We start from the raw sequence: 72,089 nt of genomic DNA, 5'->3' as shown, positions 1-72,089 counted from the left end.
GACCTGGCTATTCGAGCAGTAGCGGCACACCGCCCCCCCTCAGCGCCTTGAGAGCCTCAGGGGTAAGTAGCACACTTTACAAATTCTTTGATTGATTGATTGATTGACTCTGGCGCACTTCGGCATTGGGGAACGCTTTAGAGCATGGGTCGCTAGCTGCTATCATCGGCCTCAGGCACGGATCCGCATTAACGGGTCAGGCTCCAAACCATTAGAGATCCAGCGTGGTACTAGGCAAGGGTGCCCGCTCTCACCCCTCCTCTTTGTGCTCTATGTAGGACCACTCGCGCAGAGGGTGAGGGACAATCGAATATCCGACGCACCACTTTTGGAGGAGAGCCACACCCCATCAGCCTTCATGCCGATGACATCCTGGCAGCGCTGGACGACCCTGTGCGATCTGTACCAGCCTTCTTAGACGAAGTGGAGGCTTTCGGTCAGGTGTCGGGACTTAAGATGAACAAAGGGAAGTCGATGATCCTCCCATACGGCAACAACTCTCATACCGCAAGTGAGCCCCACTTGAACTGCGGGTGATTGCTGGTTCAAACGCAGCTCCTTACTTGGGAATCATCCTCACCGGTCCACCGAGCAAACGGTCACTCTGAACTACTCTAGGGCCACCTTGCAACTCTTAGAAGACCTTAGAGGATGGCGGAAACAACCACTCTCCCTATTGGGGCGCATTGCCGCTGTAAAGATGTCTGCACTTCCTAGGCTGCTGTATATTTTTCAGACTATCCCAGCGAGGCCCCCCACAGGCACCATTAAGACCCTTCAGGAGACGATGCAACAATTTATTTGGGCGAGGAAGAGGCCGCGGATGCACAGGAGCTGGTCCTTTCAGGGGACAGACGAGGGGGGCATGGAGATCCCTACTCTGCAGCAGTTCTTCCAGGTGGCACAACTGAGATACCTTGTGGAATGGTATAGGCCCGAGTCTGAAAAGCGTTGGCTCTTTCAGGACAGGGCAATGGCACAGACCTCGCTCTGGAAAATACCCTTTCTCCCTTGCACACATAGGCCCAGCTACATCCAGAACTCGCCCATAACCCCCACAGTCCCCCGCTTACGGGATTCCATGGCGACTAAAAGAGAGCTCACAACCTTCCCGTCACCGCTCACACCTCTGTTCAGCAACTCTGACTTTGCCCCAGGGGTGGACGCACACACGTTTACACAGTGGCACGGGTCCACTTGCAGGTCGACGGGCCATCTCTTTGACTTAGAGGGATTTATACCATTCACTGCACTGACGCAATTCTACAAAATCGCCGCCCTACAACGTTTCCAATACTTTCAAATCCGTCACTGGTTATCGCACCCTGAAGTCACCCCTCTGGTAGCCAGGAAGCTGACGACTTTTGAAAAATGGCTCATTACCAAAGACTCAGATCGCAAATTAATCACTGACCTCTATAAAATGATTTCCCCGCCTCTCGAGATCCATCGCTCCACAGGCCAGCGATGCTGGGAGATGGAACTGGGGCGACAGCTCACGACCCGGGAATGGTACTCTATATACTACAGGGCCCACCACACAGGCAGGAACACAGAAGGCAAAGAAAAGGTGGTGAAACTAGCGACTTACTGGTATCTGACCCCGGTCAGGTTGCACAAAGGCAACCCGTCCCGAAGCCCGACTTGTTGGAGAGGGTGTGGCGAGGAAGGCACTTTGACACATCTTGTCTGGGACTGCAGGGAAGTCACAGCCTAATGGATGTCAGTCCTCAACAACATAGACGCTTACTTTGACACCGAAATTCCATGATTCCCCAAATATACACTATTGGGGCTTCTGACCATGCTTACATTCCCACTGAAATCCCCTAGAGGACGGCAAATTGGCCTTGCAATGCAGGTGGCTTCTCAGCATATCCTATCTCTCTGGGGCACAACAACACGGCCTACAAACACTGGTTGGCTACACAAACTTTGGTACACGCTGGGCATGGAGCACATCCAAGCAACCCCCACAAAGTCCACTGCCTCCTTCCATACAATCCGGCAGCCGATCCTATCCATCCTATCGCAGGAATTTAATGAGATAACATGCCCGAGATACCTCCGCCTGTTACGCGTCACCGATGCCCATCAGTCTGCAGCTGAGTCTGGACTGCAGCCCTCATGAGCCCCCTACAAACCTTGTCTTACTCGGGCACAGATCAAGGCACACTGGTTGGGGTGGGGGGGGGGAGTTTTTGTTGTAACTGTTTATGCTCACGAATGACATACGTAAAGATATGCAAGCCGAACTCCTGAGGGCACTCATGGACACTTATTTGTACAATGTTATCGCATCTCTAACTGCTGCCCACAAATGTCTGCCCTTAATGTGCCCCTGCTGGCGCTAACAGGATTTGTAATGTACTTGTCTTTTTCTAAAATCAATGAAACACATTTAAACAAAAAGAAAACTCCATGGTGATATATGAGTGTGTGTATAAGTAATGTGAGTTCTTACCCATGGTGACAAACGGCACCTTTGACATTATAGTGCCTCCAATTTTCCTAATTAGATTCAGTACTATCCTAAACCTCTTTATCAATTCTATAGTGTGCAAGGTGTGCTATGTGTAGAATAAGCAGCTGTTCACTCCATCTCCTTGGGTATAAAACATTCTTTTTTTAATTGCTAACAGGCAAAGTTACGTATAGGTCACAGACTCTGTTAGACCTCCTCATTAATTACATCTCTAAATCTGATCCTCTTATATGCAACCTTGATAGGACTAGTACTATTCACTTTTTTTCACTATCCAAATATCTGTCAATGAACTTGTTTTGAGTTTAACGGGAATGCATGGCCATTCAAAGCAGTATACTTAAGTTACCAGGTTTTGGTAATTAATACTGCTTCAGGTTTTCTGCATTTTACTTACAAAAGACTGCAGTGAAATTGTGAGTCAGTGCAGACAGGGCTCGCCTTCAAAATCCCTTCTTTTGGCTCTTTACACTCATCCTACCCCAGTAGGCTGAATGTACTTCAGGCACAACAAAGAAATTACTCAATGATGCTTATCGGGTGGAACCCTGGCAGTTCACCAGAAATACTATTAGGGATATTTACAATAAAATTTTGGAGCGTGGTGTTACTGCAAAATTGGTAACACCGCTCTCTGACATTTTTTAAATGCAGGAATGTGCAGTATTTACAAAAATATGGCGCACCCCTGCATTTCCCCAAGCGCTGGCATTAAAAAAGCTGCCTAGCACCAGTGCAGGCACCCTTGCGCCATGTTGCAAGGGGGCCTCTGCTGCAGGGGCAATTGTTTATGTACAAGAAGGGACACCTTACTTCACATACGCATCTTTAAAGGCAATTTGCTATTTCGATGTGTACTGCAGAATATCTGCAGCACACATAGAAAAAGCTATTCACAAAGAGGAATTATTCATTTCTCCTCGTATCGCCATCCTAAGACCAGGATTATACCTGGTGATCCAGCAGGCTACCAACCTGCAGACATCAATCACTATATATCCATCTGGGCCCATAAACACACTCACTCATATAGGCCTGTGAACACAGCTGGGGGTCAAGTTTATAGGGCAAAAATTATACGTTCATTTGCTTATCAATTCTCTAATCTATTACTGATCTGAAGCCCTTTCTAGCACTAATGGATCTTTTTTGTTGAATAGGATTTGATGATTATAACATAGGTTCATTTACCTGATTATCTCATTGAATAACCATAGACTCTGGTATGTTTAAAATATTTATCAAATTAATCAGAAGAGCAGCAAATATTACAGTGTTAACTCCATCTTTCAGAGGAAGTAAGATAGGTCTATCCAATTTAAATAAGATTTCACGACAACTAGTACCTCAGGAAAGAGAGTATAGAGAGAGAAAGCACATTGACACAATACAAAGAATGATATTTACCTAGGATGGTGCAAAAATCAGACCCCTTTGGCCAAGAGATAATGGGCCCCTTAGAAAGTTCAGGGAACAGGTACTTCAGGACAGGATAGGACAGGATAGATGACCTCTGCTGGATTCAACACCTGCGTCTCACTCCTCTCTGTTATTAGCTTCCTCCTCGATTTTTCCGCGATCTTCTTCTAATTATATTACCTCCTCGATTCTTCTGCGATCTTCTTCTATTTCTATTTTGCTTTGAAATTCTAAGTCTGCTTCTTCAGGTATTCGATCAGCATTCGGACAGCATCTCGGTCTCTCAGTGTTCTGGCTGCGACTGCTCTAACTAACTACCCCAATTATACTTTCTTAATGGCATGTACCACCCCCAAATGTTTCAAACTTATGAAACTCCTATTTCTGATTGGACAAGCTGAGGGGATGATCATCACACCATGCTAAGTTTAATAATTTTCTTTAGTTCACTTAAAAATTAGCATTTAAAATAACCTTTGAAATTCACTGAAAAAACCATAGGTTTCAGGGATGTTATAGTTAGAAATTAGCATTTAAATAAGCTTTGAAATTCACTGAAAAAACCATAGGTTTCAATGACGTTATAGTTAGAAATTAGCATTTAAAAAACCTTAGAAATTCCCAGAAAAAAATGTAAGTTTCAGGGGTGTTATAGCTAGGTGGACATTTCACTTGTATAAAACCATAGAAATTAATTTGTTATAGTTAGTTCTGCTAACTATAACTGGCGCACCCGCAATGCACTGCTGATGATGTTACATATTACATCATTCATGACATGGTCAGTAACATCACTGATGACATCACTGATGACATCATCCACGTGACAATCTTATACACCTCATCATACACTAGTATAACCTTTCATCACTCACTGTAAAATACAGAGTACCATATTTGAAACCATTGACACACCAATATCAGTTACTACATACCCACTCACTGATTCCTAAGTCTACCCACACAGCTACCATTCAACAACAGAATCACTTATACATGCAGTCACTAATTAATAGAACACTATCAAATGCACTTATACACATATATAGCCATTGACTCATCAGCAGTCATCTTAGTCGGTTATGCAGTCATCCTACTCACTCATGAAAAAAATAATCACACTTACATTTACTCACTTACACAATTATACACACAACACCTCATTTATTCAAACACATGGTAACTCATAGTTAATATGTTAAAACATCAGCATTACAATTGTACACCCATTCATATAGTTATTTTCACAAACACTGACTCTTATATATACTTATGTATATACACCAACACTCACATACAATGCCTTTTATTTTTTACTTTGTTGAAGATGTACAACTAAAACATATATTCACTCACCAACACACACATAAATACACTCAGTCACCCAAACAACTGTTTCCACATGCACTCTTAAACCCATACAGCAGTCAATCAACCATTCACACATCTATGGATAGAGTTACACTCACCCCATCCAACCACACAAAAACTCAGTGTTCCATACAAATACTCACCCAACTAATCAATAACTAATATACACACTCATGTAGTTAGTGACCAACAGATGCAGAATGCTATACAACAACTGAGACAGTGATGCACACATTCACATAGTTCAGTTACTAATCCATGTATTAAGTGAGACACTTTTAATTACTCACTTAGACAGTCAGACAGCTACTAAATCCTCCATCCACACAGTTATATATCCACTCAATATTCAATACAGATTGGTATATATTTAAATTTCAAACTAAACCACATTCACTGGATGATGTCATCAGTGATGTCATCAGTGATGTCATTTGAGATGTCATCATTGATGTCATCAGTGATGTCACTGACCATGACATGAATGATGTAATATGTGACATCATCAGCAGTGCATCGCAGGTGTGCGAGTTATAGTTAGCAGAACTTACTATAACGGAGGAATTTCTATGGTTTTGTACGAGTGAAATGTCCAGCTAACTATAACACCCCTGAAACCTATGGATTTTTCTGTGAATTCAGGGGTGTTATAGTTAGCTGGACATTTCACTCGTACAAAACCATAGAAATTCCTCCGGTATAGTTAGTTCTGCTAACTATAACTCGCACCCGTGCGATGCACTGCTGATGACGTCACATATTACATCACTCATGACATGGTCAGTGACATCACTCATGACATCTCAAGTGACATCACTGATGACATCTCAAATGACATCACTGATGACATCACTGATGACATCTCAAATGACATCACTGATGACATCATCCATGTGATCATCTGATGCACCTCCTCACACCCTAAAATACAGACTACCATTCTCGAAACCATAGACACACCAATACTAGTACAGCTACAATATTCTGTGTAATATGCATGCAAACCTCTAACCAGTTACAAACTATTGAGATGCTGTTCTAAATACCCAGTTAGTACCTATGAAGTGTAGGAATCCTCCTGTCTGTCCCATGCACTTCTCCAATCACTCATCCAGCACTATCTACTTATCCTATTACTCCACCAATACCTAAGCACTTATAGATTCACTATACACTCTGTTTGTAATACTGTAATTATTCTAGTTACTAGTCATGAACTTATGGAATGGCCTAGTTACTAACACAAGCACAACTATAATATTTTGTGCACTATCCAAGCAGACCTCTAACTAGCTACATACTATTGATAGACTCTTCTAAATACCCAATTAATACTCATGCAGTGTAGAAATCGTCCAGTCTGTCCCATGCACTTCTTTAATCACTTATCTACCACTATCTACTTATCCTATCACTCCACCAATACGTAAGCACTTATAAATTAAGTGTTCACTCTGTTTGCAGCACTGTCATCATTCCAGTTACTAGTGGTATTCTTATAAAATGACCTAGGCACCAACACAAGTACATATAAAATATTCTGTGCATAATCCCTACAAATCTCTAAGTAGATACATACTATTGGTCCACTCCATTAAATACTGAAGTAGTACCCATGCAGCGTAGGGTACCTCCTGTCAGTATCATGCAATTCTTCAATCACCCATCCAGCACTATGTTCTTATTGTATGAGTCTGCCAATACCTAAGCACTTATGGGGCAGATTTACAAGCACCCTGCGCCACCAGTACGTCACTTTTTGTAATGTAGTGATGGCGTCAGGCACTCCTTCATATTTACAAGGAGAGGAAAAGCCATCCTGCATGTTTTTTCTCTCCTTGTAAATATGACCCCTTCATACACAGAACTTTGCGTTGAAGGGGCGTTCCATAGGTGTTGCTGTGGGTGTTCCCACGCAACACCCATAGAACAAGACACATCTCCAGATTTATGAGAAATCGTAAATCTGGAGATGTGTATGAAAGCTGCGCCATCCTAGAGTTGGTGTAGCAAGGCGCAATGAGGAGAATTGTTTATCTCCTCATATTTTCCTCTTTCAATGTATGCTGCATTCCACAGCGGATGTACGTCAGTACAACGTGATCATTTTGATCGCTGTACTTTACAGCGCGGTTTTCACAATGCAAGTCGTTACAACGACTTGCGTTGGAGGGCGCTAAATTGAGGATTAATTCAATTTTCTATTCCAACTCCAGCCCACGTAACAGTAGGGAAGGTGTTGGAATAGAAAATAAAACTATTCCTTAAGCAAGAGCGCCATCCAGCGCAAGTCGTAGTAATGACTTGCGTCTTAATGGCTGCGTCGTAAAGGTCGCGCGGTGTAAACACTGCGTTGTAAAGGATGTTTCCCTTCCACAGCATACATTGAAAGAGGAAAATGCCTTTAATGATTGTTTTTGTGCAGGAAGGTGTCCCTTTCCACACAAAAACAATCCCCGCACGACACAGACATCCTTGCACCATGGTGCAAGGATGCCTGTGTCACTGCATGGCTGCAGTTTGTGCAGTAGGGCAGGGGGAAGCACAGAGTTGCAACATATTCATGTACATATGTCACATCCCGGAGCTTCCGAAGTGCCATAGTGCAGTGCAGCTAAAGAGCTTGCAGTGTCGCGCTGCAGTACTTCCTCATAAATCTTCTCCTACAAATTCACCATACACTACTAATGCATTCTTTTAGTCAATCATGCTGTGTACATATATTCAACCAAACTTTCACACATTACCTTGCAATTATAGTTCTTTTTTTAACCAGATAAGGTAGTTCTTATAAGAACTTTTTTCTTTTTCATCATCAATGTCTTTATTCGATGTTATACAAAACACCATAAACGTACAGTTTAAAATACAAAAAATACATGCATTATTTACTTTACGGCGGGATAGAAGAAATGCAAATAAATAAATAAATAAATAAAAGCAAAACAGACTATAAAGAGGAGCTACCGGGACATTCTTTGCAATTCATCACAATTCATTTCAGTCTGCCCCCTCAATCCCGTTCCCCCCAGCCAAACCTCTTTTCCCTCTCAGTTTAAATGCTAATCTGAGGAAGCTTGTAATAGAGAGCAAGGTCAGGGGATCTTGGGCCATTAGCAGATATAAAAGGGCGACATTAGCATGCCTGAATTTTTTTTTTCCAGGAGGCTAATTAGGTACAGGTGCCTGGGCAGTAAATATAAAGGGCACAGTAATACATTTTTTTTTTTTTTTTACAATTTTGTATTTTTTTGGGTGTTTTTTTCAAAAAGTGAACAAAAGAATAATGAATAAAACAGGAAACTTTTGGAATTACTTATCATTCCAAAAACAATAACAAAAAAATTAGCAATGATGGTTGCGTTGCGCAGCACAAACTGCATCCACCGACTGCTCACCGAAGCATATAAGTTTCTTACACTTCACGCAGTGTTGCTCGAGAAGGGCGAATTCTGGCCTAATATCCATTGCAGGTGTTCCTGAGGATGCTCCAGGCATACTTGCCACAGCAGTTGAGGGGTTCAAAGAAGCTTGCCTCATTTCCACCCGAGCAAGATTGAGAGGAAGTGTGGTCCGGAGATGCTTGTACAAAGAAGCAGTGCCACAAAATTATTTTTTTTCACTGCCTCTTGACAGGACTCGGTCACAAATTTTGCACGTCACCTTTCTCGCATTTACTTTTTTTATCTCCAGGTGGAAAAGTGAAGAATTTCCACACAACAGATTACGCCTCTGTGGATGTGGTACCTCCTGCAAGAATTTTTCTTCAGAAGATACTTCCTCCTGCTGCTGCTGCTGCTGTCCAGATTCCATTTTGTTTGATATTTTTTTTTTTAAACACCAAAAAAAACAAGCAAAAAGGGTTCTTGTAGGAAAGGAGATGTCTCTCTAAAGATGCTCCAACAAGAATGATTAAAATGGGTGGGGTCCTTCAATAATTACAGGGGGAAATGCTATGGACCAATGAAATCTTTTTTTTTGAGGTCACATGGGATCCGCGCACTCTGCACTCTGAATATCTTAGATAATCTCTTGCCCTAATATGTATATTAAAGACACATACTTAACATTTGAGAACATAATTTTTTTTTGCTGGAGTCGCCTACCCAGCGTGCCCCAGCACGTATATGACGTCACGCTGGACCCGCCACTGTGCAAATGTCGTGTACTGTAATGCGCATGTGTCATAAATGCGCGTGAGCAGGAGTCACGGACTGGTTGCATACCAATTGCGCGCATCGCGTAATATTAAATGTATACGATGTAACTGAAAAACACGCAGTCGTCGCACACCGTACGCGGATCCTTCACGACTTTTCTAAAATGGCGGCTAGAATCCACGCACCCACCGCTATGTGTACGCTTTGGGTGCCCGACTCTGAAAAAAAATTGGAAAAAGAAGAAAATAATATAAATATATTAAAATAAAAATAAAACAAAAAGAGCAAACAATATTTCAGTTTGAATTTTAAAAAGAAAACCAGTACAAAAAAAGCTATAGCTACTATTACACTTAAAAAACAGCATTTAAAAAACCTTTAGAAATTCACTGAAAAAAACATAGGTTTCAGAGATGTTATAGTTAGAAATAAGCATTTCAAAAAGCTTTGAAATTCACTGAAAAAACCATAGGTTTCAGAGACATTATAGTTAGAAATTAGCATTTCAAAAACCTTAGAAATTCACAGAAAACAACGTAGGTTTCAGGGGTGTTATAGTTAGCTGGACATTTCACTCGTATAAAACCATAGAAATTCATTTGTTATAGTAAGTTCTGCTAACTATAACTCGCGCACCCGCAATGCACTGCTGATGATGTCACATATTACATCATTTATGACATGGTCAGTGACATCACTGATGACATCTCAAATGACATGGATATTTCTGTGAATTTATATATATATATATTATACAATCACTGATACAAACACACACTCATCCATACAGCCACTCTAAGAATCACACCCTCTCACTTATAGCCATTTATATACTCCAACACACATATATACTGCCTTTCACATATGTAGTTACTCACACATGTACCACTGAGATATACATTCACTCACTAACACACCCACACACATACTCACCCACCCCACCCATACAGTCCATCACAGATACATTCTTGAAACCATGCATTAGTGAATCACCCACTCACACATCTATACACAGAGTCACACACACCCCACCCACATAAACACTCAGGCACCCATACAGATATTCATACAACCTATCAATAACACATATTGACACTCATGTAGCTATTCAAAAAACCCATGTAGCCGGTTACAAACCAACAGACAGACAGATACAGACATTCACACAGTTTAGTCACTAAACCATGCATTCAGTAAGATATGTTTAATCACTCACTTGTAGAGTCAGTCACGCACCTACAAAATCGTCCATTCAGACACTTGTACACGCACTCATTCTTCAATATGCCTTTTCCTATATATATTAAACATATTTAAACTTTACAGAATCACACAGTCACTGGATGATGTTATCAGTGATGTCATCAGTGATGTCACTTGAGATGTCATCAGTGATGTCACTGACCATGTCATGAGTGATGTAATAGGTGACGTCATCCGCAGTGCATTGCACGGGCGCGAGTTATAGTTAGCAGAACTAACTATAACAGAGGAATTTCTATGGTTCTGTACGAGTGAAATGTCCAGCTAACTATAACACCCCTGAAACCTATGTTTTTTTCAGTGAATTTAGAAGGTTTTTTAAATGCTAATTTCTAACTATAAAGTGCCTGAAACCTATGATTTTTTCTGTGAATATGTATGTATGTATATATATATATATTCACAGAAAAAACCATAGGTTTTACACACGTTATAGTTAGGAAGTAGCATTTAAAAAACCTATGAAATTCACTGAAAAAACCATAGGTTTGACACATGTTATAGTTAGCTGGAAATTTTTACTGATATAAAACCAATGAAATTCCACGTTATAGTTAGTTGGACTCACTATAACTTGCGCGTGCAATGCACTGCTGATGACGTCACATATTACATCGCTCATTACATGGTCAGTGACATCACTCATGACATCACTGATGACACCATCCAGTGAATATGTGTCTTTCTGAAAAATAAATATTAGTGAGTAATGTTTAAATATTTAAATATATATATTAGTGTTTCACTTTGTGTATAAGTGGCTACATGTGTTGGTAAGTAGCTACATGCGTATGTATATGGGTTATTAGATGTTTCTCTTAGTATCAGTATGAGTGTCTATATGGTTTGGTGGGGGTATTACTTAGCACATAGATGCATGAGTGACTGACTCTCTGTTTCTATGTGTTTTGTAGACAGCATATGTGCAGGACTGTATGGGTGGATGAGTATGTATATGTGTTTGTTAGTGACTGAATGACTGTCTCACTAGTGTCTTTCAGTAACTACATATGTTTTAATCTAGTATATGTGAATATTGATGTATATAAGTGAGTATATGTGAGAGTAAGAGATTGTAAGAGTTCCTGTTTAAATAAGTATGTGTTTCTATAAGTGATTGTTTAAGAGAATAAATATGTGTAATTTTCAATAGAAGTAAGGTGGAAGTGTGTGTATAACTCTATATTCAAATAAATGGATGTTCAATAGTTTATTTGCACGTGTGAGTATGTGTGTGAGTAACTTTTGGATGACTGTCGGTGTGTAACAGGATGTATAGATGTATCACTTCATATGATGAGTGAGTATATGTATGAGTGACTATATAGAACTGTTGGTGAATGAGTGGATGTGTATATAGATGGTGGAATTACTGAATTGCTTGTTGTAACTGATATGGGTATCTCCATTTTTTTTAAATTTCAGTTTCTATTTTTGAATATGTGTTTCAAGGGTTACATTACAGTGAAAGGAGGTCTGTCACTATGTCACAAGGATGGTGTCATCAGTGATGTCATGAGTGATGTCACTGACCATGTCATGAGTGATGTAATATGTGACGTCATCAGCAGTGCATTGCACGCGCAAGTTATAGTGAGTCCAACTAACTATAACGTGGAATTTCATTGGTTTTATATCAGTAAAATTTCCAGCTAACTATAACATGTGTCAAACCTATGGTTTTTTCAGTGAATTTCATAGGTTTTTTAAATGCTACTTCCTAACTATAACGTGTGTAAAACCTATGGTTTTTTCTGTGAATTTCATTGGTTTTTAAAATGCTAATTCAGAAATATGTCATGTATGCAACCTATACTTTTGTCAATAAAGTTCTGGCAATATTTTTTTCGAAAACAAGCCGTTTTCTTCACTGTTCAAGTTGCATAGAGACTCCTTGTAAAGCGATACAGAATTCGAAAGTCTGTAGCTTGCTTTTTTTTTAACGCATTAAAATTTGTCTGTAAATAAAAATAGCCTTACTAAACTTTCGTGCGCGACCCGGTGTGCGCACTCTCGGCAACAGTTGTCAATAAAATGGATATCGCATTTCCAGGCTTTCGTGCGCGACCGAGTGCGCGCACCTGCCTATATATTTCGTGAAAAATTGGCAATTTGAACTTATTGAATTTCTTCATACACCCCTCAAAGAACTTATAGTACGTCAAAGAGACTGTACCTAGACTTCTTTTTTATTCTTATGAAACTTTTCAGTAAATGGAGCCGAATGTCTTTTTAAACTTTCGTGCGTTACCGGATGTACACACCTTGGTATTTTTTTTAGAAATATAAAACGTTTCATACTTTAACAATTGTGTGCTTAAATCCAGCTCAGAAGATATACAAAATCAGGATGGTAGTTGGTTCAACCCGGACCGTTTATTAGAGGTAGATCGTCCGACTCCACCGGAGGACACCCCTAATAAAAAGGACATATATATAAAATGCGGACTAGCCGCTGTATCGTGCTAGCAAACTATAACATATAAATCGTTAGAAGAAACAAAAGGAATCGAGCAAAATCAGTAGGCCACTGATGGGATCTCTTTTTGACCTCGCTAAAATAGAAAAATTAGGAACAACCCCTCATGAGAAATATGAAACTAGTGAGAGGAACCAAGCTCGACGCCATGATAGCTGCAAGACAGCTCGGCTCCGCCGCCCACCCCACCCAAAATAACGACAAACACTATGCAAATATTATAAATATATACAACACACCAGCAAAGTAACAGGGTAAAACGTTTTATTAAATAACTATTTACATGGCAGCCCGCTGCAACATGAAAACAACACTTTCAATTGGTTCTTAATAGTTTCAATTCTGGAATTTACACGCAGCACTCCACCCACTTCCCTCACTATCTTTTCTACTCTCAAGAGAGAACAACGTCCTACATCTTTCGGAAGACTTTGGTGAAATGGCTACCGTATCTCATTCATCTTCCGAATCTGACCAAAATGATCGACTACCTTTAATAAGAAAAAATAAATCTTTCATCTGGCAATTTTTCACTTATCCTGAAGATCAAAAGAAAGTGAATGCACCAAAAGTAACCTGCACGATATGTGACTTGGTTCTCTCAAGAAGAAATCCAGCAAAAAAATATTCCTTTTCCATACATACCATGGGGCGGCATGTCAAACAAGTGCACCCTGTGCAATTTGCAGAGGCAACGACAAGAGCCCTAGCCACGATATTACCATTAGAGGTGGCCAGCACATCTTCTGATCGACGACCTGTATCTCCATCGAGTGCAGAGATGGACTTGAGATATTTAACTATATATGGTCTATAACCTATGGTTTTTTCAGTGATTTTTCAAGGTTTTGTAAATGCTAATTCCTAACTATATATGGTCTATAACCTATGGTTTTTTCAGTGAATTTCTTTGGTTTTTTAATAGCAAATATCAAAAGCTTTTTTGTGGAAATTGACTAAAATTAGGTATACATAAGCGGCGTTCATTTATGTTCACCACAGCCACTGTTAAAAGTAAAGTGAAAGTCGCGAAACAGTGGCCACGCCATCTAGTCCCTTTTAGGCTCCATCATGCACGTAAGTAACAGCCATTTTCTGTGTCATGGCCTCTCTGCCCACTGCCAATAGCCTATGATTGTTCGAAATTGGTTCTCTTTGGGTCATTCTCTGTTCACAAATAAGCACAGAGTCGCAATACTCTGTTTAGTTTTTGCAGATAGTGAAGGATAGGTAGTGCACACTTTTGTCCCCTTTGTAACCCGTCATGCCTATCTCTGCCCCGTTTGTTGGTAGTTGGTTCAACCCGGACCGTTTATTAGAGGTAGATCGTCCGACTACACCGGAGGACCCCCCTAATAAAAAGGACATATATATAAAATGCGGACTATCCGCTGTATCGTGCTAGCAAACTATAACATATAAATCGTTAGAAAAAACATGAAACTAGTGAGAGGAACTGAGCTCGACGCCATGATGGCTGCAAGACAGCTCGGCTCCGCCGTCCACCCCGCCCAAAATAACGACAAACACTATGCAAATATTATAAATATATACAACACACCAGCAAAGTAACAGGGTAAAACGTTTTATTAAATAACTATTTACATGGCAGCCTGCTGCAACATGAAAACAACACTTCTAATTGCTTCTTAGTAGTTTCAATTCTGGAATTGAACACCCAGTACATCCAGAGGTGATGTCCGACAAGTTGTGTGGGGGGATGCCTTGCTAATGCCGCCACCCCCACCACCTTCTGTAGGAAGGACTCTGGATATGCTTGGTCCCTGAGAGGCTTCGATGTCCCTGCCTTGCACAAATGTCATAAGTTCTGGATGTTGAGTGCCATACTTCAGGGTCCAAGAAACGGCGTGGGGTGCACTAGAAAGGAGAGGCGGCGCGAACGAGCCTCTCCCTCCTCCCCAGGTGGAGGTTTCTTAGCTACACCCCAGCGCTTCACTCGACAAGCTGAGTTGCACCCGCTCCTACAGCACATTGCCTCGCTCAGCCAGCTAAATTACGCCTGCTCTTGCTATTACAGCGTCTCACCCGCCATCCAGCTGAATTGCACCCACTCTTGCTTGCCGGTGAGAACAACTGATCTGAAGAACGGCTGCCTGCGGTGCCTCCCTGAGCCGCTTGACGGAGGCCCCCGAGGGGCGGTGTGGTGGCACGGACTCGGAGGGGGCGCTTGGCTCCTGCCCCCTCCCCAAGTCTTGTTCCCCTGGTATGGCCTGAGATCGCCCCCGACATAGGCAGCCGGCTCCCGGGTCAGGCGGAACTTGTTGCCTTTTGATGCCTCTTCCATTCTGGACCTTGTCCCACAATCCGTTTGACCTGAAGACACGTCCTGCGGTGCCCTGGTCCGACCACCACATATACCTGCGCCAGGAGACGGCGTGGGGTGCACTGGAAGGGAGAGGCGGCGCGAACGAGCCTCTCCCACCTCCCCAGGTGGAGGTTTCTTAGCTACACCCCAGCGCTTCACTCGGCCAGCTGAGTTGCGCCTGCTCCTGCGGCACAGTGCCTCGCTCGGCCAGCTGAATTACGCCTGCTCTTGCTATTACAGCGTCTCACCCGCCATCCGGCTGAATTGCACCCACTCTTGCGATACAGCGACAGGCGGCTGCCACGGAGCTCAGGAAATGGCGGTCGGCTCCACAGACTTGGGCCTGGCCTGCAAGGATGGCTCTGGGCAACCCTGGAACTCGGACGCTTGACTGCTACGGCATGGGCCCCATTCCCAAAAGCGTCCCCTCAGCCTTGAAGATTCTAAAAGAGTCACTGAGGCCCCCGACTCCTGCAGACTTCCGGTGGGGAGCGACTGCCATGATTGCTCGCGGAATGGCCACGACGTAGCCACGGGGTGCTCTCATGCTGACGCCAGCTTCAGTCTGAAACATCCAGAAACACTGTAGACTACCAATTCGATCAGTTCCGGTGGAGCCCCAACGACGTATCGCATTGTTGCGTAATGCGTCATATGACGCGCCGCGTTAGCGCACCCGGAAGTGCTCCGGTGCGCGAGGCGCGAAGCGCAGCTTCCCGGAAGCAATCCGGGGCGCGGCCCCGAGCGCGTAACGTAAGCATTTACATTTCAGTTGGTTCTCCCTCACAATATTTTCAATGTCACATAAAAGTCACCCATCACCCACTGTCATCTCTGGCTGTTTCCATGGTAACACCTCATTCTGCACCTGGCTGAAGGCACAGGTCAAAAGTTCATATCTCAACGTTCTACAGCAAAGTAACAACACTGTTTTCCCTCCAGAAACACCTGCCTATCCACAGCTCTGTTACATGTCATTTTTTCACACCCAATAGTACTTTTCGTTTAACATAAACATTAACCTGTTCAATCTCCACTTGTTACAATCAACCAATCATTTTTATTTTTTAAACCACACCCAGCCTCTTCCTTTTTCTTTATTTAGAATTTCAACTTCTAACTCCCATTCCACTTCCAGAACCGATCGGAGGACGACTACAAATCCCTTGAAAATGAAGGTCTGGCTAATAGGACACAGTTATATTCACTGGAGTGAAAAATATGCAGTAAGCAGACGAATTTGCAACCTCAGCTTACCAAATGTACACATAACATGGATTTCCAAAAGAGGATTGAAATGTCACCAATTGATTCCATTGGTGAAAACTTTTATGCATCTCTCAGAACCAGACCTTATAATTGTGCACTGTGGTGGGAACGATCTAGGCACAATCACTGGGGTAGGTCTGGAAATGCTTCTAAAAGACACCTTTCGACAATTGATGACACTTTTTCCTCGATCTGCCTTGGTATATTCCAATATATGCCAAAGACAGAAATGGAATTGGTCCAATCACCATTGTGCACAATTTGAGAAAGCAAGGAGACATGTAAATAAATCTGTTTCTGCGTTCCTCAGAGATTATAGCATGGGTTCTATTTACCACAACAACTTGCGATACCACATGCAAGACGTCTATAGGAGAGACGGTGTTCATTTCACGAATGAGGGAAACAGAATCTTCCTCTGCAACATCAGGCTCTGCATTGGTACTTACTTATAAATGCAGAAAACACTCAATTAACACAAGGGCTCTTTTCAGAGCCACCTTATATCTAAGCACTCAAACTTCTGATTTATCTCCATTTTCACACTCTTGTAAATAGGTGTGCGCTCCCGGGCGCGCGCACCCCGTATTTTTTTTCGGGGAAAAATTATATCTTTTTGCGTTTAAGGGCCTTACTGCACACCCCGAGAAAAGCTACGCAGCAAAACAATCTCTACCTTCTCCCCTTTCCATGTTTCAACGCTTTGAAATGAACAATATATTTACTCGCAGTGACAAAATGGCGGACAAAACTTCCTGATTTCCTTCGAATCGAACGTTAACAGACGTCACGCAGCAAAAAAAAATTCCGCTCACGCGCAGCCGCTTGGGTGCGCGCACTTGTGCGCGCCTATAGATATATAATTGGCTTTAACTTTAATTTTCTCAACAACTACTGAACGGATTTACACCATTCCAAAAAAAGCGTAATCTGCGAACAAGACTCTACAGTTTTGGCAAATTTCTTATAAATTCATTCACCCGTTCGACCTATAGCCGAGTCTAAAGGTCCTATGGAAAATAACATGGAGAAAACACGTTTTGGGACCCCCCTTATATCTCAGCCTCCACTTGACCAATCCCCCCCAAACTTTCAGGGAAGGAGCGCAGCGGACCTAGCCATCTTCTTTGAGAAATTCGCAAAGACTCATCCACCAGGGCCAAAGTTATTCCAAATAGAATGTTGAGGATTTCCTATGGAAAACAATCCTAACTATAACAACCTACTGGCGACCGCCAGTAGGTAATATATATATATGTATATATATATATATGTATATATATATATATTACCTACTGGCGGTCGCCAGTAGGTAGTTATAGTTAGGATAATTTTCAATGTTAAATCTCAACATTCTATTTTGAATAACTTTGGCGCCGGTTGTCGAATCTGCCTGAAATTTTCAGGAAAATGGTCTCATGGCGGTCCGGTCCTTCCCTGAAAGTTTGGGGGGGATTCGTCAAGCGGGGGCTGAGATAAAAGGGGGGTCCCAAAACGCGTTTTCCCCATGTTAATTTCCATAGGGCGGTCGATTTCACTTTTAGCCCGAACGGCTGAATGGATTTCCACCAAACTTGGCAAAATTGTAGGGACTGGTAGCCCGATGTGCCTTTGCTATGTCTCAAGATATGTGCTTCAGTGGATTTTGAGAAATTAACGTTCAAAAAAATATATATATCTATAGGCGCTCTCGGGTGCGCGCACCCGTGAGCGCTCCCGGCGCGACACGCGACTTGCGCGCAGAAAGCTGGTTGGCTCTCAGTTGTCTGTAAACATTCTAAACAGTCCGGAGCGGCCGCCATCTTGTCTATCGGTAAAATCTAGTCATAAGAGGTGGCAAAAACAAAGGGTGGAATTGACCATAAGGGGGCAGGGTAGACCCCCCTGACCCCCTAGGTGTGATATGGGGGCCATTAAAGGGCCCCGCGGGGCCTCAAAAATTTTTTTTTTTTTTTCGATTTTCGCGGGGGAAGCGCCTGGTGCGCGCACGGGGGAGCGGGGGAAGCGCCTGGTGCGCGCACGGGGGAGCGTATCGGGGAGGGTACTATGGAAAAATAATCACTTCAAAAATTGTATGTTTATGAATTGTTTTTTTTTTTTATTTGTTTATACTTCATGAATTACATATAAAAAAGAATATTGTCTGATACAATTGATATTATTAAAGATAAATTTATTCCTCCGATTCTGTTTCATAATTTAATAAAATTTCTAACATAATATTGTCCGGAATTTCCTCATAATTATATGTACATGATTCAATTTCTTCCAAACATTCTATAAACTGTTCATCCATGAAATCAACTTCTTTTTTTTCATCTTCTGGTTTTTCCACCTTTACTTTGATAGAAGTATCATTTGCCTTATTTTCTCCTTCCATTTTCTTTCTGTAAATTGCATATAAATTAACTATATTAGTAGAGCTAGTATACCAGAGAAGCCTAACTCAATCCATAACTATTACAGAGAAGTCTATGTCTATCTCTAACTATTAAAGAGGGATAGCATATCACTAACAGAATATTTTTTAAGAAATAAACTTAATGTGTACAATATACTTCCATAATTAGAAGTTACCTTAGAGAAATTAGTTGAAGTTGACAGTGAAATTTGTTTTCAAGTGTACTTCAGGAAGCAGTAGTCAAAATGGCTGTGTTTCCCTCTCTTCTTTTATATATATTGTTGTACTTAACCAATCAAACGACAGGAAAAAATCGTAGAAAATGAGAGATACTTTTTAATTGGTTGTAAATTCTAACATTACAAGTGTGTTTTTGTCATGTAATTTACCTCAGGATATTTAGACAGGCCTGTAGCCTAAATGTCTCAATGGAATTTCACCAAATTTGGGCAAATGGTAGGGACTGCTATGTAGTAGGGCGTATTCTATATTCGATGAAAGTGTCTCCATTGGGTTTTCCGTAAATTACTTTCCCACCTTTTTTTATTTTGCGCTTACTAGTGCGCGCTCAAGTACGCGCACGGGCAGCGTATCGGGAGTCATCCATTTTGTGTTTCGGAACAATCGAGACACAAGATGGAGGGTAAACAATGTTCGGAATGGATAGAAGGGGGAACTGTAGAGACTTCTTGACCCTCTAGGTTTTCTGAGGGGGGCTTAGGAGGCTCATAAACGTAAAAAAAAAAAAAATTCTTTAATTTTCCACGGGGGAAGCGCCTGGTGCGCGCACCTTTAAGCGTTCTCGTACGCGTACTTTGGTGAAAAATAGTGAAAAAAGTTAGAAAAAAATAAACGCTTTGAATGATCAGAGTTAGGGTAGCTCTGAAAAGAGCTTTTGGGTTCTGTGGTTGATTTAGGTACCTACAAGTAGGTTCCAATACACATTCTTAAATTCAGGAGGAATATTCTATTCCCCTCATCTGAGAAGTGCACTCCATCTCCTCTGTAGATGTCTTGCATGTTGTAACGCAAGTTATTATTGTATAATGAACCCATTCCATAGTCTCTCATGTAAGCAGAAACAGATTTATTTACATGTTTCCGTGCTTTCTCAAATTGTGGACCAAATTGGTTGGACCAGTTCCATTTCTGTCTTTGGCATATATTGGAATATACCAAGGCAGTGTGGGGAAAAAGTATCATCAATTGATGAAAGGTGTCCTTTAATAGCATTTCCAGACCTACCCCAGTTAATGTGCCTAGATCGTTTCCACCACAGTGCACAATTATAAGGTCAGGTTCTGGCAGATGCAAAAAGGTTTTCACCAATGGTATCAATTGGTGACATTTTAATCCTCTGTGGCCAATCCACTTGATTTCCACATTTGATAAATCAAGGTTATGAAAATTTCTGCTAGCTGCATACCTTTGAGCCCAGTGGATGTAGCTATGTCCAATAACCCAAACAGAGTACATGATGTGAGAAGGTTCTGGTCCAGTCAGATGAAGTGTGGGAATGAAATGGCAGTTGGAACAGTAGGAGTTCACAAAAAAATAATTGTGGAGTTTCTGTGCTCTTGAATCACTAGCAATGATTGGTGGATTCAGATAGTTGAAAACTGAAAGTTAGGGTGTATGGTTATGTTGTGTGAAAGAAGCAATTTGAATGGTTTAAAAAAAATCACCAAAAGCAAAAATACCCTGTATAGGCTGCTGTATTCACAGGTCAAACATCCTTGCTGAGTTAATTTGCAACATTGTAAGATAAACATTTGAACCTTAGAGTTCAGTTAGGAGGGAGTTGCTATGGTAACAGATAGAAAGGTTTGAGAGGGGGATGGGTGTTGGTTTGAAAATAGTGAGGGAAGAGTTTTCATTGGTTGAATTAAGGCATATGTGTACAAAGATAGAGATTTTCTATGCCAGTCTTGGTTTCAGTGTATTGAGAGCACACCTTTTCCTCTGCTAAAGAAAAATTGGTGTGTGTGTCTGACACTGTTTTCAATCTCCAAAAGCATTTCTAAAGGTAAGTAATGATTCATTTAATTTAGATAGAGATTTATTTTCTCTATGGAGAATATTTGGAAGCAGATAGTTATGTTTTAGAAGTGAAATTGTATGTTAGTATATAAGTCCTGCGCAGTGTTTTTTACATGTTATTTAAAAATCGATTTTGGGTGCAAATGAATGGTATTTTTATTTGGCCTTTTTTATGATTGCCATGTGCAGTTGATGCATGACTTTAAACATGGGTAATAAGTGACGCACTGGTGGCGCAAGGCTTTCATAAATAAGGCCCTGACTTTGTTTGATGATATTGATTGGTTGTACATAGGTTCTGCGCCGTGTTCCTTACATGTTATTGAAAAATCGATTTTTGGGTGCAATTGATTAGTATATGTATTTTGCCCTAATTTATGATTGCCATGTGCAACTGATGCATGACTTTAAACATGGGTAATAAGTGACGCACTGGTGGCGCAAGGCTTTCATAAATAAGGCCTGACTTTGTTTGATGATATTGAGTGGTTGTACTTAGGTTCTGTGCAGTGTTCCTTACATGTTATTCAAAAATCGATTTTTGGGTGCAATTGATTGGTATATGTATTTGGTCCTTATTTATGATTGCCATGTGCAGCTGATGCATGACTTTAAACATGGGTAATAAGTGACGCACTGGTGGCGCAAGGCTTTCATAAATAAGGCCCTGACTTTGTTTGATGATATTGATTGGTTGTACTTAGGTTCTGCGCCGTGTTCCTTACATGTTATTGAAAAATCGATTTTTGGGTGCAATTGATTAGTATATGTATTTTGCCCTAATTTATGATTGCCATGTGCAACTGATGCATGACTTTAAACATGGGTAATAAGTGACGCACTGGTGGCGCAAGGCTTTCATAAATAAGGCCTGACTTTGTTTGATGATATTGAGTGGTTGTACTTAGGTTCTGTGCAGTGTTCCTTACATGTTATTCAAAAATCGATTTTTGGGTGCAATTGATTGGTATATGTATTTGGCCCTTATTTATGATTGCCATGTGCAGCTGATGCATGACTTTAAACATGGGTAATAAGTGACGCACTGGTGGTGCAAGGCTTTCATAAATAAGGCTCTGACTTTGTTTGATGATATTGATTGGTTGTACATAGGTTCTGCACAGTGCTTCTTACATGTTAAACAAAAATCGATTTTTGGGTGCAATTGATTGGTATATGTATTTGGCCCTTATTTATGAATGCCATGTGCAGCTGATGCATGACTTTAAACATGGGTAATAAGTGACGCACTGGTGGCGCAAGGCTTTCATAAATAAGGCCCTGACTTTGTTTGATGATATTGATTGGTTGTACTTAGGTTCTGCGCAGTGTTTCTTACATGTTATTGAAAAATCGATTTTTGGGTGCAATTGATTAGTATATGTATTTTGCCCTAATTTATGATTGCCATGTGCAACTGATGCATGACTTTAAACATGGGTAATAAGTGACGCACTGGTGGCGCAAGGCTTTCATAAATAAGGCCCTGACTTTGTTTGATGATATTGATTGGTTGTACTTAGGTTCTGTGCAGTGTTCCTTACATGTTATTCAAAAATCGATTTTTGGGTGCAATTGATTGGTATATGTATTTTGCCCTAATTTATGATTGCCATGTGCAGCTGATGCATGACTTTAAACATGGGTAATAAGTGACGCACTGGTGGCGCAAGGCTTTCATAAATAAGGCCTGACTTTGTTTGATGATATTGAGTGGTTGTACTTAGGTTCTGTGCAGTGTTCCTTACATGTTATTCAAAAATCGATTTTTGGGTGCAATTGATTGGTATATGTATTTGGCCCTTATTTATGAATGCCATGTGCAGCTGATGCATGACTTTAAACATGGGTAATAAGTGACGCACTGGTGGCGCAAGGCTTTCATAAATAAGACCCTGACTTTGTTTGATGATATTGAGTGGTTGTACTTAGGTTCTGTGCAGAGTTCCTTACATGTTATTCAAAATTCGATTTTTGGGTGCAATTGATTGGTATATGTATTTGGCCCTTATTTATGAATGCCATGTGCAGCTGATGCATGACTTTAAACATGGGTAATAAGTGACGCACTGGTGGCGCAAGGCTTTCATAAATAAGGCCCTGACTTTGTTTGATGATATTGATTGGTTGTACATAGGTTCTGCGCCGTGTTCCTTACATGTTATTGAAAAATCGATTTTTGGGTGCAATTGATTAGTATATGTATTTTGCCCTAATTTATGATTGCCATGTGCAACTGATGCATGACTTTAAACATGGGTAATAAGTGATGCACTGGTGGCGCAAGGCTTTCATAAATAAGGCCTGACTTTGTTTGATGATATTGAGTGGTTGTACTTAGGTTCTGTGCAGTGTTCCTTACATGTTATTCAAAAATCGATTTTTGGGTGCAATTGATTGGTATATGTATTTGGCCCTTATTTATGATTGCCATGTGCAGCTGATGCATGACTTTAAACATGGGTAATAAGTGACGCACTGGTGGCGCAAGGCTTTCATAAATAAGGCCCTGACTTTGTTTGATGATATTGATTGGTTGTACTTAGGTTCTGCGCCGTGTTCCTTACATGTTATTGAAAAATCGATTTTTGGGTGCAATTGATTAGTATATGTATTTTGCCCTAATTTATGATTGCCATGTGCAACTGATGCATGACTTTAAACATGGGTAATAAGTGACGCACTGGTGGCGCAAGGCTTTCATAAATAAGGCCTGACTTTGTTTGATGATATTGAGTAGTTGTACTTAGGTTCTGTGCAGTGTTCCTTACATGTTATTCAAAAATCGATTTTTGGGTGCAATTGATTGGTATATGTATTTGGCCCTTATTTATGATTGCCATGTGCAGCTGATGCATGACTTTAAACATGGGTAATAAGTGACGCACTGGTGGTGCAAGGCTTTCATAAATAAGGCTCTGACTTTGTTTGATGATATTGATTGGTTGTACATAGGTTCTGCACAGTGCTTCTTACATGTTAAACAAAAATCGATTTTTGGGTGCAATTGATTGGTATATGTATTTGGTCCTTATTTATGATTGCCATGTGCAGCTGATGCATGACTTTAAACATGGGTAATAAGTGACGCACTGGTGGCGCAAGGCTTTCATAAATAAGGCTCTGACTTTGTTTGATGATATTGATTGGTTGTACATAGGTTCTGCACAGTGCTTCTTACATGTTATTGAAAAATCGATTTTTGGGTGCAATTGATTGGTATATGTATTTGGCCCTTATTTATGAATGCCATGTGCAGCTGATGCATGACTTTAAACATGGGTAATAAGTGACGCACTGGTGGCGCAAGGCTTTCATAAATAAGGCCCTGACTTTGTTTGATGATATTGATTGGTTGTACTTAGGTTCTGCGCCGTGTTTCTTACATGTTATTGTAAAATTGATTTTTGGGTGCAATTGATTAGTATATGTATTTTGCCCTAATTTATGATTGCCATGTGCAACTGATGCATGACTTTAAACATGGGTAATAAGTGACGCACTGGTGGCGCAAGGCTTTCATAAATAAGGCCTGACTTTGTTTGATGATATTGAGTGGTTGTACTTAGGTTCTGTGCAGTGTTCCTTACATGTTATTCAAAAATCGATTTTGGGGTGCAATTGATTGGTATATGTATTTGGCACTTATTTATGATTGCCATGTGCAGCTGATGCATGACTTTAAACATGGGTAATAAGTGACGCACTGGTGGCGCAAGGCTTTCATAAATAAGGCTCTGACTTTGTTTGATGATATTGATTGGTTGTACATAGGTTCTGCACAGTGTTTCTTACATGTTATTCAAAAATCGATTTTTGGGTGCAATTGATTGGTATATGTATTTGGCCCTTATTTATGATTGCCATGTGCAGCTGATGCATGACTTTAAACATGGGTAATAAGTGACGCACTGGTGGCGCAAGGCTTTCATAAATAAGGCCCTGACTTTGTTTGATGATATTGATTGGTTGTACATAGGTTCTGCGCAGTGTTTCTTACATGTTATTCAAAAATCGATTTTTGGGTGCAATTGATTGGTATATGTATTTGGCCCTTATTTATGATTGCCATGTGCAGCCGATGCAAGACTTTAAACATGGGTAATAAGTGACGCACTGGTGGCGCAAGGCCTTTATAAATCAGACCCTGACTTTGTTTGATGATATTGAGTGGTTGTACTTAGGTTTTGCGCAGTGTTTCTTACATGTTATTGAAAAATCGATTTTTGGGTGCAATTGATTGGTATTTGCATTTGGCCCTTATTTATGAATGGCATGTGCAGCTGATGCTTGACTTTAAACATGGGTAATAAGTGACGCACTGGTGGCGCAAGGCCTTTAAAAATAAAGCCATGAGTTGCTATTGTATAAACTTAAATATGTTGCAATTTATTGTTTATATTGTTTGCTTTTTAACATTACTTTGTTGTTTGCTAATAGTGGTCTTTCATGTGTTTTTTTAACAGAACAACAGATTCAAATCAACTTCTGAAAAGCAAGCAAAAATGCCTTCAAGGCAAAGAAATATCAAAAATACCATACGGAAAAGGAGAACATCAACAACAGAGTTTATGGAATCCTCTTCAACAACTACTTCAAAAAACACCAGAAAAGCTTCTGGTAAGCCAATTAAGTCTTTTCTTCGTAACATATGTCGTAGGAAAAAAAATGAAATTGCTAATGTGAATATACAGAAAAAGTCAACAAATCTAAAAAGGAAAGAGAAGCCCACAAAAAATGTTTCCATTGGACCAGGAGAGAAGAGAATGGTTAGCAATAGAAGAGTAAATGTTTTTAGGGACATTCGTAGGCGAATGTTTCGCAATAGGGTAGTTTTAAATTTGCTAAAAAATGAAAAGAAAATTAAACTAAAAGCTGCTTTTTACAAGAAAAAGAAAAGTGTAGAAAAGATTGTTGATCAGGCTTTTGAAGTTAAGAAAAAATTATTTATTTTAATAATCAATAGAATTAGGATACTTAATAAGGCAATGGATGTTTTCAAATCGAACAGTAGATGGAAAAGAATTATTAATCGGAGTAATTTTTGTGAAGTATTTTCTGGTGAATGGATGCATAGTTCAAGTTCTGAGCCTTTTTTTAATGAGGAGAGTTACTTTCAGGAAAATGATTTGGTGCATGCGGTTGACACCAGTGGTCGTGCCTATGAGGTGAAAGATAGTTGTGTGATGGAAAAAGAGAAACTTGTACCTAGAGATGCAGAAGAGGTGTTAGCTGATGAAGTTTTAGGGAGACGTACTAAGGGTCCAGTGTACACATGGAAATGCAGTAGTATTTGTAGTGTGCGACAGGAATCAATTGATTTGCTTCGAAATTTCTTACGTACATATAGTAAAAAAAGTCTCAAACAAAAAATGAAGATCCTGCAAGAGTTAGATCCTTGCAGAGTGAGAGAAAGCACAGGTTTGCAAGGGCATTCACTAGCATGTCTTTCTAGAAAAGTTTGTCGGAGTGTTTTTCATCATTTTAGGATGTTAGCAGTGCATCATAATAACGTAAGGAAATTAGTGAGGAAGTTGTATTATGCAAAAAGTCCTGCACTTAAGCTTAAACAGTTAAATAGTGCTCTTTTGCATGGATCTGAAGTGGATGTGAAGACTATTTGTGAAGAAATTGAGTTTTGTTATTTTGGGAACAAAGAGGACAGTGTAGAAATAGATATAGTAATGGATGGTAATGCAGAAGATAATGGACAAATTTCAAGTATTGAAAAGTTTGATGAGGAAATTATCAAGTTTAAGGTGAAATCAAGTGAGAGGCCTAATGTAACTTGTGTGTGTTGTCGACGGACTCATTATAAAATTCAGACTAGGTTAGTTGATTTATATGCAAAAAGTGAATTGGAAAATAATAGTGAATGGGAGGATTTTGTAAGTTATTTGTTGGTGGAGAATTCTTTTGATTTGAGTTTGGATCAGCGTATTTGCACTTATTGTTTGAAAAAATTAAATGAAAATAGAATGCCTGCAAGAGCAGTTTATAATAATCTTCAGTTGATAGATATTCCTTCTGAATTGATGGATCTAAATACTTATGAATCTATTTTGATTCAATGTGTCCATCCTTTTCAGGCTATTGTACGCATGGAGCCTAAGACAGGGAAATTGCCTCCATCAGATTTACTGAGAGGATTAAAGGGAAGAGTTGTTTATTTGCCTCTAGATGTAAAGAAAAATATTAATACAATTGGTGTAGAAAGAGCAGAAGAAGATCCTTTAGTTATTCTAGTTAATGGGGTTCCAACAAAGAGTAAGAAAATTTGGCAAGATTTAGTGGATGTTAAAAAAGTCAAGAAGGCAACGTTGTATTTAGTTAAAAACAATGAGTACTACAAACATGTAAGTGTTGGAGTTGAGGAAACAGCTACAGAAGAAGATAGTGATTCTTCAGTTGGTCAAATTGAAAAAGTTGATGTGTCTAGAACTGAAGAAATATATGAACATTATACTGTTCATCCTTTGCATTCCAAAGAAGTAATGGGAAATGCAATTGACTTGTTTCAAATGAAGGCAGCAAAAGGAAGTCCCATTAGTGTATGGGAAGAAAGTTTGGAAGCTCGTTGTTTTCCACAATTATTTCCAACAGGTTGTGGTGGACGATATGATGATCGACCAGTTCAAATTCCTGCAGCTGAATACCGGACTCTAAGATTATATGCAGAAGATCCAAGGTTTCGTCAATGCATTCCATATTTATTTCATCTACTGTTTGAAAGTGATTTGTCTGGGCTTTCTTATGCAGTTAATCATATATTAAAAAGTGGACCTCATTTGCAAAATGTATGTGCAAGGGACTTTATGGAGAAAGTTAATCTGCAAGACAGTATTTTGGAATCTCAGCTAATCAATCTCATGGCATGTCAACGTGGAACCAATGAGTATTGGTTTCGTCGTCATGGAGAATTGAAATGTATGCTAAGAAACTTAGGAACTCCTACATGGTTCCTCACTCTTAGCTGTGCTGAGTATGCATGGGACGATTTACTTCAATTTCTACGAGAGGCAAATGAAAACATACCAAATATAGAATTGAAAACACCAGGAGAACTGTGTTCTTTAGATCCAGTGAATGTTTGCAGATATTTTAATCATAGATTTGAAGCTATGATGTCTTTTATTACCAACAAAAAAAATCCTCCCCTTGGAGAGGTTTTGGATTTCTTTTGGAGGAAGGAATATCAAGCGAGAGGTGCTCCTCATATACATATGTTGTTGTGGATTAAAGATGCACCCAAATTTGGAACAGATTCAGATGAAACAGTGATGAGTTTCATTGAAGAGTATTCAACATGTGCTGTTCCAAAATCTACTGAAGAAAACAATTTAAGGCAACAAGTTTTACGTTTTCAATCTCATCGTTGTGGAAAGTACTGTCGTCGAAAATTTAAAAACAAGGAAAAGTACTACACGAAATGTCGTTTTGCATTTCCTCGACCAGTGATTTCTAAGGGAAGAGTAAATAATTTGATGTCATCTCTACGACATACTGTGACGAGAAAATCTCCCAAAAACACATATAATTTGAAAAGAAATGAAGAATCTAAGTACATCAACGATTACAACCCAGTGATTTTGTCCATGTGGAATGCTAACATGGATATTCAGTTCGTTGCTGACAACTCTATTGCTGTGGCTCGATATGTGACATCTTACATCACCAAAAAAGAAAAGACAGAACTGAAGGAAATGTGGGAGGACATTTCACATGAAAAGAGTCTAAGCAAGAAATTATACAGTTTCAGTCTGAAGATGTTGTCGCATCGAGAAATTGGAGCATATGAATGTTCTGATCGGTTATCATCAGCAAGTCTCTATGCCAAATCAAGAACAATCATTTGGGTGAGTCTTGGTCTTGCTGCCACACGAAACCGAGTTTTGAAATCTGTACAAGAAATTGAATATTTGGCGGAAAAAGAACCAAACAGTACAGATATTTTGAAGACAAATATGTTGGATACATACTATCCAAATAGAAGTACTCACCTTGAGAACACATGTTTGTATGAAGTTCTTCAAAACTACAGTTATAAGAGGAACATCACAGAAGATATCAATAATGGAAAATATGCACTCATTGGCTATGAAGGATGTCTAGTGAAGCAGAAAAAAGGCCATTTGATTAATCATCGAAAATTGAGTTGTGAAGTTCCAGACAAAAGAGAATTTTACTACTTAGCTCTTTTGCAACTCTTTAAGCCATGGCGTACAGAAGAGGAACTACTTGGAGATTTTCTCTGTTATGAAGACTCTTTTAATGCAACTAAGGATACCATAGAATGTCCTATTTTTCTAAATTATCTGCAAATGTTGAATGAAGAAATGGAGCAAGAAACCACAATTGCTGAAGAGATAGCTAGAAACAGTTCTCAAGATAGTCAGAGTTCTACTTCATTGAGCCAGGATCCACTAGGAGGACCAATTATCCAAAATGAAGCTGCCACTGCCATGGATGAGGTGGAAAGAGCTATGGAACAAGCTCAAGAGGATGGAGTTAACTTAGAAGATTTGGTAACGCAACTAAACATTGAGCAGAAAAAGATATATGATGAAGTCACAGAGCAGATTGAACATGGATTCAGACATGAGAAAAAAGAGTGCTCATGTATATTATTTGACCCTGTCCGACTGTATGTAAGTGGAGAAGCGGGGACAGGAAAAAGTTTTCTAATTAAAGCCGTTGCAAGTTATCTGCAGAAAAGGACTGATTCACCACTGTCTTGTGTTGTAACTGCTCCAACTGGTCTGGCAGCACATAACATTAAAGGGATTACTCTACATCGTTTATTGATGCTGCCAGTTGAACATGATAATAAATTGCATTACAACAAGCTATCTGGAGATGCGTGTTCTGAAGTTTCAAGAGTCTTGAAGAAAATGAAACTTCTTATCATAGATGAAGTAAGCATGGTCTCAAATCTAATGCTTGCTTTTGTGCATTTGAGAATGCAAGAAATTCTTAAAACAGACTATGATGTGTTATTTGGAGGAAAACACATTATTGTTTTTGGAGATCTATTGCAGTTGACTCCAGTAAAAGGACAACCAGTGTTTAAAATGCTCACGCATGAAGATACCAGGAAGTCCCTTGGAAGCATTGGAAATGTTAATATATGGCTAAATTTTAAATATGCTGAACTGCTTCAAAATATGCGACAGGCCAAGGATGAAGATTATAAAAATATTCTACAAGATGTAAGAATTGGAAAAATGACTGAGAAAGGGAAAAAAGCTTTGCATAGTCGATTAATTTCAAATTTGTATCCAAATGAAAACATTCTTCCAGAGAATATTTTTAAAAAAATGACTGAGAAGAAATCTGGGATATGTTTGATGCCAACTCTGCAAGAATGTTCCATCTTCAACCAAAAAATGTTAGACTTAGAAAATGAAGAGATTGTGAAACTAGAAGCAATAGATAAAATAGAGCATATGGGTGCAACAATTGTTTTGTCAGAAAATTTGAAAATTAAATTGCATTCATTGGAGAAAAGTATTTCAAAAACAGCTGGTTTTGAAAAGACTCTGAATGTGTGTTTAAATTGTCGTATCATTTTGAGAAGGAATTTAAATGTTGAAAGCGGTCTGGTAAATGGAGCAATGGGTTATGTTGTTGATTTTGTGAATTACAGAAATAGAGATGGAATTGAATTTTTAAAAATAAAATTTGATGGCATTGAACAAGTACAACAAATAAGTCGTTGTTCTGCTAGATTTTTACTTGTAAAAGACTTATATGTTCGCCGAAAACAGTTTCCTGTTTGTTTGGCGTATGCAGTGACAATTCATAAATCTCAAGGTTTAAGTGTAGATAGTGCATTGGTGAACATTGGAAGATCTGTGTTTAAAGAGGGTATGGCATATGTGGCATTATCTCGAGTCAGAACTTTATCAGGATTGTATTTGATTGCATGTGATGAGACAAATATTTCTGCCGATCTAGATTGTGTTAAAGAATACAATAGGTTAAGAAGAGAGTATGCTCCACATTTGCCTCAATATCCTCTGTTTGAAAAACGTGTGGTAGGCCGAAAAAGAAGAAATGAGGATCATTGTAGTGAGGTAGTTGCAAAAAGACAAAAAGTAGAGAAAACTGTAATTGAAAACAGGAAGAAAAAGAATTGTGGAGAAAATGTTGTTGGATTTCAGTTTGAAAACAGTTCTGGTGTCAACTGCTATGCTAATGTAGTGGTTAATGTTGTTTTTTTTCTTAAAAGTTTACAAGAACAGATTGTTGAAAATCGGGATCAAAGATTGTGTGGTTTATTGAATTCTGTGTTTCAGAAATGTAGCAGTGTTACAGCACAAATAGAAAGTGTAACAGAAATTCGAAATATTTTAGATTTGTGTTCTGGTCAAGATAAATTTTCACAGAACATTCAGCAGGATTGTCAGGAATTTTTAATGTATATGTTTGGTGTTTTGGAAGATGAAGGTGTAGATGTAGATAATCTTTTCAGTCTTTCTTATCAATGGCAGCATGACTGCCACAATTGTAGTTTATCAAGTACTACTACAATAGACACTGAAAGATTTATATATTTGACTTTACCAGACTGTAAATCAGTGTCTTTTAAAAATCTAGTTAAAGCAGCAGATCATAATATGGTGTGTACCCAATGTAACTGTACAATGCTGTCCACATTATTTATACAAAGGTATGGGCAGTATATCATTTTAGTTTTCCAACGATGTAGACCTGATGGAACTAAATTGACAACTTCTATCAAAAATTTTGTGGCTTCTCAGTTATCAATTTCTGGAAGGACCTTTACAACTGAAGCTATTATTTATCATGATGGACCTTCGACCACCTCAGGACATTATACATGCTACTTAAAATCTGAAAATGGATGGAGTTACTGCAATGATTCTCATTTAACTTATAAACAACGTTTGCCTTATGACTCTACAAATTCTTATCTAGTGTTTTTAAAACCAAAGTTTTAGTAAAGGGAATTGGCCTTTGAAGACGGGAATAGTTAATAAAAGTTAGTTAGTTAGTTAGTTAATCTAATATTTGAAATTATTTATCTCATGTAGATACTTTAAGTGGATCTCAAAGTAAAAAATACCGATATATCAGACACAAATTGGCCGTGAGGATTGTGTATGGTATGATGTTTTTAGATCTTTTTTCATAGGAAGTCGATGAAATGGAACTCATAAGGAACAGCAGACTTTTTTTCTACCAAAAGGACCTTCACTATCTTCTATTTGGCCTCATGGAAAAGTAAGTGAATCAAAGATTAGTGTACATATATGAGATGTATGTTTGAATGGGTTTTTTTAAACACAATCTTTTAGATTGTGTTTTTTTTTTCCCGCTGTTATATGATGAAGACTTTGAACTCACTAATTTAAGTGGAATTCAATATATTCTGAGAACAGCAAAAATAAATAATGTAACATATTGTAGAAGTTATTGTGTAGTTTGCATTATGTAATTTATATTGTGTTCACATTGTTATGCACTCATTTTCTTTTTCACCCTTATTTACCTCTCTTTAATAATTTACAATCTTTTTTCATTGCTGTTTCTTTACTGTACTTCATTCACAACTTCTTAATCTAATAGGAACTATCTGCATTTCCTCAGTTCCTTCCACCACTTTTTATCTTTTTTATATTCTCTTAGTACCACTGCTTTAGTTTCCTAACCCTCTTTCTCTTTCTCCATTTTTTTTTCTTTCACACTCATTGTACTGTAGTTCAGTTAGTTCTTCCTTTTGTCTTTCTTTTACTCTCTCTCTTCTTTCTCTCTATTACTCCCCATGTGTTGCCCTTATTCACTTATATGTACCCTCTTTCACCCCTCTTTACTTATATTCACTGATATTTACTTTCCCTCAATCGCTGCTATTCTTTTCCTCTGATCCCGTCACTACCTGTCATTCTCATACTTAACTGTCCTTCTTTTTACTTTCAATATCCATTTATATTCTCCCTTAACCTCTACTTTAGTGTTCTTCCTATTTCTTCTTTCTTTTGCTCCCTTATTCATTTTTCTTTTCTCAGTTACTTCCTTTTACACTTTTTATCTGTCTTACTATCTATTACACAGTCCCTCCTTCATTTTTTTTTTCTTTTTTTTTGTTAGTGCGCTGACGGTACGCGCACGGGTGCGCGCACCGAAAGCGCACCAAAGTGAAATATAAAAAAAAAATATTTTAAATTAAAAATATTATCTCAATATACATTATAGTGTTCATTTTTACAAAAACATACTTTAGCAATTCACTAAAAAACACATAGGTATGAGTCTGTATAAAAAGTTAGGAATTAGCATTAAAAAAACCTATGAAATTCACTGAAAAAACCATAGGTTACACACCAGTTATAGTTAGAAATTAGCATTAAAAAAACCTATGAAATTCACTGAAAAAAACATAGGTTTCACACCAGTTATAGTTAGGAATTAGCATTTAAAAAACCTTACAAATTCACTGAAAAAACCATAGGTTTCACACCAGTTATAGTTAGCTGGAAATTTTACTGATATAAAACCATTGAAATTCCCACGTTATAGTTAGTCGGACTCACTATAACTTGCGCGTACAATGCACTGCTGATGACATCACATATTACATCACTCATGACATGGTCAGTGACATCACTCATGACATCACTGATGACACCATCCAGTGAATATGTGTCTTTCTGAAAAATAAATATTAGTGAGTTATGTTTAAATATTTAAATACATATATTAGTGTTTCACTTTGTGTATAAGTGGCTACATGTGTTGATAAGTAGCTACATGCGTATGTATATGGGTTATTTGATATTTTTATTAGTTTTAGTATGAGTGTCTATATGGTTTGGTGGAGGTATTACTTAGCACATAGATGCATGAGTGACTGACTCTTTGTTTGTATGTGTTTTGAAGACAGCATATGTACAGGACTGTATGGGTGGATGAGTGTCTATATGTGTTTGTTAGTGAGTGAATGACTGTCTCACTAGTGTCTTTATCAGTAACTACATATGTTTTAATCTAGTATATATGAATATTGATGTATATAAGTGAGTATATGTGAGAGTAAAAGATTGTAAGATTTCCTGTTTAAATAAGTATGTGTTTCTATAAGTGATTGTTTAAGAGAATAAATATGTGTAATTTTCAATAGAAGTAAGGTGGAAGTGTGTGTATAACTCTATATTCAAATAAATGGTTGTTCAATAGTTTATTTGCACGTGTGAATATGTGTGTGAGTAACTTTTGGATGAATGTCGGTGTGTAACAGGATGTATAGGTGTATCTCTTCATATGATGAGTGAGTATATGTATGAGTGACTATATAGAACTGTTGGTGAATGAGTGGATGTGTATATAGATAGTGGAAGTACAGAATTGCTTGTTGTAACTGATATAGGTATGTCCATTTTTTAAAAATTTCAGTTTCTATTTTTGAATATGTGTCTCAAGGGTTACTTTACACTGAGAGGAGGTCTGTCACTATGTCACAAGGATGGTGTCATGAGTGATGTCACTGACCATGTCATGAGTGATGTAATATGTGATGTCATCAGCAGTGCATTGTACGCGCAAGTTATAGTGAGTCCGACTAACTATAACGTGGGAATTTCAATGGTTTTATATCAGTAAAATTTCCAGCTAACTATAACTGGTGTGAAACCTATGGTTTTTTCAGTGAATTTGTAAGGTTTTTTAAATGCTAATTCCTAACTATAACTGGTGTGAAACCTATGGTTTTTTCAGTGAATATATATATATATATATATATATATATAAACCTACTGGTGGTTGCCAGTAGGTAGTTATAGTTAGAACCTAGTTTCCATAGGAAAAGCATTTTTTGATTTGCTAATAACTTTGGCGTCATTCGACAAATCTTTGCAAACTTCTCCAAAATAAAAGTCTATCCAGGTCAGCTCCTATCCTGAAAGTTTGGGAGTGATTTGTCAAAGTGGGGGCTGAGAAAAAAGGAGGGTCCCAAAACTGTTTTCTCCATGTTAATTTCCATACAGCCCGAACTGCTGAGCGGAATTACACGAAATTTGGCAAAGAGTTAGCTCTTGGCTCGGAAAGCAACCTTTTTTTAAATGGTGTAAATACGTTCAGTAGTTGCTGAGAAATTAAAAAAATAAGAGTCAAAAAATCAATGTCCCATAGGAAACTTTAGCCAAGGCTACAGCCCGAACTGCTGAACGGAAGTGCACCAAATTTAGCAAAAGGGTACTGCTTGGCTCAGAAAGCAACCTTTTTAAAAATGGTATAAATCCATTCAGTAGTTGCTGAGAAATTGTAAAAAAAATTAAACACCGCTATCTAGGGGCGCTATGGATCCGCGAACCCTCCCGACAACAAGCTTCATTTTAATTGGCTGCCAACACTCCAAACTCGGAAGTGTTGGCAGCCATCTTGTGACTCTGTAGAACTGAGTCACAAGAAAACGGAAAAACAAAGGTGAAAAAAAGAAAACGAGGCAGGGTAGAAACACCCTGACCCCCTAGGCCTGCTCAGGGGGTCCCACAAAGAGGCCAAAGGGCCAAAAATAGCATAATATATATTTTTTATCGTCCAAATTCGCACTGGGTTCGCCAATCCAGCAAACTTTTTTTTTTAAATCAAGCGTGGGCTCCCGTGATTCATTTAATTGAGTCCCTCAGGTGAGCCAGGTCCGGGGGGCATTTGCAAAAAATATATGTGGGGGCCAATGGGGGCCCCCGCAGCCCCGGGGACCGCCACCCCAGGATTTCTTTTTAAATGTGTGGGGGTCCTCCAAGGCCCCCAAGCCCTGGGGACCACCACCCCCAGGGCTTTTATTAAATATTTGCGGGGGCACATAGCCCCCCGCAGCCCCAGGGACCGCCACCCCGGGCTAGTTTTTTAAATACAAAAAAAACCTGTGTGGGGGGCTCGAGCCACCCACCATGCCCAGGGGATGCCACCTCCCTGGGCACTAAAATAGTTAGCTGAGCTAACTATTATGTTTGAATTTCACAGGTTTTGTACAAGTGAAATGTCAGTCTAACTATAACCTTCCTGTAACCTGTGTTTTTTTCTGTGAATATATATATAATATAACAATAACCAGACATGCCAGCATCTAAGGGCCAATTTTGGGGAATCTTTAGGTGCAGCAATTGTGGCATTGAGTAGGGAGATAGATTCTGTTCAATTGGAAGGGATCGGTCACAATTCTGTGGGGCACTTTACAGTTTCAAAATCAGGTTGAGGCTAATCAGTATGCATAAAATGAGACAGTCAAATGATATACATAAACAGAAAAAGAAGCCCCAGAAACAGAGTGCCAGCTTTTCTAGCCTGGGAGATCTTCCTGTGGGTCAGTGCTTAATTTGAGCCGATGGTTTCTGGTTCTTATGACAGCCTGCCACTTAGTGGTGCTGTTTTTGTAATTTGGAGATGAGAACAACAAAAATTGTTTAATAGTTCAATATACATTATAGCTGACTAATACATGCTGCCCAAGTCATTCTTATAGCGTTGGGGGCCTGATATGGTCTGAATTGTCGTACTTGGAGGAATATGATTGTTATTTATTTTGTTGGTACTGTCATTGGCAGCACTGGTAGGGGCAATGGGTGATGGAAGCTGCATTGGCCTCCTGACGAGGGCCCTGGCACCTATGTTGTTACAAAGTAATCACTGCAGTGGGAAGACAACAATAATCTCCATCTCCAGGAAATATATCTTCTGTGGAGGGAGAATGGGCCTGCCAACTAATTAAGAAGTGTCTTTGACTTCAAGAGAGGTTATAAGCTTTTACCCCTTTTCCACTGATTGCTCAGAGGACATCATGGATAGTACCTCTTTCACTGTCTTCGCTGTCATTTCTAGAACTACCTCTTTTAGCCTGCAGGTGTCGTTGTGTGGCCACATGGTACTTTAAACATTTTTGCTGCAGACCAAGCGATGATCTAGAAAAGTAGCAGAATTGATCCAACAATCCAGGAAACCTGAGATTTTGAGGGTCTTCTAGATACTGCGAGATTTTGAAATGTGGTGTCAGAAACAAGATATGCAAGCTGCAGTTTGTCAGCCTACCAAAATATTGGATATTCTGAAGAGGTTTTGTTCTCGGATTAGCAATTTCAACTTTGAAGGGTCACTGGGCTCTGTATCAAAGGTTTTGGAAAGTGGACAAGAGTGTTTATTTCTACTTATTCAGCTAGAGGGGGCCCTTTACCACAGTGGATGCAAAGAATTTCAACGAGAAGTATGGCTGACTCGAGTGAGTTTCAAATGTGCATGGTCAAGGGACATCTCTAAACCTGAAACATGGTCACTCCTCACACCTTTGTTACTCATTATCAGTTGCAGGTGGGGCAGGGGCCAATAACCTTTCACTGTTTACTATACTCGTCTAATAGGCAATGATTTACCCTCTCTTTATTCATTATCTTGAGTGGTGTTTTACAATAAAATTGATGCGATTGTTGCATGATTTTGCATCATTATCACCTTTCTTTCGGTAATTTTGTGAGGAAATGTTTTTTAACTTGGGGGCAGATGTATCAAGAAACCATTTTGCACTTCTCTAATAGCGATTGTTAAGGAATCTCTATTTGAGAAGTGCAAAATGGTATGTATGTAGAATTTCGCTATTTTTTAGCGATTCCTTAAAATTCCTTAATTGCGATTAGCAAATTGCTAATCGCAATTAAGGAATAATTTTCCCATTCATTTCTATGGGCCAGGAGGCCCATAGGAATGATTGTGCAGTAATTCTCAAATTGCGAATTCGCAATTTGCTAATCGCAATTTGAGAATTATTTCAAGGGTGCAGGGGTGTCTCATGGACACCCTGCTGCACCCCTGAAACTTACATGTGTGTGCATATGGCACACATACATGCCCTATGGGCATGTATGTGTGTCACATGCCACCTTCAAAATAGTCATATTTTGTTTTTTAAAAGGATTTCGCAAATTAACACGAACCTCAAATTGGTGTTAATTTGCGATTCCTTAACCCAAATTCGCAATTAAAAAAAGTTTCATACATGCCATTTAAGGAATCGCAAAATTGCGATTCCTTAAATGCATAAGCAAAATAAGGAATCGCAATTTTTTGCGATTCCTTATTTTGCTAATGTGTGATACATCCCAAAAGATGCTAAATGTCCGTTTGCGATTCCTTAAGGCCGAAATTCGCAGAATTTCGGCCTTAAGGAATCGCAAAAGGCTTGATACATCTAGGCCCAAAATTCTAAAGTACAACATGTTCTGTTTTGTGTGTATGAAAACTCAAGAGCTCAGACCTTGTCCTCCAACGTGAGCTGCGAAGCTGTAACTTATTCTGTATTTCAGTGGGCCATTGTTATGGATTTTGTCCATTAATTCTGCTTCACATTTTTGTCTCTATCACATCCGTGACAGAACTTAAAACTGGCATGTGTTCCAATGCTGTGGTATACCTGTGAAATGGTGGCTGGGCAGCAACTCGCACCAGGTAGGGTGACCAGGCGTCCTGGATTTGCCGGTACAGTCTTGGTTTTCACCAGCTGTCCGGGCAGATTTCGGGAAATGTAGCTCATGTCAGGGTTTTTAGAGAGGCTCGACTGAAAACGGTGAGAGGTGCCTTTTTATGTTTTCCAAAGCAGGGATAGTTAGCAGCCCTCATAAGAAAGCAATGTAATTAACAGGCACGCTACTGGTTTTAAAAATTGCATTTAATTTATGTTCATACTGCCTCTTATGTCATGTTCTGCTGAAGAGCGCTGTCACGCTGTGCGCTGGGTTAAAGCAGAATTGTAGTACTTTTTCTATTTTTGTGAAATGTCTCGGTTTTTGGCTTTAAAAGTCTGGTCATCCTAACACCATGTCTTTTAATCCATAGGAAAAACGTAAACTACAATTCCCAGCAGGCTTCTCGCTGTTGACTGAAAAACGTATCCTATCACGGATGACTGTCAGCCAGCCTTGGCTTTTTAACCAACCGCACAAACATGATATTTTGTTCCGTTCCCGTGGTCGTGGAGCCTTTTTGGGCGTGTCCTTCGATGTGATGGAATGGCGACACAATATCCTGCTGAATTAATCTAATGATTTCTGACTGCCCCGTGAGATTTCAGATTAAAATACGTTACTATCTTGTCTAATGGTGAAAACTCTCGGTAAAATATTAAGGGGAAGATTTACAAGCCCCTGGCGCCACTTTTGCATCACTTTTCCCATGTTGAAAATGACGCAAAAGTGGCGCAAGAGGCTTGTAATTTTGCCCCTAAGTATGTTTGTTCTGATTGAAATTGATGTACCAGGTCCACAATGCAGTGCGGCTAAACATGTAGTTTGCAGCGCTGCATAAAAATCACAAATAACCAATACCTAAGGAGATTTGGGTTTTAAAAATGGTCTATCCCAAGTTTCCTCTTTTAGGGAAGCAAGCACTTACAGTGTAGCCTTGGCTAGTATTTGTGTACCCTCTCTAATGTGTAAGAAGCAGGCACTTACAGTGTAGCCTCTGCTAGTATTCGTGTACCCTCTCTAATGTGTTTTGTTTGTTCCCATGGTACCCGTTTGTGGGGGGCGGGGCCGTTTTCGCTCCTTGCTATGCACCTTGCATTTATTCAAGTTAAGTATGTGTTTTAGTGTGCTTCGCAGCTTCTTGTTTGCATTGCATGTATATAGCTCCTCGTTGTGTGCTGGAAGCACCCTGGATTGTTTGCTGTAAGCATTTGTTTTCTGTTTGTGAGCAGTAATTATCACACAGGGACACCCACTGAGGAGGGCCCAGTTGCTCTTTTTTCATTCTAATGGCTTTTACAGTTTTGTTGTTTAAAAGAAAAAAGTGCTTCCTCGGTTTAACACTTGCATGGTACTCCGTTTAAGTGCCAGATGAAAGCTGTGTAAATAAAAGAGACAAATAGCCCCTCAGTGGAAGTTAAAATGTTAGCATATGAATGCTCCAGTGAGCCGTACCAGGTGTGACTGCTGGGGCCCAGGCAGCCAGTATGGCCTGCAGTGAGATGGGGTAGTTAGATCCATGGTTTTCAGAGCTTTTCCCTTTATATGAAAGGTGTTATATAGCGCAAACCCGTAAGGGCATCAGAGCGGTGTACAACCGAAAGAAGATAAGATTGGTCAGTAAAATCAAACAAAAGTCTTTGTTTTCATTTCAGATTTTTTAGCTCCTAAAAGATTGCTTGCCCGCATAACCTATTTAAAGTTTAAAATTAATCCCCTTACATGGGCGTCCTCAAGAGCCCCGCACCAAAAAAATGTCTGTGCCCTCTTACCATAGTTTTTTATCTTTTCACTAAGCATAATTGTGAGACAATCTTTAAATGCATTTTTATAAATATATGGTATGTCTATAGCGCAAAACTAGCCAGACCCTTCCGAAATGTCACTAAAGGGAATCGACTCTCATTATAGAAGCGGGGGTCATAAACACAGTTCCAAAGAGGTTTGGACCTGTTTCCAAATTATTTTGTTTTAATATCCGATCCGCCTTGAAGACATTCTTCACTGATTGTTTGAGTATACAACACTAGCCCGACATGCGGTTCATGCAAATAAAAACCTGCGTTATAATGCTCTGCGAGAGAAATTGTGCAGAATATGATGAAAGTTTAATCCGAAATCTGTTGGTAAAGCAAACTATGAAGGCAGAGACTATACAAAGTAAAGCAACATTGGAATAAAAGCAGTGGCGGCTCCTCCGCTGTGTGTGTGGCGAGGGGGAGTGAGTATTGAGTTCACTATAGTGGTGAATTGTGTCTCTGATTCATAGTTTGCTTACTATCAGAGCACCTGCTTGTTTCTTTGAAGTGCCAGTACACTTCAGTTAAAAGTATTATATATTTCTCTTGAGAAGGGCTGGTACTGTCCCTCTCAAAACAAAAAAAAGTGCTGGTACTCAGGACCGGACAGTACCGGCCCATTTAAAGCTACTATGATAGTCTTGTTGTGAGCTTCAACGACAGTTGGTGATTAAGGATCTTGTCTAATAAACACAGTTCTCCTGTACGTTGGAGTCTTCATTACTTTATCCAGTCTACTGTGAGAAAAGGGGTCGATTTTGAGGTCCGGTGGAATTTAACAGTGGCGGTTACTATGGCGAAGGAGCCTTATCCCACTGCTTTTGAGCAGTGCAAAGTAAAGGATATTTAAAATGATAATAACTTTGAGTTAATATCATTTTATGTTTCCTTTGTTGGCGGGCGGGTGTGCGGGGCTGCTCTGCTCTCGGAGCAGGGCAGGGGAGGAGTGGTTTGCCCACTCCTAAGTGCGTAACAGCGTCGGATTGGCACTCGGGAAATGACTGAAGTGCCGGTAGCAGAGTTCTAGCTGTGGGCTGCTTTTTTGGACAGCCTGGGGGCTGTTTGTGCTGTTAGGATGCTGCCAGTGGCTCAGTGGGTGCCTGACTGGCCTTTCTAGAGGCAGATGGGCGGAGGTATCACTCCCTTTCTCTCGCCAGCCCGGCCCATTAATGTATGCTTATTGAGCGGTGGTTTGAGCAGAAGTGGTCTCACTTGCATTCATGTGTGGCTCAGCAGTGTGAACTAATCTGTGCTTTAAAAAAAAATCTAAGTGAAGTTAATAAAACATGCCCCCCACCCCCTTTCTTTTCATAAAACTTTCCTGAAGCGGTGTTTTGCGGAAAGGCAATAAGCAAATGTGGGCCACTTTTTTTTTAGGGTGCCTGGGTCGATTTTTGATCCCAAACTAACCCTGGTGCGCAATGACTGTTTGATCGGCCCTCTTGGGCCGCCGAAAACAGTCATGCACACTTTCTCTCTTTTCCATGCAGGCTGCATTACAGCCTGGATGGAGAACATGCCGAGGCTCCCATTCCCTGATTGAGCGTCGTAACCAGGACGCTCAAAACCAATCAAAACGCTGCATTGCAGTGTTGTGATTGGACATGTAATGTAATGTAATGTAATGTAATGTATAGGCATTTATATAGCGCACTACTTACCCGGAGGGTCCCAAGGCGCTTCGACCGCTGCGAAACCCTTCCTGGCTTCCCTGAGAGATGGTCCCTTAATGGGTATCTTCAGGGTGAGACCAGGCATCCCCGGCGGTCTGGTGGGGCCGTTAGTGAAGATGAGGCAAGCTAATGCCCAGAGTTGCCGAGTGTGATCGCTGATCAGAGTGGGCACCGAGGCAAGAGAATTATCGAGTCCGCTGACCCTGGTCCAGAAACCTGCCGCGCCGGGAATCAAACCCTGGTCCCGGGCCGTCCTCTGCTCTCGGGTCTGCCGCCTCTAACCGGTGAGCCACACTACTTCACGTGGGAGCCTGGCTGTTCTTTCTGGCTTCCTGTTCCTCGCATCCCACGAGGAGAGCAGGAGCAGAGACGTGGGACCCGGCGGCAAGGTAAGTGTATATATATTATTTGTTTTGCATTGCGCAACCCCACACACACCCAGGCCCTCCCTCGCTCACCACCGTCGAGTCATGCCAGCTGCCACTGGCTTCTGCCTGACACTAACTTGGTCCTGGGCCCAAGCGACACCCAGTCAGCAGACCTGACAACCTAATTAGAGTGCAAACAAACTCTGGGTCTGATTATGATGGTGTCGGACAAGCGTCGGACTGCCATCCTGTCAGGAACAGGACCGGCCGACAGGGAGTCGGCAGTCCCGCCAGACAAATTATGATATGAACGCCGTGGAGGCAGTCACCTCTTAGCATTGAGGCTTGTGCTGCGGCCCAAAAAAGGGCTGCAGCACAAATCTCACTGCTAAGAGACAAGGTGCAGGGATTTTTGTAAACATCCCTGCACCTTGTGACAGGCACCGGGTGGTGCCTGCCACATGGACTATAGATGTTTAGGGGGCACCAGATCCCATAGCGGAAAATCACTTTCCTCCTGCCTTTTCATGGCAGGCAGAAATGGCAGATGAAAAGGGACATTGTAATCACTATGGCAGTGCCTGAGCAGGCACTGCCCCTATTGTAAGAATTGCAGTCCCTTTGACTTTCCGATGGGCTCCTTGTACCCGTCGGATGTGAGGAGGGCGGTCCTTCTTTCTCCAGGTGCCGCAGCCCACTGTATCCTAACTTGGTGGGCAGACCTGCAGGGGCCAGCAGCATTGGGGCCGCCACAGACGGACTGACTGTGGCAGTCCCACCGCCATCGTAATCAGGCCCGCTGTATGGTCCCATTCCTACATTTCCCTATGGGAGCATGCATTACGGCCATAAACAGGTCGTAATGCATGCTCCTATAGGGAAATGGGAGGTGTGGTTCATCCCTGCCACGGGGTGCAGGGATCAACAGGGGGGTACCATAGGTGCCCCCTTGGCATCCACCTGGAGACAGCACACCCAAGGGCGCCCTGTTGGGGACACTCAAACACGCTTTCCCACATGGTTTCCAACTCAGACAGGCCGGCATGGAAACTATGCTGGGAACCGTGAAATGTATTATCAAGGGTGGAAAGGCCTGCCCTTGAGATTACAGGCTGGCTACAGACTGGCAGATAGGTGCCTGGAGCAAGTTGGAAGCCTGCCGAAATGAACGGCTGGTTTACTTTCCGACCACCAGCATCATAATGCGGCGGTCGGAAATTAAACCAAGGAGCCCATTACGATGTAGCTCGGAAGGCTCCGACCATCGGTCGGAGCCTTCCGAGCTGCATCGCAATCAGCCCCTAAGAATGCCAATGTCTACATACCCAGGAATTGGTTTGTACTTACACATTTTGTGTTCAAAGAATTGACATGCAAAACACTTTACAAACATTTTACATGGAAGTTATATTAGGCCCCAGAGATTTAGGGACTTACCTGTTCAAACGATTACTGGGAAGTCCAAGAAAATATGGTGTGATCTCATGTATTCACTAGTAGAATTTCTATAACATTTATTTATTCAAATTGCTGTGCCCATCTTTATCCTTAAGCATAACACTATCTGGAAGTAAGATCACAGAAGGTTAAGCAGCAAGGGCCTCATTTATGAAAAGTGACGCATCGCTGCGTGAAAACAGCGATGCGTCACTTTTCACTGTACACTCCTTGCGACACCAATGATGCGTCATATTTAATGTATGACGCATCATGTCGCAAGGACTTACAGATACGTCAGTATTTCTGACATATCTGTAAGCACAAAAGTGACGCATTGCTGGAGTGTGTCACAAAAGTGATGCAACTACAGCAATGCGTCCTTTCACATGGGGAAAGCCCCATGTGAAAGGGCTTGCGTCAGTCTTACGCCTGCTGTGAGGCAGACGCAAGATTTTGACGCAACAGCATCCTAAAAGTGACGCAGTGAAATCTCATAGATTTCACTGCGTCACTATTACAAGGCTTTTTGCGGGTGAACGCCCCCTCTGCATACATTATACCTGACGCAGGTATAATGTGGCGCAGGGGTTTAAAAAGTGACGCATCTACCTAGATGCGTCACTTTTTAAATATGCCGCAACAAGGCGCATATTTTACGCCGCTCGTGCGTCACAAAAAGTGACGCACCGGCGGCGCAAAACTGACGCAAGGCCTCATAAATAAGGGCCCAAGTGCTTAATTTGAACCAGTGGTTTCCAGTGCTCTGCACCGCTACTTAATTGTCAACACTGGGATTTATGACAGCTAGTCACATGGTGGTTCTGTTTGTCCAATTTTGTGATAAATACAGTTTTAAATAATTCTATATACATTAAAAATTAGGAATACCTGCCGCCCAAAGCTTTGGCGGCATGCATTAGTCATTTTTTATCTATAAAAATTCTGAATTGTCATTAATATCGCAATGGGTGGTGCAAGCAGCTGTGATCTCGTGAGAAGGGACCTGGCACTTATTACTTTACAAATTAAGTACTGGATTACAGGAATGATGTAGAGGGAGAGTCTTGAGAAAAGAGTAAAGGCTTCAGACAAACTTTGAAGATGTGCATGATGGGAAAAGGCTGAATATCAGAAGGTTAACTTTTTATGTTTTTGGAGAAATGTAGCTAGTGTACAGGTAAGGGACCGTACAGAGGCTTGTTTTTGTTGAAAGAAAGCAAGAAATCCTCACCCAGGCCCATATTACAGTTCACCCTCTTCAGAGAAAGGCAAAGAATTGGTCCCAGACAATCAGATTTTGCATTTGAGAAAAAAAAGTCTCAGGCTGTATTTATTAACACTATAACTTAGCTAAAATCTTTTGATTTCATTACACAATGTACATTCTTTTACATAAAATGAAAACGAGTTGGAGAAAAAGATCTATACATTGGAATCGCCTGACCACATTGATGAAGTCATATTTGGCCACCAAGCTAGCTCGAAGAGCACTGGCAAATTGAACTAGGAGCCTGCATGCTGGCCACAGGGGTCCCTAAACATAACCTTTATAAGGCAAAGTCCCCTGCTCACTCACATGAAGAGGAACCAAAGACCAGCAAATCAGCTGAGTCCCTTAAATGTCCATGTCAGAGCAACCCAGAGAGGCATCCCTCTTGGGACTCTACGGGAGATGGGCCTGGGCAAATTGTCCCCCGGAGCAAGTTGGAACTCGCCAGTCTCAAGGACAGTGTAGGAGAGTAGGATCTGCTTACTATGGCTACCCCCACTTTTTGCTGGAGTTTCACTGTTTTTCGACTTTAGTCTGGCTGGGGCCCTGCTAACAAGGACCCCAGCCTAGCTGCTTTCTCTCTAAATTGATTGCATGTACATTCCAGTTTGGTTACTGGGGTACCCTTGTGAGTCCCTAGTATATGGTACCTTAGGTACTAAGGGCATAGGTACCCCAGAGGCATACCAAGGGCTGAAGCATGTATTATGCCACCTCTGGGAAGCCTTCCAAAATGGCACCACAGGTCTGCTACTGCAGCCTGGGTAAGGTGGTGCAGGCACCCCATACTAAGATATAGGGTACCTATATCTACCTTAAATGACAGACACATATAAACCTATGAGTCACTCCTATGACAGGCCTTAACAATCCTGAAGGCAGAGTGCTTGGTTTTGTGTGAGAGGGTGCCCATGCATGAGCAGGACCCCTCGGCAGCTTTCGGAATCAATTCTCTGTAGCTGTTCTGTGATACAGCCATACCATATACCCTTAAGTGCATTATAACCTCGCGGTAAATGCTAAGTTTGGGATGGCTGCATCAAAACATGTTGTGTTTTGTGTCAAAGACTTTGGAATCCTACCCCCCACCCCCTGCCAGTCCTGCCCAGCGGGGGTAGAATTCCACCCTTCTAGAGGGTGAAGACATGTATACACTTACTTAAATGTAATAGTTTTAAAGAGCCCTGGCATCACAAAATGCATGCCACAGACATGGGTCTGACCTCCTGCTGCTGGACAAAACTCCAGCAGCGGAGGCCTGGACAATAGGTTTCCTTTCACAGGGAGGTGTAACCACCTCACAGACAGGGTTTAGTGTATTGGGGCTGGGTGGGTGCATTCATAGAATGCTTTTTTAGACAGTGCTGGGGGCACACTTGGTGTCCCTGTGCATGCCCAAGTTTACCAGTTTCAGGGGCACTCAGCACCTGCTCTGGCACAAAACTGGACTAGGGAAAGGGGTGTAACCACCCCCACCCTGGGTCCTCCCATAGGTGGGACCCTAGAGTAAGTCCAACCACTAAACGTAGTATAAGTATAGGAACCCACTCCTTAGGACTTTAGATTACCCTGGACAAAACTCTGCAACATATATCCTGGAACTTCAACATTTTATTGCGACTAGAAGACGGAAGAATCTCCCTTGGGGTCAAGGAGTGACTCACCTGTTCAAACAGGCACCAACAAAGCATCTTGCCGGTCTGCATTTCCAAGGCTCCTGCCGGAACCCGAAGGTTTTGTGACACAGGACATGGACTTCCAGATATCTCTGAGGCTGACACGAGATCCCAGCAAAACTGAGACCTGTAGCCATCATGAGAGACGTGGGACCGAAACTCCTGGACACCGTGCACATTTGCTAGTGCACCTACTTCCCGTGCTTTCCCAAGCTTTCCAGAAGCTGTGCATTGGGCTACTCGTAGTCCAAGTCCTGAGCACCATCTACACCGAAGATTGTGGGCCTACACTCCACGAGTGTTCCGTGGGCCAGCTTCTAGCATTTCTGCTCTAGGCCCCTTTGCGATCCCTGTTCCATCGACTGGTGGGTCCCCATGAAGGTAACTCTTCTGTTTCTTGGGCTTTCCTGGTTGCTCCAAACGTGCCCTGACTCCCCTCCAAAGGGTGAGTCCCTCAGACCTTGCTGGACTGCACCGAAGCCAATCTTTGCTTTCTGCATTGGTTGCTGTTGCCAGGGCTTGTTGGGTCCAATACGGATACCGATGGTGCAGCACTCAACATCTTTCGTGGGACAGCTCGAATCCAGCTCCTAGTTATCGTCAATGCCTCGTGGCTGCAGAGTCAAGCTTCACCTTCTTCACCTGAAATCACCCGACATTGGTTGGTATTGTCTCCTTGTCTTCCTGGTCACTGGCTAGTGACCCAGACTCTGCTCCCTCTACTTTCAGGTTCTTCAGATCTTCGATCCACCCTTGGATCCATCCGGACACTTTCCACTTGGTCGCCTGCAGCACTTCTTCCCAGCTCGCCATAGGAAACGACGACAAAACCCGACACCAAAAGACACCTATGCGCCCGGCTTCTCTGGGTGAGGTAACATGAGTACTCTGGTGCACCCATGGGTCTTGACTCTCGAACTGCCTAGTTCTCAAGGGGTTTCCTCCAATTCCACTCCTAAGTATCCTTAATCTGTAATTTTCCAACCACGACTTTCCCCATGGAAGTTAATGGTGCTTTGCAGCTGTGTTTAGACACTGCATGTGTCCCCCATGGGTCCCCTGTGTCACTACTTTGGGTGGTTCCTGGTGGCTCCAGCGGTTCTAAAGGCTCTAGGCCTTGTACCTATGTCAGTTGTGGTTCTTATACCAATTTCTTAGTATATGGTTTGTGACGCCCCTAGGGCTAATCATATATTGTGCTAATTTACTGTATGTTGAATAAGTTTACTTGTGTACTTTTGCCACTAGCCTCATGAAGAGACTAGGGGGATGTGTTTAGAATAAATACATATATTTTATATGTACTTGGTGTGGTTCTCCTTTCACTTGGTCATTACATGAGATTATAGACTGGTAAAACAAGTTGCTTTACATTCCTTCAAGACTTAGCCTGAAGGCTGCTCTCCACCGCTACCACTAGGATAGCTTTCCATAAGGTTGTCTTTAACCTAACATCAATAAGGGGTCGTTTGTACTGGTGGAAGCTGCCCACTAGAATAGTGGACAGCATATGCCAGGTCAACTTCTCACATTAGTGTGCAGCGTGTGGGATTCCAGCTTGCCAATGTTTTACCAGATAATCTCAAGTGTGTGATTATTTGAAAACAACTAAAGGTACCAGAGGTACATATAATACAAGCTTAATACAGTAAGTTCTACTAAGCTTAGAGTTGTGTGTCAAGGGCTTAAGCACACTCTTTCTACAACTCAAGAGAGTCCAGTAGGTACCCAACTAGAGTAGGTAGTGCATACCCAACCCTCACTAGTTAAGTCTTCAGGCCAGGAATCGGTGGATCCCTGCCAGATGTCAGTAGATTACAGACATCAAAGTATGACACATTCCCTTTTCAAGAGTTAAGGGCTCAGTGTACTATGAGGTAATTGAAGACTCCCAAAAATGCAACCCCCAACATCTCAGAGAAGTGTTGATGCTTGATGACCAGAGAAAGGCTTCAGAGCCGGAAAGGGTAGGCAATGTGGGGGAAGGGGAAGAGGCCAGTGGTACCAATCCACAGGAATCAGACTCTGAAGTTGACCAGCGAGGTGATAATGAGCTAGACCTGGAGAACCCAGCTCCAAATGAGGAAGAAGAAGGCCAAGATGGCCCTGTCTTTGTTCCCTAAGGAAGAGTTGGAGGTGGGCCCAGAAGATCCAGATCACCTTCAGTGGAATCTAATCATTGTGAGTCATCTGTAGGAACTTCTGTTTCCTCTCATAGGAGGGAAACCTCCCAAGAGAGGAGAGAGAAACAGCTGGAGTTTGAAAAAGCACAGCTGGAGATAAGGAAACAGAATGTAGCCTTAGAAAAGGAGTTCCTAGACCTTGAAAGACAAAGGAAAAAGGTGGGACTAGAGTCCCATGGTGGCAGCAAGGTCCCTAGAAATAGGGATAGGTCTTATGACATAAAAAGTTAAGCAAGATTGTCCCTCCCTACGAGAGTGGGGATGACATCCACAAATGGATAACTGCACTGGAGAGGGCCTGCAAAGTACAGACGGAACCCTGGGGGCAGTGGGCAGCAATCCTGTGGCTCTCCTTTGCAGACAAAGGTAGAGACAAGCTCCTCACTGTCAGAGAAGAGGATGCTGATAATTTAAAAGTTCTGAAGAGTGCACTTATAGATGTGTTTGGCCTAACCACTGAGCAGTATAGGATTCAGTTCAGAGATACCCAAAAGGGACAGACACAGGACTGGGTTGACTTTGTTGATTGTGCTACTAAGGCTCTGGAGGGCTGGTTACTGGGCAGTACAGTGTGTGATTATACAGGATTGTATAACTTGATCATGAGGGAGCAGATCCTTAATAACTGTCAGAATCAGCTGTTGCATCAGTACCTGGTAGACTCTGATCTGACCTCTCCCCAAGAATTGGGAAAGAGGGCAGACAAATGGGTCAGAACCAGGGTGAAGCAGAAGGTACAGAACCAAGGTGGCGACCAGAAGAAGCAAGATCCTAATAAGGGTGGGGAGAAGGGTAAAGACCAGAAGTCTTCACAAGGCCCCCAAAAATCTTCTACTGGTGGGGATTCCCAATCTTCTAAGAAATGAAAAGGCCAAAAGAAACCATGGTGTAAAATCTGTGAACAGAACAGCCATTGGACAAGTGATTGCACCAAGAAAGATGCTACTCCAGCACCATTGCCCCTAAGGCAACTGTTCCCCTATCAATCAATCAATCAATCAATCAATCAATCAATCAATCAATCAACCAATCAATCAATCTTTTCAATTGTAAAGGGCACAACATAATTGCGAGGGTCTCAAGGCGCTGCGGGGGGCGCTACCGATCAAACAGCCAGGTCTTGAGTGTACTCCTGAAGGTTAGCAGGTCTTTGGTCTGTCGTAGGCTCAGATGGAGGGTGTTCCATGTCTTGGCGGCGAGGTGGGAGAAGGATCTCCCACTGTTGGTTGTTCTTCGGATGCACGGGATGGTGGCGAGTGACAGGTCGGCGGAGCGTAGCTGGCAGTTGGGGATGTAGAAGGAGAGCCGTCTGTTGAGGTAGGCTGGGCCGGTCTTGTGAAGTACCTTGTGTGCGTGGGTGAGGAGCTTGAAGCATACCCTCTTGTTGACGGGGAGCCAGTGCAGGTTTCTCAGGTGGGGGTGATGTGGCCGCGGCGTGGTATGTCGAGGATCAGTCGTGCCGAGGCATTTTGGATGCGTTGTAGTCATTTGATGAGCTTGGTCGGGGCTCCCACGTAGAGGGTATTTCCGTAGTCGAGTCTGCTGCTGACGAGGGCCTGGGTGACTGTTTTTTTTGTCTCTGTCGGGATCCATCTGTAGATCTTGCGGAGCATGTGGAGGGTGTTGAAGCAGGAGGAGGAAACGGCGTTGACTTGCTTGATCATTGAGAGCATTGAGTCGAGGATGATTCCCAGGTTGCGTGTGTGGTCGGTGGGTGTCGGGGCTGCACCCAGTGCCGTCGGCCACCAGGAGTCGTCCCAGGCTGAAGGGTTGGAGCCGAGGATGAGAACCTCCATCTTGTCCGAGTTCAGCTTCAGACGGCTGCCCTTCATTCAGTCGGCGACATCCTTCATTCCTTCGTGGAGGTTGGCTTTGGCGGTGATGGGGTCCTTGGTGAGGGAGAGGTTCAGCTGAGTGTCCTCGGTGTAGGAGATTATGTTGAGGTTGTGCTATTGGGCTATGTGTGCGAGCAGGGCCATGTAAATGTTGAACAGCGTCAGGCTGAGGTAGGATCCCTGAGGTACGCCGCAGATGATCTAGGAGGTTTTGGAACAGAATGGGTGAGGCGGACACTCTGGGTTCTGCCGGAGAGGAAGGAGGTGGTCCAATCCAGAGCCTTGTCTCGGATCCCTGCGGCGTGGAGGCATGCGCGTAGTGTGCGGTGGCAGACGGAGTCGAAGACGGCAGAGAGGAATAGGAGGATGAATGTTGCTGTCTCGCCGTTGTCCAGCAGGGTACTGATGTCATCGGTGGCGGCGATGAGGGCAGTCTTGGTGCTGTGGTTGCTGCGGAACCCTGACTGGGAAGGTCCAGGATTCTGTTTTCTTCGAGGTATCGGGTTAGCTGTCTGTTGATAGTTTTCTCAATGACCTTAGCCAGGAAGGGGAGAGCAGAGAGATTGGCCGGAAGTTTTTGAAGTCTCTTGGGTCTGCCTTAGGTTGTTTGAGTAGGGCGTTGATCTCGGCTTGTTTCCAGATCTCAGGGATGGTCACGTTCTTGAGGGAGAGATTGATGCCATTGCGCAGGTGGGGTGTGAAGGAGCTGCTTGCTCTGTTGAAGACGTGGTGTGGGAATGGGTCTGACGGAGAGCCGGAGTGGATTGTGCACATGGTCTTGATGGTGTCATCGATGCTCACACTGGCCCAGGCTAGCAGGGGGTCGTGGTCGATGGTGTGTGGAGAGTCTGTTGTGTTGCTGTCTGTTGGGGCTGTCTGGGTGTTGAAGCGGTCGTGGATGTCTGCTATCTTGCAGTGGAAGAAGGTGGCGAGGGAGTCGCACAGGGCTTGCGACGGTGGGATGTCGTTGGTGTTGGAGCTGGGGTTGGAGAGTTCCTTCTTGATGTTGAAGAGCTCCTTGCTATTGTGTGCATTGTTGTTGAGCCAGTCTTTGAAGGAGGTCCTCTTGGCCGCCCTGATGAGGTGATGGTGGTTGCGGATGGCATCCTTGTGTGCTGCGTGGCTGTCTGGAGTTTGTTCACTGTGCCATTTCTTCTCTAGTTTCTGGTAGGCTAGGAGTTCTGGGTTGTACCAGCTGGCACTCTTGTTAATGTCTCTGTGGGCGGGGTGCTTCAGCGGGGAGAGGGTGTTGGCGCAGTCCTCAATCCAGCGTCTGAGGCTGTGGGCATCGTTGTCAGTGTTGGAGGGTTCGGTGGGTGGGCTGAGAGCGAGGTTTGCGTGTAATTGGTCTTCGGTGATTTTGCTCCAGCAGCGGCGGGGGATCTGTTGAGTGCGGTGGTAGGTGGGCTTCTGGAAGACAAAGTGGATGCAGCGGTGGTCGGTCCAGAGGAGTTCGGTGGTGTGACTGACGGAGACGTGTGGGCTTGAGGAGAAGACGGGGTCGAGCATGTGGACGACGGAGTGGGTGGGCGTTGTGACGAGTTGCTTTAGTCCAAGGTTGGTGAGGTTATCGATCAGGGTTGTGGAGTTGTTGTCGTTGTTGTTCTCAAGGTGAAAGTTCAGGTCTCCGAGGAGGATGTAATCAGTGGAGGTCAGGGCGTGCATGCTGATCAAGTCGGCGATGCAGTCGCTGAACTGGGGGCGGTGTGCGGGGGGTTGGTAGACAAGGGTGCTCTGAGGGTGGAGTTAGGGTCTGTGTGGATCTGAAAATGCATGTGTTCGGCGGTGCTGAGCGCGTCGTCGGTGATAGTCGAGACCCTGATGCTGTTCTTGTGGACGATGGTGATTCCTCCTCCAATTCCGTTGGTGTGGTCTCTGCGGGTGATTTGTAACCATCTGGGATGGCTATGGCGATGTCGGGTGAGGAGAAATCGTTAAACCAGGTCTCTGTCAGGAAGACAACATCCGGGGATGTTGTGTCGAGCAGGTCCCGGAGCTCGACGGCATGCCTGCGTGCAGAGCGGGTGTTCAGTAGTATGCATCAGAGGTGGTTGGGGTCTTTCTTAGCGGGTGGTTCGTCGGCTCTGAGGCTGGTGTAGCTGTAGCTCCGGCAGGTGAAGGGGCCGGGTGTGCGTTTCGGGGCGGCCTTGAAGCAGGTGTGGCTCCGTCCGGAGTTGAGAGCGTGCAGAGTGCTGACGTCATGGTGGCAGTGGTCGTCGTGGTGGGTGTGGGGTCCAGGGGTTCTGGCACTGGCCGGGGTCCAGGCACGGACGGGCACAGACGGACATGCCTTAGGTGCGCCTTCGGCGTGCCAGCGGCGCGGCTGCGCAGCGGTCGGCATATATGAGGAGGTGGGAGGGAGGAACAGCTGGGCGGCGGGGGCATCGAATGGGCTGTGGGCCATCAGGGGGCGGGCCGCAGGGGATGCAGCGGCGAGGGCGTTGAGGGACAACGAAGGTAACAGAAGGAAAAAGGGGCACAAAATCAAGGGAAAAATGAGTGGCACAGAAGTCAAAAGGGTACAAAACATGAGTGGAACGGAAGGCAAAAGGGGCACAGAAATGAGGGGAAAACGAGTGGCACTGAGGGCAGAAGGGCACAAAAAAATAGTGGAACAGAGGGCAAAAGGGCAAAAAAAATGAGTGAAACAGAAGGCAAAAGGGGCACAAAAACAAGGGAAAAACGAGTGGCACAGAGGGCAGAAGGGCACAAAAAACGAGTGGAACAGAGGGCAGAAAAGCACAAAAAATGAGTGGAACAGAAGCAAAAGGGGCACAAAAACAAGGGAAAAACGAGTGGCACCGAAGGTAGAAGGGCACAAAAAACGAGTGGAACAGAAGGCAAAAGGGGCACAGAAATTAGGGAAAAACGAGTGGCACAGAAGGCAGACGGTCACAAAAACGAGTGGAACAGAAGGCAAAACGGGCACAAAAACGAGGGAAAAACAAGTGGCACAGAAGGCAAAAGGGCACAGAAATACCGTAAAAACCAGTGGCACAGAGGCAAAATATAGAACACAGAAATACAGGGGCAGCTAAGAACAGATGGCAGAACGGGCAGAGAGGCACGGGGCAGCGAAGGAAACAGAAGGGAAAATCGGGCAGAGACACGGGGGCAGCGAAGGCAACAAAAGGGAACACCGGCAGAGACATGGTAGCAGTGAGGGGTACAGAAGGAAAGACCGGGCAGAGAGAGCATGGAGACAGCGAGGGGAACAAAGGGAAGAAAAAGGGGCACGGACCACTACAGGCAGTGGGGGAAGACAGACAACAGCAGTCACAGACACAACAATGAAAATACAGGCAATACAATAAAAGCAATAAAGCAAAGGATGAACAAACCTACCTATGGCCTACCACTGGCCACAATGGATGAGACGCAGGTGGTAGCCTGCGGGTGGTGGAGGGCCTCGAACTTCCTCAGCAGCAGCAGCTGGGGGAGGGAGACACAGGCGGTGCTGTACGGAAGGAGAGCGACCTACCTGGTAGGATCAAGGGTCGCACTCCTCACCGCGCAGCGGCCGGCCCATATGGGGAGGTGGGAGGGAGGAGCAGCTGGTAGGTGGGGGCAGCGAATGGGCAGTGCGCCGTCAAGGGGAGGGGCTGCAGGGGATGCAGCGGCGAGGGCGGTGAGGGACAACGAAGGTAACAGAAGGAACAAGCATTTACAATGCAATGGTTTCGCCTTTGGAAAAGTTAGAGCTATTGGCATTGTAAATGACAAAATGTGTATTTATGTGTTGGTTTTGAAAACAGATAAATAAATGGCATTGTCATTTACATTGTCATTAGCTTAATCTCTGCAGTCACTCTGCACTCCCTAGTCACTCTGCACTCCCTAGTCACTCTGCACTCCCTAGTCACTCTGCACTCACAGTCTTAGCCATCGCGCCCATATACAGCGTCTTCTGCATCCCTGAAGAAGAAACATATAGTTATCACAGTACCAATAATTACACAAATTAAGGTGGGTGAATGACATTTAGTGAAAGGAATATGCAGCCATTTGTTGAAAGGAAACACAGATGCTTCTGCCATGGCGCAGGGACGGACTTTCGCACAAAGCTTATATGATTTATAAAAAAGATGGTGGAAATATCTGTACATTTATTGATGCAAATATACAAACCTGAAACATTTATGTTTGTGGCTAAATGGTGACACATACGCGATACAGTAAGCAATTCAACATTGAAGACACAAGTATCGAGCACTCCAATATCAAGAGCTTGCACATGCAGCTTCCTATACAACATTACAAAGTGCAGAGCAGGTAAGGAGAAAGGGCAACGGGCCTGCAATAGCAACCACCGGGAAGAGTCCCTACGGCCATAAGAAATAGGCGGGTGCATGCAAGAGCGAGTATGAAAAAGGAAGACATTCCATTAAAAAAATGTGTTTAAGATTGACGTGCAACACATGCTCTACCAGTAGTACAAAAATATATTGTGTAGTTAATTAAAACCATAATACAAAACGTTTAAAAAGGCACTTTAAAGAAAGAGCAGAAGAGTACGTCCCTGCGATACAGTCTAACGTGACTGACATGCTGTGTGTTTAACAGAATGAAAACCTCTGGACTAAGCTTTAATTGGAATTAGTGGTTTACGTGTTCAAGCTTAGGTACCCTGGTTCTTTGTGAGTCGAGTGTCCCTTGTTGTCCTTACTTGCCTCCTCCGTCAACAGGGATGATCTGTGGTGCTGCTGCGAAAGGTCACCGTTCAGGCATGTGTGCCCCCTGGTCGGGTGCCGTGAAGATGCAGCGCCTCGTGCCTCCAGGGTGGTGCTGACGTTCAACTACTTTTTTTTCCCTCTCTGATGCTCACCTCAGCAGGCTCCCTCGCGTGCGGGCGAGCTGCGCGTCTTACATTCTGCCCGGGAACCTAAGGGGGCCTTTTGATGGACGGGCAAATTATCCTTTCATAAATGTTTACCAGGAATGGTTGTGAAAGGAAACCGTACGGTGATGACCTGCCAGGGAACCTATGCGACCGGTTCAGCCTCAGAGCCTCACGTGAGAAGTCCGTGGCTGCTCTGTGTGTTTTGTGACTTCACTATTTTAAGAAGGATTTAATGTATCTTGTCAATCTCCTGGCAGTTCATTCGCAGAAGAAGTGTGTGTTTTATTACATGCTTAGTTATTTGATTGATTTAAAAAGTCCCTGTCAAAACCAACTGGCACCAAAGTCTTTTTTCCACGTGTCTACGTTGTTTACGGCTGTATTTATGGGCGAATGAATTCCTTGTGTACTTGTGCAGGGGTTGATACAGAGGAATCCAGCTTGTCTACCACCTGATGGGCTAAGGGCTGAGAAACTGAATTGTCACCTTCAGCAGCAAAGGTTTCCCTGTGAGCAGGTGGTATTCTTGCCCACTTGGAAACATTCACACTTGAACCACGCTGAGATGTGTTGTGAATGAAGTTCAACTGGAGTTGTGGAGGAATGTGGGCTTGACCGGGGAAGGGTAATGGCCGACTCACCTTCCCATACTGTTAATTTACACCACAAAATGTGCACCTCCTGGTAAAGTGTAGGACATCCACTGATGTTAAGATTATCAAATACATTGGAACTGGTTCAACAAGCACTGACAAGGCCAATCGATCTGATTTGTGTTTGAGTCTTGACTGAAATATTAACAAGGAAATGCACGGACAGTGGGAGGGAGGGCAGGAAAGGCACGGACAGCGGGAGGAAGGGGGCGGGAAAGGCACGGACAGCGGGAGGGGGGGCGGGAAAAGCACGGACAGCGGGAGGGGGGCGGGAAAAGCACGGACAGCGGGAGGGGGTGCGGGAACAGGCACACGGACAGCGGGAGGGGGGGGCGGCGGAAACGGCCACAATCAAAAGCACTCACCTGGACTTCCTCCGGCGGCGGTCGGCCGCGGAATGACCAAAAGAAACATGGACGACCAAAAAAATAAATCCCGCCGCACTGACGTGATAAAAGGGGCTGGATGAGAAAAAATCTCAGGAACGCCCACGCGTCACCTCGCAGAATGACGGACGCCTCTCTCTTCCAATGGCTAGCCTCCATTTATGGAGCTAGCCAATGGAACAGAGAGGCGGGACTTTTGTCCATACTGGTAAACAAAAGTTTTCACCCTGCGCAGCGGATCGCGGGGCGAAACCTAAAAATGTGTTATTTACAATACCAATAGCTCAAACTTTCCTAATGCGAGACCTATTGCATTGCAAATGCTTGTTTCTCTGGATTTCCCTTCTCTTGTTTAAACTAAGGAGCAGCAACATTGTCGTGGTGTTACCAGGGCTTTAAGTAGAAGGTTTTTCAATATTATATACAAGCGATAGTTGCTGCTTATTTATCTAATGCAATTAGCAACCATTGACAAAGTCAATAGTCCCGACTTGTCGTAGGTATAATTTTACGTGTTGTATCATATCTGGATGCAATAACAAACAGCCAAACACAAATCGGGCCGCACACTATGCTAAGCACAGATATTTAGCTTACGTGTTTTTAAGCCATGCCCTTAATTACACTTGCCACGGCCCTTTGAGACCCTCTGGCTTTTTCATCCCAATTAAAGCCCTGGTGGACCCTAAAGCATGTGAAACAATGCGTCTGTTTAGACAACAGAAATAAGAAGGGGCGGAATGTTTAACATCGAATGTATCCCATTGTGAAGAACGGACCCTGTCGCTGTTTACCGTATTTGTAATAAGTTTGCCAAGCAAGGAAAGTAACCTGCGACGCTAGATGCAAACAGAGAGACACGGGTATCTTACAAGGACCATCCCATCCGGCTCTTCGATGGCGGGCGGGGCTAGAGAGCTGAACATGTTCTCTCCTATTACCGACAATGCTGAAAGGTTGCAAGTGACACTGCAAGCTTCCTTTACGATACAGCGAAAAGAACAAGCTTTTCAGAAACCGCTCCCCAAATCACGAGCACAACGACCTTCAAAATGAGATGCAAGGGTTGAGTGCAGCCTTCGGCAAACTTCTGCTACGGATGCACACACAAATATGCGGTGTTAACAGGACGACAAACAAATGTAGGGCTTCCTGAAAGCACCCGCGCGAAAGGCACGGAGCAAGAAGTCTTAAGAGACGAGTCTAGATGTTGTACGGGGCGTGGGGGCAGGGTAGCAGGCAGTTGCGTGCGCCCTACTGAGGCCCTCCTCTGCCTCTCTCTCAGTCCTTCGGTTGTATTAGAGTCCGAGTCCGCACAGACGTCATGACACTGCTATAATTAGCCGGGTTGTTATTGTCTGCGGTGTAGAGGCAGTGAGCTCATGCTGGCCGGCTCAAGCCCACGGGAGCTTGGTGTCAGTCGGTAGGCCAAAGGGTAGCCTTGTGTGGGGAGCTCCACTGTCCACAACCCGAAGAGGGCTTGCTACATTAAATGACTCCAATGCAAAGTCATCACAGTCCAAAAACTGCAAGGGAGCATGCAGAATCACAACTGCTAAGAGTTCAATCAAGTGCAGCGTCACCGCAGCCCTAACAATGTAAACACGCGTGCACAAATGCAGAATGACCACTGCCTACAGTTCAAACGTGCACAGACCCACATGACATGCACAAATGTAGAAGCACCTGTGCTCCAACAGTACAAGTACATACGCAGAACCACCCCCTAGTCGAACGAGCAACTGCACATGCACTTCCGAGGCTCTACAGTTAAAGTGTCTCCTTTCCTTCTGGTGCTCTAAACGAGTGCACTGCAAAGACAATGAAGCAGTGGTAGTTTCGGACACTGGTGCCGAGACACGGACAGCGGGAGGGGGAGCAGGTGGTGGGGCGGGAGCCGAGACACGGAAAGCGGGAGGGGGGGCGGGAGCCGAGACACGGACAGCGGGAGGGGGGGGCGGGAACAGACACACGGATGGCGGTAGGGGTGCGGGAATGGACAGCGCATCTGACCCGAGCTCCAGAAACAAATCACTTTCAGTGAAAGGGGAGGGAACGGGCACACGGGGAGGGGGGCGGAACGGACACACAGGGAGGGGAGGAGGGGGCGGGAAGGCAAGATTTAAAAACAAGCACTCACCTGGGCTTCCTCCGGCGGCCGTGGTCGGCATGGAATGACAAAAACAAACCCTAAAAAAAAAAAATCGAAACTTCGCCCACCGCCGCGATGACGACATCGCAGAGGCGGAGATGGAAAAAATCTCGGGAACGCCCACGAATCTGGTCCGGCCTTGATGGACAGATCCATCTTCCAATAGCTAGCCTCCATTTATGGAGCTAGCCAATGGAAGAAGGGGCGGATTCAAGTCCCCCATACTGCAAAACAAAAGATTTCTCCTGGGGGCGGAGCTAGGAGCTCCGTGCCCCAGGCAAAACCTAAAAAGGGGCACAAAATTGAGGGAAAAACAAGTGGCACAGAAGGCAAAAGGGCACAAAAAACGAGTGGAACAGAAGGCAAAAGGGGCACAGAAACAAGGGAAAAACTAGTGGCACAGAGGGCAGAAGGGCACAAAAAAACGAGTGAAACAGAGGGCAGAAGGGCACAAAAAACGAGTGGAACAGAAGGAAAAAGGGGCACAAAAACAAGGGAAAAATGAGTGGCACAGAGGACAGAAGGGCACAAAAACAAGTGGAATACAGACACAAATTGGCAATAGGTTACAGGACATCCTAAACACACTGAAAACAATGGAAAATATCCTGGAAATCACTGTAGGCACACACTCCAAAGTTGAGCACATCCAAGAATTAGTGTAGAAGTCTCTAGGAAAAAGGAATGAGATGGCCATGCCATTAACAGATAGGCACAATCGGCCAGATAGGAATCTTAGTTACATAACAGAAGAAGAAACTCTGTCTTTACTACAGATGTACGAGCCCACAGAATACAGTAGAGGGAAGGAAATTAGAACAGTTCCGATTGATGCTAATAGAACATCCAGACATAAGGTAAGGAAACCAAACCTTAGCACTTACAACAAGTCCAGCTATCCACCAACCTGCTTGAACGGGACCCTAGTAACACAAGAAAGCCTCTGAAATGCCTATTGCTCAACTGTCGATCCGCAGTAAAACATTCGTCAGACATTGCTGCACTTATCATTAACCAGGAAATTGACCTAGCAATCCTAACAGAAACATGGCTTTCGGAATAATTTTCTCCATGCATTGATCTGTTAGTGCCCCCGCAATACAACATAGTGAGACTGGATAGACCAAAAAAGATAGGAGGTGGGATAGCCTGCATCCACCCATCAGACATAGAAATCAAACAAGTACAATCAGAGCCTCTGGAATCCTGTGAATACCTAGATCTTAATATACGGTCAATAGACAATCAAAGATGCAACCTGCATGCCCTGTACCATCCTCCAGGAAATAATGCTACTTTTGTAGACCAGTTAATGGAGATTATCACGGATAACTCTAACCCTCACCCTAACGACATATTCCTGGGCGATTTCATCTTACACTGGGACGACAGGAAGGACAAACAGATCAACGCTCTGAAAGACTTCTTGACTGAGCTAAATCTTACCGAAGCCTGCACACAGCCAACCCACTCAAAAGGAGCAACGCTAGACTGGATATTATCAAGAAACAAGAACATAGTGATCCACTCAGTTGTGCCGTGTGACTGGTCGGATCACCATGCCATAATCTTCCTAATATCAACACTGAAAAGGAATAAGATCTCACAGCCTATTAAACTCAAAAAGTGGACCCGGGACATTAAAGACTCGAATATTGAACGGTTAGTAGAAAATTGTGAGAAATATCTGAATCCATCTAACTTGCGGAATGTGAATGATCTAACTGATCACTACACTACGAAAGTAACAAACATAGTTAACACCACCATGCCACTAAAACTGAAAAGAGTCTCGGAAAAGGACAAAAACCCATGGTTTAATGGTACACTGAATGATGATAGGCTGAAACTAAGAATGGCCGAAAGAAAATGAAATCAACACCCTGCAACACCAGAACTGAAATCACTCAGAAAAATCAGAAACAAGTACAACAAAAAGATCCTCAAGTCCAAAAAAGAATATATTAGATCAGAATTAGATAACGCCAAAAACAGACCACGGAAACTATTTGAGATTTTTAAGCAACAATCCAACAAATTGGCAAAATCGGCCCAAGAAACCACTAAAACTCAGCTGAGCTGTGAAGAATTCTCAAATTTTTTCACCGACAAGGCCAACACTTTGGAAATAGAGGTCAAGACGGCAGCGGACAACATGCCCAACCAACCACACAGACTGAACAATACCACTCCGACAATCGACCTTGATGAAGCAAAAAACAAAGCGCATTGGGATACCTTCAAGCTATATGATCAGAATACCATCGCCAAAACACTAGCGGATATCAAACCGAATAACCACTATAATAATCCACTCCCCGCCAAATGTCTACAAAAAATAAACCACATCTTCATCCCAATATGGACAAAAATAATAAACGCCTCGCTATCACAAAGGATCCTTCCAGAATGCTTAAAGTCAGGCCAAGTTGTCCCGATCACTAAGAAACCAACAGCGGACCTCAAAAAGTCCTCCTATCCCTATGAGTGAAAGATCAATACTACCTATGTGGAGAATGAGGATTGCGGGTGGCTGCCTCCTCCTGCCCTCAACCTCCTCTAAAAGCTGGTGCGGTCCATCAAACCGAAAACCTCCTCTGCCTACCCAAAGAAAACAAAATTGACTCTGATCGAAAACTGCTCCTAAAGAAACTTGTGACTCACACAGCAGGTCCTGTCAGCTGTCAGCAGGGGCACAGCTAACCAGGAAGCAATATAGGTGCTTGAAAGACCCACTGTTAAAATGCCTCTGCCTGCTAGCCAGATAATCCCTGCCAGCCACTGGGTGCCAAGTGCAACTTTCTGGTCGACCTGGGAATGCACAAACATTTTGAATCAACACACCAAGCTGCAAATACCATTGGTTTGCCCCTCCACTGGGCCAGGTGTTGCCCCCTGCCATTATGGTGTTGTCCCTTTATTCAAAATCACATGGGTGTCCGTGAGAGGAGTGACCAAAAACATCTGTACTCCCATGACATCCTCACCCAACCTTGGATCTCACATAAATGCTCTGTTTTTAATACTCAATAGACACACAATTGAAGGCTGAGAAAAACACGATACCCAGAACTACTAATTACATAAAAGGTTCTTTCACTACCTCCTCCTCTGCAATCTTTGGGCACTCCGAGGCAGCATGCAGCTATAATATGTGCTCTTAATATACAATAAATCAATAAATAATAAATCCTTAAGGGCTCCACAAAGCCACCACTAATTTATATAATCTGCAATGTGTTAGTTAAAATGAGGGTAAAATGTAATTCCTAAAGTGTTGATAATTTGAATCTATTGATGTTACAATTGTCACAGTATCTCATAATTATTGGTGACCACAAGATGAATACAATGACTAAAAATAAAGCAATCTAAATGTTATCAGTACTTCTATGACGCTAAGGACTTGAAGTCTCCTAGGAAAACTATTCATCCATGAGTATCGCAAACTGTCAACATCATCTAGACAAAGATACAACTAGACAAGTTATTTTATGTGAATTAAAAGTAGGATCGTGCACACATTGGGCCTTGTTTCTCCACGTGGAAAATACTTTTGTAAATAGAGAGGCTCTTTTTCTTACACCCTCACCAATTTTGAAGGTTGAGCTGTCCCCGTTGCCTCAAGGAAAACAAGTCTTTGACTGTTTTCAGCATGGGATACTGGGCACATTTTTGTGGCACCCTGACACAACCTGGCATGTTGGTGGATGTAAGCCATCTTTTGTTGGGTTCTCCTTTTTTCAACACCCACAAACCAACCCTGTGAGACGATTCACTTGCATTTAAAATCCAGCCATACTGTGAGAATTATATGAAGGAGTAAATGTATTTGAAAGGGCAAAATCCAATTTTTCTGATTCAGGAAATGGATTTTTAAAGGCTGGTATTAACACTCAAGTTTGTGTAAACCTTTATCATTTGTACCCCTTGTTATTTACAGAGATAACATGCATTAAAAATGCAATAGGTCTCGCCTTTGATTAACTTAAAGCTATTTGCTATGCTATAGATTACCATTAGCAAAGCAAATAGCTTTAACTTAATCAAAGGCGAGACCCATTGCATTTTCTTTTTTTTTTTTATTTATTTGAGCAAGTTCAAAAGTATACAACAGTAAGAAAAATTCATTTCATGTATAACAAATAACATAAATATATAATAACCAAGAAATACATCAAAACTTAAAGAGTCATAATCTTCCATTATACCAAAAGAAAAAGGTCAGAGGTAATATCACAATAAGAGTATAGAGTTCATAGTTCTATCACAAGAGGAATTTAGGGACCTCTTTTATTCTCGTACCAGACAGTAATAGGAGCCCAAATCTGAGCCCCAAGAATTCTTGATTTTTTTCCTCTAGTTTCATAGATAGCTGTCTCTTGTTTATAAGTTCCCAAAAGCCGGCTTAACCACATTTGGAAGGTCGGTGCGTCTGGCTCTTTCCAGCGGGCTGCCAGTATAATTCGAAACACAGCTGTGCCTAGGAATACAGACATTACTTCTTCCTTACTGTACCCCAGAGAATCATCATGACCTAATACATACAAAGTCAGCGAAGTTCTTAATTTATGCCCAAAGATTTCTGTCCAGTATTCGGAGATCATTCTTTTGATTAGATCTAATTTAGGGCTATCAGCAAACATGTGTATAAGATTCGCTGGGCCCAAACCGCATCTTGGACATTGATCATTAGGCCTTTGGCCCCAGGTAAATAGCTTTGCAGGTGTATAATAAAGGTCAAATATGTTTCTATAATGTTGGGCCTTTAAGTTAGACGCTAAGAACAATTTAGAGAATAAAATCAGTGACATGTCAACATCTACATTAGGATTATCTAGTTTTGTTGTCCATCCTCTCTCAACACACTCCATATCATCGCGATGGTTCTTTATCAATAATTCATATGTAGCCCCTATCTTGGTGGTCCGCCTAGCTATAATTTCAAAGAAGGGGATAATTTCTGGCTGGATTTTTGGTGAGAGTTGCCGAATGGTAGTGTAGACTTGTATGTATTTCAGATAATCTGTGGGAGGGATCGGACATTTTTGCTGTAGATCCTCAAATTGCGCTGTGGGACCTTGACCAAGAAAATCACCCACAATAACAATCCCTAAGTTCTCCCATTTTCTAGAAGTGCTATCGTTGAGTTGAGCTGGTAAGATCGAGCTGTACCAGAGAGGAGTATACTTTGTGTATTTCGGTATTGCTAGATGTTTTGATGTACGTTTCCAGATCTTCCATGCGTCAATAATAATCTTAAATTAGATTTTTTTAAAGTACGAGGTTTCTACTTGCCTTAATAACAGCCCTCTGGCTTTCCCCCTAATACCAATTCATATATCGAAGGTATGTTCTGATCTAATGGGGGAACGGTTATTGGATTGGTGTTAAACAGAGGGGCCATTTGCTGAAGGAGAGTTGCCCATAAATATAGCGTCAAATTTGGAATGGCTAACCCTCCCCTATGCTGTGGTAGTGTCAAATATGGCATCGCCCTCCTGATTTTTCCACAGCTCCAAACAAATTTGGACATAGCAGAGTCCAAAACTTTAATAATATTATCCTCGACCATCAGCGGAATTGCTCGAAATAAATATAATATTTTTGGAAAAATATTCATTATGAGGTAATTCCCCATGCCTAGAATTGATAAATGGAGATTATTAACTCTTATGAGATCCTTTTTAATTTTCATAATCAGTGGATCGTAGTTAAGTTGGTTGATTTCTTTCACCTTAGGAGATATACAGACTCCAAGATATGTAGCTTGGTTGACTCTATACGGGCTTTCGAATTGGATATTTTCTGTGCATAAAACCATTGTCTTGTCCCTATTCAGGGAATACCCTGAGTAAAAGCCAAAGGTCTGGGTGATTTGTTCAATCTCCTGAATTGCCTCAGTAGGGTTAGATGTAAATACCACCACATCATCGGCGTAAGCTAAAATTTTAGTATGAAATATGCCAACTGTCACAGGCTCTATTAAAGTGGAAATTAGCAGTTTTGAGATTAGTGGATTGATGTAGAGGGCAAATAAGATTGGGGAGCACGGACACCCCTGTCTTGTGCCCCTTTGAATATTGATGAACTCCGATTCGATGCCCCCCATGGTGAGTTTATCCTTAGGGTCGACGTATAGTGCTTTGATGGATTTAACGAAGCCCGGTCCGAAGTTGTTTAGTTCCAAAACTCCCCATAGGAACTGCCAAGAGACTCGATCGAAGGCCTTCTCGGCGTCAGGCTGGATCATCGACATCTGGCCCCCCGTCACTCCCATGATGTTAAAGAGGGAGATGGCTCTACAGGTGTGATCTGTAGTGCCCTTACCGTGGGTAAAGCCATGCTGCCACCGGGAGACCAGATGTTCGACAACCCTGCTAAGCCGGTTAGCGAGAATCTTGGCATAAAGCTTCGAATCGGAGTTTATGAGTGAAATGGGTCGATATGAGGATGGCAGTTCGGGAGACTTTCCTTTTTTAGGAAAGGTGGCTATGTTTGTGTATTTCCATGATTCGGGTGGAATGCCATGCCATTGCACCCCAAGGAACAGATCTAATAAATAAGGCATGATCTGCATTCCAAGTACTTTATAAAGATCCAGAGGGATTTTATCTGGACCTGCGGCTTTTCCGTTAGCCAGCTCTGAGAGTGCTAATTCAAGCTCGGTAACTGAGATTTTTGTTTTTCCAGATCTTCCCTAGTTATTTCATCAATCGTTCTAGCTAAGTCCGAATCTAGAAGCCAGTCAGTTAGAAAGTCTTTTGTGTCAGCTACCATTACTTGATCCTCGTTTTGATAGAGCTTTTGATAGTAACGTTGGAAAGCCCCTGCGATGTCTACAGATGACGTATGTTTCTGTCAAGGATCGCCTTCGATAGAGGAGGTAGTTCGTCCACAGGAGCAAAGATGAATGTCCCACACACTTCCAGACAACAACTACCACAGCGAGAAGGTATAACGTCACTGACAGGCAGCTGCTACCTAAAAGTGTGGGGGGAATTTTCCCAGGGAGTATACCACTCTCCCCCAGCAAGGTGGCGTAGCTGCAGTCTTGATGGCAGGAGACTGGAAAATAAATATACAACAATACTAACCTCACCAATACTTTACAAGGCTGGTACACAAGTGTTCAACATAACATTCCACTTACCACATAGATGGGTATCAGGGCTTTAAGCTAGGAGTCCAGGCAAGAACCAGGAGATACAGCAGAGAATCTGGAGGACACCTAGCCAGGATATCTCCAAGGTAGAATGCACCAATGCCCGTTCTACTCGTAAACTTAAGACAGAGCAGAACTGGGCACCACAAGTGCAGCTGATGACAATAGTATCACTTATAAAGCTAAAGACAAAGTGATACAGATCTTCCCACTCCAGCGCATAAACTTAAGACAGCGTGGAGCGAGTGACAAACATAGAACACAGACACTTCCTTCCTCCGACTCATAAACTTAAGACAGAGGGGAGAAAGGAAACAAACAACATAAAACGCGGACAATAGACACACCCCGTCTGAATAGGTACCGAAGATCAGAACGGAGTGGGCGTAACTACAAAAAGACGTGATAGCCAAAATACGCTCCACTCGTAAGCTAAAGACGGAGTGAAGCGCAAAATCACAAATATACACAAAACCTCCTTGATCACAAAGGACCGCGGAGAAAACACACGGTGATTGGATTTGCCCGCTAGGACACTGACACTACAGAGGAGAGAAGGGCAGGCGGGGTATTCAGGCTGAAGGGGACGCCCGGCACCGGGGAAGGGCGTGCCGAGACGAGGAAAGGCAAAGGAACAGGGCGGAAGGCAACACACCAGGCAGGACACAAATCCAACACAGAAAAATACCGTGACCCAAAAGGTGGAAGAGTCAGGAACTGGAAAGGAGCACAAACGGGAACAAGAGAATTCAGCAGGAGCTCTGAACAATACGGGAACCTCACGGAGCAGAACGCTGAGTAGAGGGGGCCTGGTCACTAACCGAACAGTAAGCCAAGCACTGACTCGTGGGTGGGATTCCTCTTTAACCTGCCTAGGGAGCGTCAACAAACTCCATACCATACACAGTAATAGACTTTAGGGAAAGGAGCAAAAGTCTGATAGTAACACAAGAGGGTTTCTATACTTGTGCATTCTATGCCCTGTGGAATTCATCTTGAACACCTATGATTTAGGGTCTAATACGCCCACCCTTAACAGTTTCTGCCCCTCAAACTCAATAGATTGTATAGCATTATGAGATTGTTTCTGGTGTGTATGGAGGGCAAGTTGTTTCCCCACCTTCTCCCCCTTTTCATAGATATTATTTTGATTCACCTGGAAAATGTCAGCTGCTTTTTGGGTCAGGCCGCTATTGATCTCAGTTTTAAGGACTAATATTTTACGCAAAGTGCTATCGCATTCTTCCCCATGGTGTATCTGGGTGGCATGTTGTTCTTCTAAATTTGCTTATTCGGAATTAAGTTGTTCATTTAACTATTCTGGTCCTTCTTACGTTTAGCCACAAAAGCGATGGTCTCCCCCCTCAGAGCTGCTTTAAAGCAGTCCCAGACCACCAATCTGGGGGCACTATACTGATTATAGTCAAGAAATTCCTGTGCCCAGAGCGTTATATATGTTATGTACTCTCTGTTCACCAGGAGCTTTCGATCAAATTACCATTGAGAGTAGGGCCTCTTATAGTTGGTGATATCAAGAGAAAGGATAAGCGCATTGTGGTCTGACAGTGTTTTGGGAGATTTAGCCATCACCGCGTTTGCAGCATTTTCCATAATGTCATTATATAATCGATCCGGACATATTTATTGTGGGGAAAGGAGAAATAAGTATATCCAGGATCATTTCAATTTTTCAGATTCCAGATGTCAATTAAATTGTGGCTATCCATGAGTTGCCTTACTGCCCTATATACTTTAGGCTTACGCCCATTATAGGTCTGCTGTAATTGACTGTTCTGTGTATAACCCAGAGCAACATTAAAATCTTCACAGACAACTAATGAGCCTGCCCAGGATGCCATTCAAGCTCAAGATCTTGGAATATCTGGGGGTCGTCTTGGTTCGACCCATAGAGTGAGCAGATGATAATGCCTAAGTCAAGTTGAACCATAACCCATCTACCATGGGGATCAGCTAATCTACGCCTGGGTTGGCCCAAAAAAGTTTTTGCTAGAATAGCAACCCCTCGTGTCTTAGATGTTTGTGTTGTTAGAGCAAGAATATTATACCCAGGTATTTTTAGGAGCTTCTTGTCCCCCACCGGGATGTGAGTCTCCTGCAAGCAGAGCACATCATAAGAGCCTTGGCGAATTGTCTGGTAAAGTTGTGCCCTTTTACCCCTATCGTTGAGACCTGCGACGTTCCAGCAACAAAGTTTTAACTTCCCCATTGTACATATTCAGCAATCAAACCGTCAATAACACTATATGTCATTATTCGCCTAAATGGATATAACCACAGTTTCCACTTTCCCAATTTCCTTAAAATTAGTTGGACATCGCTTGTTACTGAATTTGATGTATCCCTTGTACATTTGAGCTAGCTCTTTTTATTTTTTTGCTGCCACCCCTCCCCTTCAGGAACCTCCCCCCCGTACCCCTCCCCCCTCAAACCCAAAAATTGGGCAATAAGACTCTGGAAGAGTCTGTAGTGATGGAATAGTGCTACCTAACCAGTGCCCAATGGTATTACAACAGTGAACAAAAGAACAAACAAGCATTTCCAATGCAACGGTTTCACCTTTGGAAAAGTTAGAGCTATTGGCATTGTAAATGACAACATTTTTATTTATGTGTTGGCTTTGAAAACATAAATAAATGGCATTGTCATTTACAAAGCCAATAGCCTAATCTCTCGCAAATGCGACACCTATTGCATTTGCACCCACACACAAAACCGGGTCACAAGCAGGCAACAGAGGCACACACAAAACCGGGTCACAAGCAGGCAACAGAGGCAAGGACCAACCTCCTTTAAGCTTAGGATGTCAAGATGAAATAGGAAGGTCTTATATACCTTCTGGTAGTGCCGGGCACTTAAAAATACTGGAAAGGCACACAAGCGATTAGTATTCCCTATGGATGTCCATATGGTCCTTAATATTATATTCATATATCTAAATACAAAAAATGTGTAAATACACGAAATATAAAATCATTACCTGCAAGTAAACAGAGATCAAAGTGGGATATGGCATGTATAACTCCTTATCACCACATCAATCAGGTCCTCCCCGTCTTATAGGTATTTATTGGTAAGAGGAAGAGTACAAAATCAGACCAGTACCAAAAGCAAAATGCTATGTAAGATGGATACAATCACACCCAGTGAGGTCTACTGTTATGTAAACATCCTTTATAACCCAAGTAAACAGTGGGCTGATATTAATCTAATCTGCTGGGAGAAATTGCGGGACAACTAGTTCTGTGGAAAAGTGCTCTTTCAAAGGTAATCAAAGCCGAAATACGATATAAAACAAAAGGGGCACCATATTGTGCGCCAGGACCACGAGTGTCACAATATAAACCCACCCACATAAGGTGTATGCAACTTTATACCGGACAGACAGATGGACTGCTACCAGGAGCAGACAGTTTTCTGTGGGATAGACGTTTGAGACTACAGGCATGGTTAGGTGGGCAGAGGGGTGCTCCGGACAGCAGGCACCTTTATAGGGGGTATCCGCCAGCAGGCAGGGGAGGCTGGAGACTTCACAAGGGGCAATAGAGGGATGCTGCCAAGAGCGGACAGGCTCCCATAGAGAAGAGGGGTGGTACTACCGGCAGCTTTAGGGGGCAGAGCGGTGGTCGCGGCAGCAGGCAGCTGGACAGAAGGCGATCCCAGCAGCAGGCAGGTTTACAAGGGACAGAGGGGCACAGGTGCGGCTGATCCCATGCATGGGAGGGAGGGGGTGAAACCATGAGACCAACACACATTGCACAGCGTGACCAGTTAGCCGACAGGCTGCAGCCGCCCTCCCCACAGACCCGCACACCAGCCCCCGGCTGACAGCACACGGGCAAGAAGCACGAATAATACAAAAATAAAAGGCCCCTACCCTCCGGTGCCCCGGCCGTCCTTCGTCTCCCCCGCTGCCTCCTCCACCTCCTGCTCGGATCCAGATGCAGTTTTGTTCTTCACCCGTGCGGGCTATAGGAGGAATGCTGGTTCTGGACCGCCTCCGCCTCCTCTCCTCTCCCCGAGGACAGGCCGGGATCCCACGGCCGCACAGGCAGCGCGGGGAGGAGCCGGCAAACTTCTCCGGGTCCTTCCGTGCCCGAGAGGCGGCCGAGGCTCACAGTGCCCCACAGTGCTGTCAGTGCCGCTTTGACAAGCAAGTTACCCGGCTTGGAAAAAGGGACAAATAGAAAAATAAAAAGCAGCACAGAAATTGGGAAGCTAATGTTTGTGGTACACCTCAGAGCTTGAAATTAACTGCCTGGAAGACCCAAATGCACAAAACGAGTCAACTAGGCTTATCCACAAATGTCACATCGGCTTGGAAAAAGGGACAAATAGAAAAATAAAAAGCAGCACAGAAATTGGGAAGCTAATGTTTGTGGTACACCTCGGAGCTTGAAATTAACTGCCTGGAAGACCTAAATGCACAAAACGGGTCAACTAGGCTTATCCACAAATGTCACATTGGATGGCAAAATCGTGCACATGAGAATACCGCCTATGTATATAAAAGTTACCAAGCGGTATAGAAATACGGAAGGCATCAGTGCCCCCGCGCCTAGTATCTGCCATAAACAGAGGAGATAAAACAGGCAGCAAAGACCATCATCTTACCTTAGTTCTATGCGGCCGCGTCCGGACAAGCGGTAATTCAAAGAACCCGCCATTGCCGCTCCACACGTAAAAATACACTCACAGCGCTCACGTGACACCTACGTTGTGATGCTCAAACATATACGACAATATCCTCCCCACTACCGGTGCCATATGAAAATGTGCAAAAAGAATGATACATTTCTGAATCTCACGTAGTAATTCACAAAACGACTAATGTTGTCTGAAGCATACAGGCATAAAATGCTGGCAATATTCCGATATACACCGTCCCCAATGGAAAAATAAATAAAATATATTTATATTAAAAAAACAGACATAGATCGGGAACCAAATAGAAAATCTCCACAGTGCAACAGGGTGCACTATTTCAGAAAGAACAAGTTAATTTCTCCAGAATAAATGGCGCACCATAGCCAAAGGAAGTGTGATATCCACACAGCGCATCCCGGCTGGCAGTGGGAAAAAGATAGTCAATTAAGTAGCCAATAAAACAAGGTATTTTGGGATTCGGGGGTGTTTTTCGTGCTCTCCCCTTCCCATTGGCTGGAAGGTAAAATTCCAGCCAATGGGAAGAGGAGAGGACGGGACTTAAAAAAAGACCCAGAAACGCCCCCGAATCGCGTTCCGACGGGGAAAGAGTGATTGACAGCCAATCTCTTCCAATGGCTAGCCTCCATTTATGGAGCTAGCCGATGGAAGAAGGGGCGGGTTCAAGTCCCCCATACTGTTCTAACATTAGATTTCGCCTGCGTGAACGCTGCTGCGCAGCGGACGCCAGGCGAAACCTAAAAAATTACTACGTGGAGATAGGAGAGAAAGAACGAGCAGAAAAGAAGAAGGAGAGATGGAACGAGGAGGAAGAGCAGAAAATAAATAAGGGGGGACCGGGCCCTCCTAGTTGTTCTATCATATCATGTCATGTGATATGGCGTGCCATATATCTGTTCCTTTACTCTGCCAAGCAGCTTTTTTCATTTTTAAATGCCAGTCTAAGTGATCTTATTCTCTTTAAACCTCTCAAGTGAAAGAAGAAACCAACAATGACACCCATGGCTAGCCGAGATAAAAAATTCTGTATATACACATGCAGATGATAAGATGATATAACAGTACTATCCTCCTCCTTCCCCACTGCTCTCCTTATTCTATAGTTAATTCAGGCTATCTAAATACTCTTTCACCTTAATCTCAGAAATAAAGAATCTCGTTTGACCTCCAAATACTATCTTCAGTCTGGCCGGGTTATTGAGATATGCCTGCACCTTCTTCTCTAAGAATGGCGTAATCAATTGTCCCAGGCGCCATCTCCTTTCCACTGTTTCCACTGTTACGC

At 42.8% G+C, this 72,089-nt stretch overlaps 1 protein-coding gene across 1 annotated transcript; it reads left to right on the top strand.

Annotated features, from left to right (window-relative positions):
* The first annotated feature begins 21,094 nt into the window (after nucleotides 1–21,094).
* Nucleotides 21,095–49,030, top strand: LOC147727185 (uncharacterized). Its single transcript, XM_086963584.1, has 3 exons — nucleotides 21,095–21,199; nucleotides 25,680–30,487; nucleotides 48,760–49,030. The coding sequence occupies exons 2-3, from the start codon at nucleotides 25,719–25,721 to the stop codon at nucleotides 49,028–49,030; spliced, it is 5,040 nt and encodes a 1,679-aa protein (XP_086819710.1). The 5' UTR covers nucleotides 21,095–21,199; nucleotides 25,680–25,718.
* The last annotated feature ends 23,059 nt before the right edge of the window (nucleotides 49,031–72,089 follow it).

Source organism: Lissotriton vulgaris, chromosome 3_1 (genome assembly GCF_964263255.1).
Source record: "Lissotriton vulgaris chromosome 3_1, aLisVul1.2, whole genome shotgun sequence".
NCBI classification, from domain to species: Eukaryota; Metazoa; Chordata; class Amphibia; order Caudata; family Salamandridae; genus Lissotriton; species Lissotriton vulgaris.
Note: the sequence above shows the minus strand (reverse complement) of the source record. Positions and strands in the feature narration are given on the sequence as shown.

Excerpts from the sequence above, each read along its gene's own strand:
- LOC147727185 (XM_086963584.1), top strand. The coding sequence starts at position 25,719 with ATGCCTTCAAGGCAAAGAAATATCAAAAATACCATACGGAAAAGGAGA. Across the intron at positions 30,488-48,759 it reads AGTCGATTAATTTCAAATTT|AGTTAAGGGCTCAGTGTACT; the intron begins GTATCCAAATGA and ends TCCCTTTTCAAG.